We start from the raw sequence: 72,089 nt of genomic DNA, 5'->3' as shown, positions 1-72,089 counted from the left end.
CCACTACTTCATAGTGTGCCTAGCAGTGCTTGAGGTATGCCAGTCCTATGTTGTGTAGTGCCTTGTAGGTATAGATCAGGAGTTTTTATGTGTTGCACTTGTTGACTGGGAACCAGTTTAGGTGTCTGAGGTGGGAGGAGATGTGGCTGTGTCAGGAGATGTCTAGGATGAGTCTGGCTGATGCATTCTTTGTACTCTTGATTGTAGTTTCTTGGTGATGCCGGCATAGACTGTGATGCCATAGTCTAGTTTGTTAGTGACAAGGATGTGGGTGACTGTCTTACTCGTGTCGGAGGGGATTCACTTGAAAATCTTTCACAGGAGTCAGAGGGTCTGGAATCTTGATGATGAAATGGTGCTGACTTGGTGGGTCATGGATAGAGAGGAGTCCAGGATGGTGCCCAGATTGCGTGCTTGGTCCATAGGAGCAGGGGCATTTCCCAGAGCTGTGGGCCACCAGGAATCATTTCAGGTGGAAGGGGTGGAGCTGATTATGAGGATCTCTGTCTTGTCCGAGTTGAGTTTGAGGCAGCTGGCTTCCATCTAAGTGGTAACTGCTCTCATCCCATTGTGATAATTTCTCTTGGCCTTTTCAGAGTCATAGGGCAGTGAGAGGATCAGCTGGGTATTGTCAGTAGAGGGGACTATGTTTAGCCCGTGTTGTTTGATGATCTTGCCAAGCCGGGCCATGTTAATGTTGAAAAGCATCGGGCTGAGTGATGATCCTTGGGGCATTCTGCAGCATGTGTCTTTGTGTTCAGATGTGAACAGCGGTAATATGACACTCTGGTGCTCAATATGACTTTGGCAGTCTTAGCATAAGACCACTGACTATGTGTGGGCAATAAGACTGCTGTACTATGACTCACAAACTGCCCATTGGCCAAAATCAGCAAAAAATCCGACACCGTTGGCCTGACGGAGGGCGGGAGAGAGGCGATTCCACCGCCAGCACCACCACGTCGGCAAACTCCTGCGCTCCAAATTATGACCCACAAATCAGCACAGCCTCTTTGGACGGCGATAATCCATTGGTGATCCAAACCACCGTGGTCAAAAACTCCACCAGAGCACAATACCACATTGGACAGTACGAATACCCCACACCTGACACACACCACACACACCTGATCACTGCCTTACAAAACACCCACTCCAAATACCCACAACCCCTTGCATCCTGAATTTTTCACAGAGAAACTGAAGAACGCACAAAAAGACAACAATTCACCTGGATACCATAGGCACCACCACACCTAACATGCAGCACATACTACACAACTGCATGCTTGCACACAACAAACACAATGCCACTGCACACAACCACCACCTACCACAAGCACACCGAACCACACAACCCCACCTCACCCAACAGTACACCCGTAGCCCTGCACATTACACACCCCACCACCCACAACAAATCTACCATGTCACAACAGAAACACCCACTATTCACAGACAAGGAGTTGAGAGTCATGGTAGACAAAATCGTCACAGTGGGGCCACAGCTGTTTGAAGAATAGATCCAGCATACATCCAAAGTCAGGAAAACTGAGCTATGGCAGAGGATCGTCAACAGGGTGAACTCAGTGGGAAACCATCCACATACAAGGAAGGACCACAGGAAGATGTTGAATGACCTACGGGGGAAAGTCCGGTCCATGGTGGCAAGACACCAGATAACCATCAACAAGACTGGCAGTGGACCCCAACCTCCTCCCCCAGAGTTAACATTATGGGAGGAGAAGGTCTTGGCCATCCTGCACCCAGAGGGCCTGACTGGAATACAAGGAGGACTGGACTCTGGTAAGTCAACAACACTCCCCGGGCACCATGCACTCCTGCACAGCATGTACCACCCTTACGCCCCCTTACGCCCCCTTACAGCACCCTTACGTGCATGAATCCACCCTGAACCCAATACCCTCCCTTGCATACCACACCTCCCCACTACCACTAATCCCAATCAGGCGCACCAAGTGCACAGATACCTCCATCTGTAGAAAGTACTACAACTACCACAAGGCAACACTCCCTACCCTTGTATAACTGCTAATTCCACTCCACATTAGGACACCTGCAAGTATAAACGTGTCACCCCCTCCACCTACAGGATACTTGGACTGCTCACCAGTACATGGCAATGACAGCATCGATGACCACAACCTACTGTACTTCAAGCACACAACAGCACTATCCATCAGCCATTAAACATTACCAGTGGTCAAGCAGCTATTATTGCCATCAATGGAAAGCATGTCAAGGATGTGATTGCAAACAACCATGTGAACAACAAGTACATTTCAACAATGTAACACACATCCTCTCCATCCATGGGTATCCCTACTACTGCCACCCAGCAGAGGATGCCAGAGACAGACAGTCAGCCCCTGGAAGAAGGCCAAATTGAGAAGTACATCTCTGGATGCCTGGAAGGGGATGCCTCACCTGGCCCATCCAGGATGACTGGTCAGTCCACCACTAACAGCTTCACCCTGCCCACATCTGAGTCCTCTACCTCTGTGGCTACTACAGCAAAGGAAACCCCTCCTCCTCAACCTGAGTCCCAAGGACAGATCAATCTGTAGTGTGACCCAAAGTACAGGGACCTGAGTCAACCCCCCAACATCCAAGACGATGAAAGTTCTGGTGTCAGTGGGAGTGGACACTTTGCCAGGGTCGCAGGCACAGGGGGCAAGGGGCAGTGGGAGGGCAACTGTGGGTCAAGGAATGACGTACCAACGGGACACGACTGGCCAGGAGGCCACCTCCAGAGTCCTGGGAGCATACCAGAAATCCCAGGACAGTATGGGTCAAATACTAACAAACTTGCAGGAGAACAAGAGGTTGCAGAGGGAATACCACCAGGAAGCATGCAGCATTTGCAGGCACACAATGCCAATATGGCCTCTATTTGTGGGGTGCTCACTGAACTTACCAGCATCCTCTGTGTGTCCTCCACCCACCAGCAGGCCCCTACCAGTAGCCAATCAACAAATGTGCCATCTACATCTGCCACAGCTACTGCAATAGAGGCCCAGCCAGATGGTCCACAGGCTATGAGCACCCCTGCAGCTGAGGATCCCCCACGCAAACAAGGTCATCCATCCAGGCATCCTGCAGGACCTGAGGCCAAGCAGAAAGAAAGTGATCTCTCCCCTGAACATTCTCCCTTGTGTGCCACTGAGACACCTAGTTGACTGTCCACTGCCAAAGCTCCATTTCCCCTTGGCCATTGGAGACTGGACCTGTGGAATCAACAGCTGGGCCACCTACTTTAATGCTTTCAAACCCTCCTCAGCAAATGTACTTTGAATCACAATAAACACATTTTAGCACAGTCATGGTTTATGTGTCATTATTGTCACCAGTACCATTTAATGTGAATGATGTAAATTGAAATGCACACATAGGTGCTGATAAGTCTGACAGATGGTCAGATGTGGCAGGAATGTCCAGCAGGTTGATCATGACATCCTTCTTATTTTGTAATCCTATGCCAAGGGTGCCAACAGTTGTGTCAGAAAGCAGAGTGTGACAACACATCTGACCTGAAGATAGAACAAGATAGGGTAAAGCATCAATTATGTCTCCCATGTTGCCATCCAATATACATATAGGGTATAATGCAATCCACAGGAATCATGTTGCAGTGGGGAGTTCACCACATATCTGCAAGGTAGTTATGTATGTCATACACATGCAGAGTAAAAGTACCATCCCTCACAGCTAACATCACCAACAGAAAACCTATCTTGCAATGTCTAAAACAGGTAGGTACCAGACATCAGCTTTGGGAACAGTGTGGATGGGTGGCTGGACTGTGTGATATGATTAGGCCAGACCATACACACCCAGTCTTGAAACCATGCAACATGGGGAACCCTATGCTGAAGGCAAGCCACAGAAGTATATCAGTTACACCTCCCGTGGTGTAAGTCAGCATCCCATCAAAATGCTTAACACAGATGGATGGATATAGTGCATTCATACCCCCTGATGCTAAACACAAGGAGGGACAAGGTCATTAGGCACACAGGGTCAGAGGTGTTGGGTGCTTGAGGGCAGCACAGCAGCCACAAGAGGGTGAGTACAGACTGCTTAATATCAGTTGTATGGGCTTCAATTGTTTCAGCTGGGTTACGTAGGTACTAATGAGGTATGTGTACATTAGATACGACCAAAGTCTTGACTATTACTTAGACTGTTTAGAAGTGGTGTGAGTTAGATTTTAAACAACACACAAGCAGTAATATTTGGTGCTATGCCTCCTTGTCCAGTTACGTTCAGACACACTCCTATTTTGAGTGATATCCAAACCTTATTTTCCTATCACTGAGTCTGCTTTAGATAGCCAATGTCATCTAATTAGGGCTGATATTGGGTAATAAGTCCTGTGAGTAAGGAACTTCTACTGTGAAGTCATTGCATTCTAAAAGGACTTCTGTACATCGTGAGTCCCTTATCAAGATGTCCAATATTTTGTTTGCAATTACGAATCCAGGATATATGAAAAACAATGTGTCAAAAGTGTCAGATTGGTAAGTATGTGTGGGTAGTTGGTAGTTTTTTACCATTGTAGAACGACTGATGACAGACTGCACCATGTCCAAACTAGTTATTTTGTTGAAATTAAGAGGTAACATCTTGCATATTGGGTTATGTCTTCATGACTAATATTTGGCGACAATGTTTCATAGCCATTCCTTGTCACACCAGAGAAGGAGTACATTACTTGTTGGTATGTGTACTAGATGGATAGGTATTGCCCCTTCCCCCCTTTCTTTCTCTCCCACCCTCTCTCCCTGTCCTCTTCTTTCCTTGTGTGCATCAGCATCATCAGGAAAAGGAGGAGGGGCACCGGCGAGTGGGGACCCTGCAGCCCACGGGACCCAGGAGAGAGAGTCCACAGACGACGAAGGGACCAGTGGGATGGAGGGCGAGGGGAGCACCACGGGGGAGAATGGTACAGCAACATCATCTTCAGATTCCTCCTCCGATGGAAGTTTCCTGGCAGGGCGGACCCATCTGGATCCATCCCAGCACCAGCATTGTCCTCCACCCCCCTTACCAACACCACCCTCTCTGTAGCTCCCCACCCAGTTGCCTTTGCCCGCTCAGCCTGAAGCGTGGGCGTTTCCTTCGCCACAGGTACTTTTGCCCCTTCCCCCGTCAGCCCTGCTGCCCTCAATGAGGAGGCTATTGACCTCTTGAGGTCCATCTCTGCGGGGCAGTCAACCATTGTGATACCCTCCAGGGACTGGCATCCCAGATGCAACAAAGTAATGCCTACTTGAAGGCATTCACGGTGCCTTGGCTGGCCTGCAGAGATCATTTCAGGAACTAAAAGGTTGTCAGGGCACTCATGATCGTACAAATGAAGGTACGTAATTATTCAAATCTTCTGTGTGGAATAACACCATAGAGAGTTCATATGTTCTTTAATTATAGACATACAGAGTCCACCTTGATACAAGAAAATCGTCCTTAAATTTTGATAATATATACAGCAAACACAGCCAACACGTGTTTCGTCTTATGAGAATGTATTCCCACAGACTTCATCAGGGCTGGAAAAAATATATGAGAAGAAAAACCATTGTTGTAAAACATATTTAGACGTTCAGAGCAGATCTTAAACTAACTTCTCGTGATATTTGTGAGAAACAAACCATGCCATCTGTAAGTTAGAGTGCCAGATAATATAATAGAAAATGTTCTATTACTAACTCATGCCCATTGGCAAGTTATACCAAAATGTGCGATCATCGTTTGTTTTCAATAGTGAGAAAGTAGGATTTGAAACACAAAGTAAAGTTTCCATGCGTAGAAAACTATCCTAACATAAGTGTGAAATTGTCCCACATAAAAGAATAGAACAATCGACAGATAGGGAGAAATCGCCCCTAAGTCTAAGAGTCAACGACACTCACCAAAAAACAAGTACAATGTGAAAATAGGGAGATACCTCCCACTGTGCACCCCAATTAAGTGGAACAAACAGAGTACAAACAAATTATTTTTATAACAAATTTAAAACCAAAACAGCATACCTTATAATCAAGTATGTATTATGTGAAATCTACTCATTTCCAAGCATTATCTAGTAGAATCTGTAGATATAACCATAAAATATATTCAGTAGTGGTCCAGGTGTATTTGCAAAGCCAGACAATGACACTATTTTAAAACTGACTAACATAGTCACAGAGTGAATATAGCCCCCCAGGTGAGACTGACCTTCATTACGTGTATAAAGTGCTGGGGGTCGCGTAACTAGTTAGCATGGAGGAGTCTCGTTCGTTATCGGAATTAACCAGACAAATCGCTCCACCAACTAAGAACGGCCATGCACCACCACCCACAGAATCGAGAAAGAGCTATCAATCTGTCAATCCTTTCCGTGTCCGGGCCTGCGGCTTAATTTGACCCAACACGGGAAACCTCACCCGGCCCGGACACGGAAAGGATTGACAGATTGATAGCTCTTTCTCGATTCTGTGGGTGGTGGTGCATGGCCGTTCTTAGTTGGTGGAGCGATTTGTCTGGTTAATTCCGATAACGAACGAGACTCCTCCATGCTAACTAGTTACGCGACCCCCAGCACTTTATACACGTAATGAAGGTCAGTCTCACCTGGGGGGCTATATTCACTCTGTGACTATGTTAGTCAGTTTTAAAATAGTGTCATTGTCTGGCTTTGCAAATACACCTGGACCACTACTGAATATATTTTATGGTTATATCTACAGATTCTACTAGATAATGCTTGGAAATGAGTAGATTTCACATAATACATACTTGATTATAAGGTATGCTGTTTTGGTTTTAAATTTGTTATAAAAATATTTTTTTTTTACTCTGTTTGTTCCACTTAATTGGGGTGCACAGTGGGAGGTATCTCCCTATTTTCACATTGTACTTGTTTTTTGGTGAGTGTCGTTGACTCTTAGACTTAGGGGCGATTTCTCCCTATCTGTCGATTGTTCTATTCTTTTATGTGGGACAATTTCACACTTATGTTAGGATAGTTTTCTACGCATGGAAACTTTACTTTGTGTTTCAAATCCTACTTTCTCACTATTGAAAACAAACGATGATCCCACATTTTGGTATAACTTGCCAATGGGCATGAGTTAGTAATAGAACATTTTCTATTATATTATCTGGCACTCTAACTTACAGATGGCATGGTTTGTTTCTCACAAATATCACGAGAAGTTAGTTTAAGATCTGCTCTGAACGTCTAAATATGTTTTACAACAATGGTTTTTCTTCTCATATATTTTTTCCAGCCCTGATGAAGTCTGTGGGAATACATTCTCATAAGACGAAACACGTGTTGGCTGTGTTTGCTGTATATATTATCAAAATTTAAGGACGATTTTCTTGTATCAAGGTGGACTCTGTATGTCTATAATTAAAGAACATATGAACTCTCTATGGTGTTATTCCACACTGAAGATTTGAATAATTACGTACCTTCATTTGTACGATCATGAGTGCCCTGACAACCTTTTAGTTCATTGTTAGTTTCCCTTGAAACATTGGGGGATTAAGGAAGATCCTCTTGCCAGGAGCACCGTGACAGATTTGGATTGTCAATATGATTTATGGACTCACTGTGAGCGCCCATTTCCTATGACTTGCTTCCTATGTGCTATTGTCTTAAAGAGATCATTTCAGGCTTGTGTCTCCTCTTTGACAACCGCCAGTGACCCTTCATCTTCTATGCCCCCCCAGCTACCTGTGCCCAATCCAACACCCCTCTCTCCTCACCCATCCAGAGCACACATACAGACCAGCATTCACCCACTACAACAGACAAGGTGCGCAAAGAAAACAGAGCACCACAGGAAACACCACAAGCTTGCACACAGCCAACACAAACCTGCAGACACTACAACAGCCACTCCCTACACTCTTTTCCCACCACCTCCTCCATCACAGTCACATCACCACTCAACTACAATCACTGCACCAACACTTACTGATCCTACCACCAGTCCTGTCATACCAATAGACAGCACAAGACCAGAACCGCAGATATCCACCCCACACACCACATCCGTACTCACCACGACAACCATCACGACCACATGCAGCACATCTACCTTACTTGCAGCTATACCCAAACATACACTCTCACATCTTGTATAACATCTACCTGCATCTCTTCCCCCTCACAAAAAACATAAACGCCCTCACTCACCCACCCAACATACACCCACCATACACAAGCACACATTGCACACACCTACATCCACATCCAGCACACCAACACCTCCTACAACTATTCCCTCTACCTCCACTCCTAAACCTTTTACCCATGACCACCCTGTGTACCATGCCAGTCTTCACCTGTTCCCTGCTCCTGTCCCAGCCCATGATGCCCCTAAGCGCTATGTCTTCCTGCCTCAACCCAGATCTTCCACCTCCCAGTCCTCCTTAGGCCCCCCCAGTAGTGTCCATGCCCCTCCCCTGCAAAGAAACCACCCCTCCAAAGCCTCAGGTCCCTACTCCTACCCCAAAATCCAACCCCCCCACATTCAAAATCTAAGCTTAACCCCCCTCCCAAATCTAAACCTAAGGACCCCCCTACCAAGCCCAAGCCATCACCACCACTCCTCCTCTCACCCGTGAAGTGCCTGCCTGCCCATGGATGCCCCTGCCATGTGGAGGCCAATTTGCAGTCAGGACTCATGTTGGAGCATGTGACTGTGCCCAATATGCCTGGGGCACATCAGACATTTAGGGGGTCATTCTGACCCCGGCGGTCAAGGACCGCCGGGGCCAGGGTTGGCGGGAGCACCGCCAACAAGCTGGCGGTGCCCCGGAGGGCATTCTGACCGCGGCGGTTCAGCCGCGGTCAGAAAGGGAAAACCGGCGGTCTCCCGCCGGTTTTCCGCTGCCCTGTAGAATCCTCATGGGGTTGGCATGGCATGGGGATTCTGACACCCCATACCGCCATCCTGTTTCTGGCGGCTCTGCCGCCAGGAACAGGATGGCAGTATGGGGTGTCGTGGGGCCCCTGGGGGCCCCTGCAGTGCCCATGCCAATGGCATGGGCACTGCAGGGGCCCCCGTAAGAGGGCCCCACTTTGTATTTCAGTGTCTGCTTTGCAGACACTGAAATACGCGACGGGTGCCACTGCACCCGTCGCACCTTCCCACTCCGCCGGCTCAATTCTGAGCCGGCGTGCTAGTGGGAAGGCTGTTTTGCACTGGGCTGGCGGGCGGCCTTTTGGCGGTCACCCGCCAGCCCAGGGCAAAACCCAAAATACCCTCAGCGGTCCTGCGACCGCAGAGCGGTATTTTGGAGGGGGGAACTCTGGCGGGCGGCCTCCGCCGCCCACCAGGGTGAGAATCACCCCCTTAGACTGGTCAGTATGCCTCATCTGTACATAGTTTTAAATATTTATTTGATTGTTAAATACATCTGTCCACATAGCTGTAGATGTCAAGTTTGAACAATTGTACTGATTTACTTCACTATATGTATACTTTGATGTTTGTGTTGTATGTGTATGGAATGTATCTATGTTGCTGCATGTGCTGGGTTGATGACTTGTGCTATGTGTTCATTGCGATGTGTTGTTAGGTTTGTGTGTGGCATTGTTTGGTATTGGTGTGTGCATTTGTGTGTATAGTGATGCATGTGTGATGTCCTTTGTATGTTGGTTGGATGTGGCATGTCACCTGAGGCCTTTTTTGGATGTCTATGCTATTTCTCTGATTGTGTGTTGTTAATACATATTGTTTCCAGTATGTGTTGTTGGGTGGAATTGTTCGATGTGCCTTTATGACTATGTGTTTGTGTGTTTGTGATGTTGTTGTTGTTGTGTGATTGTGGGGTGTTGTGTATGAATGTGTTTGACAGCGGGGTGGTGTGTGTATGCGGTGTGCTGTGTGAATGTCACATGCATGTTGGCTGTGGTGTGTGTATTTAGCATATACATTTGTGTAGCTAGTGTATGAGTGTTTGTCCATAGATGTGTGTGTTGATACGGGCAATTGTTTGCATGTGTGTGGCCATTGCTTTCTGTGCCAGGTGTGTGTGTTGTGTATGGGTGTGTATTACTGCCCTTCCCTCCAGTGTGTCCTAGTTGGGGATACCTATAGTAGTCGTCTTTGTTGTCGTCGCTGGTCCTGGTGGTGTATAGCGAGATACAGCAGTGGGAAGACTTCCAGTTCGGGTTCCATGGCAGCCACGGACGCATCTGCGTACCTGGAGGTGAGTTTCTCCTTTTATACTGCCAGTTTCCGCCAGGCTTTTCCTGGCAGTCGCACCGCCCCGGAAATCATGGCGGTCTGCTGACTCGTAATATGGTAAGCACAGAATTTGTCGCCGCCGGCCTGGAGATGACTGCTGCCGTCGGCTGTGGACCAACCGCACTGGCAGTACTGGTGGTGTTTTGGTTGTGTTGCTAGTTGGATCACTCCTATGGTCGTAATATGGTGGTCTCCGCCGCCAGTCTGGTGGCAGTGTGACCACTACCACCAAGGTGGCAATCCGGTGACCACCAAACTTGTAAAGAGGGCCTCTGTGTTCTTCTGATGAGGAAGGACCTGATCCAATCCAGTGTTTTATTTCAGAGCTGGAATTGTGAAGTCTTTTCGCAGAGGGTGGAGTGGGAGACAATGTCAAATGCAGCAGAGAGGCTGAGGAGGATGAGTGCAGCTGTGCTTCTGTGGTCTAGTATGATGTGTATGTCATTGTTGGCTGCTAGGAGAGCTGCTAGGTGAGCTGTTACAGTGCTGCAGTTGCTTCTTAATCCGGATTGGGAAGGGTCTGGGATTTGGTGCATCTCGAGAAAATCAGTGAGTTGCTGGTTGATGGCCTTTTCAGTTTCTTTGGCTGGGAAAGGGAGCAGAGAGGTGCTTCTGTAGTTTATCAGCTCCTTTGGGTAGGCGGTACAAACATTCATTCACAGACCACTGGGTTTGCATGACCAAAATGGAGACAATGATTTAGCTTCCAATTGTGCGACATGTTGAGGGCCTCCAACAAATACTTACAAATCTCTGGGCCTCTCCATCATCCAAAGGACTAATGGCCTCTACTGGTACACTCACAGTATGTCATTGTAAGGGGTATCACACATTAGTGGTGATTTTCCTGGGGCTTGCTGATTCATTGTGTTGTGGATCTCTCCCTGATATAGTTCACATGATTTCTACAGTGTCCATTTCCATGCCACAGGTGTGGCCTATTTGAACAGAGTATTTCCATGTCACCTTCTCCAGGCTATTGTACTGTTGTCAGCAACATGGCAGAATTTTGGAGCATCATTTCTTATAGTTGGGTCATCATATGTGACAAACAGATGTGTGCATGACCTTGTGTGGGATCTATGGGAATGGACTTGGCCTACTATTATATGACAACAGGTAACTGAGGTGTGTTCCATCGGGCAAAGCATTGAGGGTGATAAAGTCTCTTACTTGTTTAATGGTTACTGCGATTACACTTCTTCAGTCATGCAATTGTAGTTGTCTAAGACCAGGATTTTCCTGTGGACACCTGTTTATAGTTCAGTTGGAATGCGTACATATGGTATGATACATATATGGGCCTCTTAAGTGGAGCTTGTTGCTGAGGCCTACTTTACATCATGGTAATGTTTGCTAATCACAGCTGTTGTTCAAGTGTGATCATGGACATGTGATAACCCTATTTCTCTTTGTATTCGCAGCATCAGCCCTGGGAAGCAAAGGAGACAGAGCACAGAAGAGTGGGGAAGCGTCTGGCCATGGGACCTCAGACAAGACACCACTGAAACAGAGGGACCTGGTGGCCTGGAGGGTGAGGGGAGTGCCATGAGGGAGACCGGATCAACATACTCTTCCTCATCAGACTCTTCCTCCCGTGGCCACTCCCTAATGGTCATGGACCCACCGGTACCATCTTAGTATGACACCCCCAGTTCTATCACCAACCTCCCTGTTGTTCCCACTCAGTTGACTCTGCCCACTCACCCAGGAGAGCGGGCATCTCCTTTGCCGCAGGCACCTCTGTCTCAGCCCCTGTTACCCTTGCCACCCTCAGTGAGGAGCCTATTGACCTCCTGAGTAGTATCTCTGTGAGTCAGACAGCCACTGTGAATGTCATCCAGGGATTGGCAAACCAAATGCAGCAGACAAATGTATTCCTAGAAGGCATTCTTGGTACAATGACTAGCCTACAGAGATCTTTTGAGGCCCTGGCCTCCACAGTGATGGCAGCCAGTCCCCCCCTCTACCTTCTGTATTTCCTCCACCTCCCTCTTTGCAATCCAAAACCCCTATTCCCCTACCTACACCAACTACACATACCAGTCCTCACACACTCACCTCATCACACAAGAGCAACACACATAGACACAAACACCACAAATCACACCGGCACACAAGCACTCAACAGACACCCATACATACAACATCAGTCACCACTTTCCCAGACACCTTCACCAATCCAACCGTACCATGCATGTCATCAAGCATACCCACAGGTACTACCACAACAGTCAGTGACACACCCACCACACCCACAGTACCCACAGACAACACCACAACAGACACATAGACATCCACCATATCCACAAATGCCCAGAGACACCACCCCAACAGACACACAGACATCCACCACATCCACCATGCTTGCAAACATGGCACCAACAGACACACAGACATCAAGATTGCCCTTTCCCCTGTTTCCTCCAACCCCTGTCCCAAATTCAAGAGGCCCAACACACCTCTCAACCCATCCCTTCCACCCCAAGTCCTTCCCTGTTACACATGCCTATCCTGCAAGCAGGGATACCCCTTCCTCCCAAGAAGAAGCCCACCCCTCATAAGAAGCAGTCCACCCCTCCCACCCCCATCCCAAATCTGACCCTCCCAAGGATGATCTATGAGGTGCTTGCATGCCCACTAGATGCCCCTTCCTGTGGAGGTTCCCTGACAGTAGAGGGGTATAGTGAGAACATAATGATGTGCCTGGAACATAATATATGGACTGACAAATGGCCTTAGACTTTTTTAATGTGTTTAAACATAAACCCAAATAGTTGCTTTGTGGGTATTAATTTGTCCTGCAAATCCTTTTCTACCTTTATGTTGTTCCTGAAAAATGTGTGTTGTCTGCCTACAGTTGTATGTGTTTAAGCCTGATTGCTGATCCTTTTGAAGATGTTTGCTGTATCTCAGGTTGTGGGCAGTGATGGTGTCCTCCAAGACAAGGTAATATGGTGACTGTATGGATAAGTGGGTGTAAATGCATTTGTGGTGTCATAGCATTGCATTCTGTTTAGTATGGTAGGCATTTCACCAATCCCACCGTACCATGCATGACATCAAGCATACCCACAGGTACCACCACAACATTCAGTGACACACCCACCACACCCACCGTACCCACAGACAGCACCACAACAGACACATAGACATCCACCACATCCACAAATACCCACAGACTCCACCCCAACAGACACACAGTCATCCACCACATCCACCATGCTTGCAAACATGGCACCAACAGACACACAGACATCCAGCACTACCAGAATACCCACAGACACCACCCCAACAGACACACACATCCACCATATCCTCCAGGAGACACAAACAACCACACTCACACAGGCAATAGACACCACCCAAACACAAGCATAGCTCACACACTCACACACCCACGACATCCATTTTGACACAGCAGACAACCAATCTCTCAACCTTTAAAATCCCTCCCTTATTGATGACTGCCTCCCTTTGATCCTAAGTCAGATTTATTTTTTAGCTTGCCCTTTCCCCTTTTTCCTCCAAACCCTGTCCCAAACCCAAGAGGCCCAACACACCTCACAACCCATCCCTTGCACCCCCAAGTCCTTCCCTGTTACACCTGCCTCCCCTGCAAGCAGGCATACCCCTTCCTCCCAAGAAGAAGCCCACTCCTCATCAGAACCAGTCCACCCCTCCCACCCTACCCAAAATCTGACCCCCCCCAAGGATGATCTATGAGGTGCTTGCATGCCCACTAGATGCCCCTTCCTGTGGAGGTTCCCTGACAGTAGAGGAGTAAAGTGAGAACAGAATGATGTGCCTGGAACATAACATATGGACTGGCAAATGGCCGTACACTTTTTAAATGTGTTTATACAGAAACCCAACTAGTTGGTTTTTGGGTATTAATTTGTCCTGCAAACTCTTTTCTACCTTTATGTTGTTCCTGAAAAATGTGTGTTGTCTGCCTACAGTTGTGTGTGTTTAAGCCTGATTGCTGATCCTTTTGAAGATGTTTGCTGTATCTCAGGTTGTGGGCAGTGATGGTGTCCTCCAAGACAAGGTAATATGGTGACTGTATGGATAAGTGGGTGTAAATGCATTTGTGGTGTCATAGCATTGCATTCTGTTTAGTATGGTAGGCATTTCACCAATCCCACCGTACCATGCATGACATCAAGCATACCCACAGGTACCACCACAACATTCAGTGACACACCCACCACACCCACCGTACCCACAGACAGCACCACAACAGACACATAGACATCCACCACATCTACAAATACCCACAGACTCCACCCCAACAGACACACAGACATCCACCACATCCACCATGCTTGCAAACATGGCACCAACAGACACACAGACATCCAGCACTACCAGAATACCCACAGACACCACCCCAACAGACACACACATCCACCATATCCTCCAGGAGACACAAACAACCACACTCACACAGGCAATAGACACCACCCAAACACAAGCATAGCTCACACACTCACACACCCACGACATCCATTTTGACACAGCAGACAACCAATCTCTCAACCTTTAAAATCCCTCCCTTATTGATGACTGCCCCCCTTTGATCCTAAGTCAGATTTATTTTTTAGCTTGCCCTTTCCCCTTTTTCCTCCAAACCCTGTCCCAAACCCAAGAGTCCCAACACACCTCACAACCCATCCCTTGCACCCCCAAGTCCTTCCCTGTTACACCTGCCTCCCCTGCAAGCAGGCATACCCCTTCCTCCCAAGAAGAAGCCCACTCCTCATCAGAACCAGTCCACCCCTCCCACCCCACCCAAAATCTGACCCCCCCCAAGGATGATCTATGAGGTGCTTGCATGCCCACTAGATGCCCCTTCCTGTGGAGGTTCCCTGACAGTAGAGGAGTAAAGTGAGAACACAATGATGTGCCTGGAACATAACATATGGACTGGCAAATGGCCTTAGACTTTTTAAATGTGTTTATACAGAAACCCAACTAGTTGGTTTTTGGGTATTAATTTGTCCTGCAAACTCTTTTCTACCTTTATGTTGTTCCTGAAAAACGTGTGTTGTCTGCCTACAGTTGTGTGTGTTTAAGCCTGATTGCTGATCCTTTTGAAGTTGTTTGCTGTATCTCAGGTTGTGGGCAGTGATGGTGTCCTCCAAGACAAGGTAATATGGTGACTGTATCGATAAGTGGGTGTAAATGCATTTGTGGTGTCATAGCATTGTGTTCTGTTTAGTATGGTAGGCATTTCACCAATCCCACCGTATCATGCATGTCATCAAGCATACCCACAGGTACTACCACAACAGTCAGTGACAGACCCACCACACCCACCGTACCCACAGACAACACCACAACAGACACATAGACATCCACCATATCCACAAATACCCACAGACACCACCCCAACAGACACACAGACAGCCACAACATCCACCATGGTTGCAAACATGGCACCAACAGACACACAGACATCCAGCACTACCAGAATACCGACAGACACCACCCCAACAGACACACACATCCACCATACCCCCCAAGAGACACAAACAACCATACTCACACAGGTGATAGACACCACCCAAACACAAGCATAGCTCACACACTCACACACCCACAACATCCATATTGACACAGCTGACAACCAATCTCTCAACCTTTAAAATCCCTCCCTTATTGATGAATGCCCCCCTTTGATCCTAAGTCAGATTTTTTGTTTGAACTTGCCCTTTCCCCTGTTTCCTCCAACCCCTGTCCCAAACCCAAGAGGGCCAACACACCTCTCAACCCATCCCTCCCTGACAGTAGAGGAGTAACGTGAAAACACAATGATGTGCCTGGAACATAACATATGGACTGGCAAATGGCCTTAGACTTTTTAAATGTGTTTAAACAGAAACCCAAATAGTTGCTTTTTGGGTATTAATTTGTCCTGCTAATCCTTTTCTACCTTTATGTTGTTCCTGAAAAACATGTGCTGTCTGCCTACAGTTGTGTGTGTTTAAGCCTGATTGCTGATCCTTTTGAAGTTGTTTGCTGTATCTCAGGTTGTGGGCAGTGAAGGTGTCCTCCAAGACAAGGTAATATGGTGACTGTATGGATAATTGGGTGTAAATGCATCTGTGGTGTCGTAGCATTGTGTTCTGTTTAGTATGGTAGGCATTTCAACTTGTGTTGTCCAATCTTGGCATGGATGGTGTTAGACCTGTCCCCTGATATGGATTATAGATGTATCAAATGTGTGTCAGCTTGAGTTTTGTTTGTGCACACATGGGGTGTGTTCAATTGTGTAACCTTTATTTGCATTTGAGTGTGCATGTGTCCGTTTAGCTGAGTGTATCTTACAGCTACTTCATTTAGATGTATGCCCCATGCAGTTAGAGTTGTATGTGCTTTGTTGACTTGCACTTCCATCTTGTGCAGATAGGGATGTCATTTGGCTCTAGTACTGTTTGTCCCTGAGATACATGTAGGGCTAGTTCCTGTACAAATGTTGTTTAAGGGACATGTGCAAAGTGTGATGTTGCCCAGTGCAGCCTCCTTGCCTGAGTGCTCCTGATGTCCCTATCCCTATTGTGCAGGTATTGTATGCATAGTAAGATTGGAATATTTGTCTCTCAGTCTATTGGGCATCCTATTGTCCTTGCATTGTATTGCAATGTGGGTGATATGTGTATGTACATTGCAGGGCTGTTTAATGAGAGTGGTGTCTGTGCTCCATGCCACACTCATACATATATGAATGTGCAGACAGCCCAAGGCATGTGTGCAATGTGAGTGTGTAAGTTTTATTTGTAAATATGATGTTGCTGTGTTGTTGGTGTTGTGTGACACAATGGTGTGTACACTTAGCTGTCGCTGTGCCTGAGATGAGTAGACGTGTGTTTTTGCGTAGTGTTGTGATGCAGTGTGAGTGACCTACCCAAAAGGGCCATTTTGTGACTGTGAATGCATCTTTCCTTGTGTATAATTCCGACCCGGGACACAATAACAAGTGTACTTGATGCCCAAAGCGTGAGCCTCATATAATATGCCTTGCCACAAGGATCTATTTTTGAGCGTAATGAGACAAGTAGATGTGTGCACTTACGGTTGGTTGCGTCCACGGCACTGTGGATTTTGTGCACCTTTGACGGTCATCAGCAGTGGCAGGACGTGTATGATGGGCTCCATGGTGGCGCTGGAAGTGTAATACTGCCTGCAGGTGAGTGTCTTCCTTTATACTCCCTGTTTCCACTTGCTGAGATGTGGTGGCTGAACCGCCATGGTCACAGTGGTGGTGTGCAATCTCATAATGTGTCCAGCGGAAACACTGGCTCCGCCACCCTGTGTGTCCAGCCTCATGACCGCAGTGGTCTGTGCTGCCTGGCAGTGCTGGCGGGACCGCAGCGCTCTTTGCTCCATAGGCGCTCATGACTTGTAATACAGCATTCTGACTGCCAACCTGATGGTAGTCAGACCACCAACTCTGCCATGGCAGTCCACGGTCCCGCCAAACTTGTAGTGAGGCCTATAGTCTTGAATGAGATTCCATCTTTTAAGGACTAAGGCCCATAATTATACTTTTTGACACAAACCTGTGCCAGCGCAGGTTTGCATCAAACAGTTTAACGCCGGTTACCGCCATTCCAACGCGCCAGTCGGGTGTCATATTTAAACTATGACGGTAGCAGGCACTGCGGCCAGGTTAGCGTCAAAATAAATTACTCTTACAGGGCAGCGGGGGTGTAGGGAAGACTGGGGGTTATGCGTCAAAGAATGGTGCAAGTCAGGTTACAGTAAAAAAAATGACCCTAACCTGACTAGCGTAATTTTTTGATGCACAACCCCCATGGAAATGACTCCTGTCTTAGCAAAGACAGGAGTCAGGCCCCCCTGCCCAATGGCCATGCCCAGGGGACTTCTGTCCCCTGGGCATGGCCATTGGGCACAGTGGCATGTAGGGGAGCCCAAGTTAGGTCCCCCTATACCACCTAAAAACAAAAAAAATTACTTACCTCTGCTTACCGTAGATGGGTACCCCCATCCATGGGGGTACCCCAGGGGTGGGGGAGGGTGGCAGATGTTGTCCCTGGGGGAGGGAAAGGCACCTGAGGACTGCTTCCATGGTCAGAGACCATGGAAATAAGCCCATAGGTCCATTAACGCCTGCCCTGACCCAGGCGTTAAAAACCAGCACAAAACCAGCTGAGCGCCATTTTTTAAGGCCCGCTTCCTCCTGTGCGTCAAAATGACATCAGAGGATAAATAAGGCGCACATGCCTTAGAGTCATTTTTTGCACGGGAACACTTACGTTGCATGTCATTAGCGTAAGGTAGGTTTTCACGTACAAAAAATGACTCAAACTCCATAACTTCGGCGCTGGACGGGTCTAGCGCCAAAGTATAAATATGGAGTTAAGTTTGCACCGAATTTGCGTCAAAATAAATTCCGCAAATCCGGTGCAAACAGAGTATAAATAAGGGCCTAAAGGTCTTGGTTAACTAGTATGTTTGCTAGAAACCAGCACCTAGAAAGCCATGTCTGCAGCACCTAATGGAAGATATAAACTTTAAATTACCAAACAATCACAAAAGCCCTGTGTGTTTTTCAGAAATGTCCTCTTGCTAATCAGGTGCAGAGATAGTTTTATTTAATTTAAAAAAATGCCACAGTTTTGACATTTTGCATTTTTTCTCTTTGTACCTTTCTCACAAGGTATATACTGCACGTGAAGCTCATTCACCAATGACTATTAATACGGTCTTGCAACTTTTAATATAGTAACAACTGTTTCATATAATTGAATGAAAAATACTCTCTTGGGAAGAAATAAACCACAAAGATAAATTCAGTACATCGACAATAGTCTTTATTCGACAAATATGTGTAACCTAATTTGCGTATTAAAAACATGATATACACTTTTGATTAACAGATATCCAAATAATTTATATATATATATATATATATATATATATATATATATATATATATATATATATATATATATATATATTCTTTGCTACACTCCCTTCAATCTAAGGATGACCAGGACACCTCTGAAGTGCAGAGTTACAATTTTAATTCAGAAATCTGAAGACTCTAACGCGTTTCAGTCGAAACCTTTGCATATTAAAAACATGATATACATTTTTAATTAACAGATATCCAAATAATTTCTATATAAATAAATCGCTAAATCTGAATTGCAACTAAGGAATATCGTGATCCTCTCTGTTTCTCCAGTTGGTTAAACATTATCCTTGTGATTTATGCTATTTTTACAGGTCTTACATTTAGTACATCTATCGAAACCTTGTTGTTTGTCCAGGAAAGTCTCCCTATTTTGCTTGCAGTAGCTGTGTACTAACATGTCCCGCAAGGAGCCACTTCTTCTGTATGTCACACTAGGCTGGGGGCTTACTAGCTGGCCAACCACCTTGTCAGCTCTGATTAGATGCCAATATTTAATCAGAATTTTTCTTACTGCAAGGGATTCTGCATTAAATGTTGTTATGAAAGGTAGAGTGCTGGTGTTGTCTCCCCTGTCTCTTGGATGTAGGAGACCATTTCACTGGGACATTGCTACTTGCTGGCATGCCTTAGATAAAACTCTTTTAGGATAGCCTGCGAACTGAATCTGTGAATCATCTTCCCTTGTTCATTCACAAAACCCTGAGCTGTACTACAATTCCTTTTAGCTCTGAGAAGTTCACCATTAGATATACTCCATTTTAAGTTTGGCGGGTGATGGCTCGTCGCACGTAAAATACTGTTACCAGCTGTGCTTTTTCTATACAAGATTGTCTGAAGAGTACCATCCTCCACCCAAACTTCTACATCAAGAAAATCAATACTTTGTTTATCTATCTTGTGTGTAAATTTCAGATTCAAATCGTTTAAGGGTAACCAATTCAGAAAATCATACAATAATGATTTGAGATCATCCCAAATTAAAAAAGTTTAGGGGAGGGGAGATTTTCATAATGACTTTGGCTGTTGACAAAGACCGCAATGGTCGAAACGCGTTGCCTGACAAGCCTTGTAGAATGACTTTGAAGATTTAAATAAATTTCATCATTATTCATCACAAAAGCCAGGCTTGACAAGCCTTGCAGAATGACTTTGAAGATTTAAATACATTTCGCCATTATTTAGCAATTGTTGGGAGTGCAGCTTTTCTACAATTTACTTTAAGATATATATATACACATATATATATCATATTTAAGAAAATAAAAAAAACAGCAAAAATTAACTCCAATTTTGATAAAAGTAGGAAAAAGTGTCACACTTAAAAGAGGTTACTTTCACTATTACCCCTTCAATGTAACAAAATCAAGGAAAGAGTTGGACTTTGGGGCAGTTAAACACTATCCCCATGCCTAACTACGTAGCAGTAGTGAAGGTTTTGGACTTTTTAAGGGTTAGATTTACTATTCCCACTCGCACATAAACAGAATTAAAGGAAGTGTTGAATTTCAGAGAGGTTACAATTCCCACTCCAACATAAACACAATTAGGGGAGGTGTTGAACGTCAGAGAGGTTAGATTTGCTATTCCCACTCTAATGTTACCAACATTAGAAAAAGTGCTGGACTTTTGAAGGGTTATACCTATTATCCCAACTGAAGTGTTAGCAACAGTAGGAAAACTAATAGACTTTAGAAGGTTACACATACCATTCAAACGCAGAATATGTTTTTGAAAAAACATTTAAATACCTAACAACATAAAATTATTGAAACATGTTTATACTAAAAATATATGTTGTATACATTTGCTAAAAGTGCATTTTAATATAAAAAAAGGAAAAGTAAATATTAAAATACATATATAAATTCACTTTCCTCCTTAAGAAACAAAAAAGCATAAACCTCAAAAATGTAAATTATAATGTAACTAAAATCAAACTAATTGCATGAAAGAAATAAAATTAAAAACAATAATAAATGCAAAATATAGGTTATAGGCAATATTAAACACACGTATCAATTCATTACTAAATATTTAATACAAAAAATAAGGTACATAATAAATGATCAACAGAAAAATACTTAGGGCCTGATTTAGATCTTTGCAGTGTTGTCGCCACACCGCCACAGTGGTGGAACTGAGAAGACCGTCAAGGCAACAGTGTTTTGCCTGCTGTATTTAGATGTATTGTGGCTCAGCCACCAGCCGCTAGACTCAATACTCACCCTAGGTGTTAGGAAGGCAGGTCCCTGCCACCAGAATTTAGATGTTACAATTCTTTAGGCATTGTACTGGTGGTGGATTGCTAACAGAGGGAGGACATCGCTGGACCCAATGGATTTCGGACTATGGCAGTGTCCATGGATTAGAGGTAAGTCACACAGACCCTGTACCTTTGCCATATATGTCCCCACACATGACACAGCATACCACATACACACAAGTAGCCATTGACATCACACCACAAGGCAAGACATACATACCACCAAACAAACATTGACATACACCCATGACATACATTATTGACACTTCACCCTTAAATAACACAACCACAACAAACAACACAACTACACATTTATCTACACAAACACACTCATACAACATCACAATTACATACATTACAATGACAACTGCTACACAACAAAACTCACCTGAATGTGGCGTGCAGAACACATCAATGCCATATGCAAGTGCACATATACTTATACATCCACCTTACCCACTACACCTCCCTCCACCCCAACCAGCCAATTGCATCACAAACATACATACTCTCACACACCATTCAAATCACAACACAACAGGAACATGTCACCTTGCAATATGCACACATGGACACAGTTAACATGTGTGACTGTACCCTCACTGTGGAGCCAGCATTCATTTGGCAATGAATACTGACACCACAATGACAGTTGCGTATGTGTGTGATATGTGTTGTGTACCAGTGTGTCCCCATCTGTGTCTGATCCAATCGTGTCTCTGACAAATGCACTTCATAGTTATTTAAACATTTTACTGTAACATGTCTATGTCTGTAGTGGTCCAGAGCTTATGTGCAGTCACCCCTTCCAATGTACACAGACAATGGGTTCCGTACCTTCGTGTCCAGTTGTGATTTTGACTTGGTCTGATGGAGGGTGTTGTCCAGTTGTGTCCAACTGGAATTGGAAGAAGAATTAGGAAAATGGTGAGTTTTCACTCCTTTTCTTCCCCAGTCCAAGCCAGAAGTGGAGGTCGGGCCATCACTTCTTGCTTGGAGGTAAGGCAGATCCAAATCTGCATGGTGGTGTGACTGTAGTCCTGCTGGCTGCCACTATTCTTAATGACACTGTGGCAGGGGATATGAATAACTTTCGGAGTCAGCGGGACACAGGTGGGCTTTATGGGACTGCCAACATCTAAATCAGCCGGGTGGACCACCAAGCCGGTGAACAGGTTTTCCATCGAAAAGGTGGAAGTAGACCCATAATAGCCAAGATCTAAAACAGGACCTTCATTATTGATTAAATATTTAAATACCTTAAAAAATAATTTACTAAAACAAGAATAATTTAAATAACTTTCCATCTTATTCGGCCAAAAATCCAACAACCCACTACTGAAAGAGAAATCACTAATTAAACAATATGAAATATTAACCAAAAATCACAGATTAAAAGTTCAATAATTAAAAAAAATAACAATTGAACAGTTTTAAAAATTACATAACTAATACCCAATTACATATTTCATTTACATTAAAAAATTAACATTAAAAACAATTCTGTATAATTTAATTAACCTCCCATCCTGTCTCTTCTCAAACCCAATAACCACTAAAAAAAACTAACTAAATAAAAAAAAGCTAAAATACACATTTAAAATGCAAATTCTGTATTAAAAAATAATAACATTTATACTAAGAATACTAACATTAGGAAGTAATAATAGATAAATATATATTTAAAAAAAAACAATATTATTACAAAAATGTTAAATTCAACTGTTAATTGCAACAATGTTCTTAATAATGATATAGTATGCAAACAATAATATTCTTACAGCTGGTATTCTTTTCCACTATATTTTACAATGATGTTATATTTTATAAATGTTTTTGACATAATATTCATGTCACATGATATTTTCAATTGATAATTTTATCATTCACCCCATTTAGCATGTGCCCATTTTGAGAATGCCCCTTTCCCAAGCTCAATCTAAAAAATAGTGTTTAGTACTTTATGCATTAAATGCCCGTTCCTGAAAGGTGTTTAACTTAGTGAAAGAATCCTGTCATTACCAGAGGTGCATTTTAAGGTTTTATTTCCCGCAAAAAAAGGTGGTGCCTGACTATAAACTTGGCTTTCTCTATTCTAGAACATAGGATTCACCAGCCCCTTTGGAGTAGCCTATTTCTACACTATACATACACCAGTGAACAACATTTGAGCTTCTCAAAAATGTTTTTTAGTATAACGTGAAAGACTCCTCTAATTAAGACAGCACATTTTGACATGTGTATTCCCATGAAACAGGCGACCATAAGCCACACCGACTTTCTCTGCTCTTATACAATGAGCATATCAGCTCAGTTTCAGATCTTAGGCCCGCATTTATACAGACGTAACGCAGTGCACGGCAGCAAATCAGATTTCCTAATAGGAACTTACCGTAGCGGCAGAGGATATCCGTTCACCATATTATGGAACACACACCAATCAGACAGAATACTGCCACAGACACAAATCCACCAGACCAAAGGTCAGTGATAAACTGGCCTTTCAAAACCCACACTGTTATGCCAACAGAACAACGCCCATCACATTATGACCCACCAATCACCACGATGGACATTCAACGGCGGTAAACCACTGACGGTACATACTGCCACGCTCAGAATGGACATCCACAGACAAAACAATAACACATTGGACAATTCAAACAACACACACCTGACACCCATACACACACCACACCTACACTCTTATAAAACACACACCCACATTACCCACAACCCCTTGCGAATACAAATCATGAGACTGACACCAAGTCCACTGTGACAAGCTAGACACACACACCACATACACCCATACATCCCTTTCGCACCCCACTTCACACACCCCAACACATTACCTAACCCACCCTCACCAACACACATCACATGACACCCATGGCACCACAAAGGCACCCCCGTTTGACTGAAGATGAGTTAAGGGTCATGGTGGAGGAAATCATCAGGGTAGAGCCACAGCTGTTTGGAGCACAGGTGCAGCAAATATAAATAGCCAGGAAGATGGAGCTATGGCGGTGAAACGTGGACTGGGTCAACGGCATGGGACAGCACCCCAGAACAAGGGACGACATCAGGAAGAGGTGGGATGACCTACAGGGAAAGGTATGTGCCATAGCAGCAAGACACCAGCTCGCTATCTAGAGTACTGGCGGTGTACCCCCACCTCCTCCCCTGCAATTCACAGCATGGGATGAGCAAGTCTTGGCAATGCTGTATCCTGAGGGCCTGGCATGCCATCACAGACCCTCACTCCCATCACTCCACTCCACTCCACTGGGCATGGACGCCTCTCATAGCCCTGCATGGACACTCATCACTAAAGCATGCACAGCATAGGGAAACTAACAATCCCACCATACACCAACATATACAAGCAAAAGCTGGCAGGGCAACACCAACCATAGAGTGGAAGCCAGGGATGTACAATATGTCATACACATGAAGCATAATACACCATTTACACCCCCATAGGTACCCCAGCCAATGTAACTGGAGAGGAGATGCCAGTACTATCCAGTCCCCCAACAGAAGAGGCCCACAGAGATTACAGTAACTCTGGTCTTCAGGATCTGGACGATCTACCTGGCCCATCAGGCACCAATGGACAGCTGGTTATCCAAGCCCAGTCACAGACTACCACAGAGCCTCCCCCATCAGGAACAACACCACAGCACCCACCCAGCGTCCCCAAACCTCCGTCCCCAGGACACATCAATCAGCAGGGTGCCAACATGTACAGGGACCCCAGGTTACACTTCGCCCCCAAGACAATCAGTGACCTGGGGTCAGTGGCAGTGGGCACACCGTTCAGGGGATAAAGGCACAGGCCAACAGGGACACTGGGAGGACTGCTGTGCACCAGGGGGAGGACAGGAGCATGGAACTGACTCTCCAGGAGGCGCTCTCTGTGATCCTGGGAGCCTATCAACATTCCCAGGACACGATGGGCCAGATCTTAAACAACATACAGGAGAATAGGCGGCTGCAGGAGGGACAGTGTCAGGAGATCAGGAGGACTTGCAGCCATCAACAACACCCTGATCTCCATAGCAGGGATGCTGGCAGACGTGGCCAACATTATGAGGGGAGGCAGTGTCACACCAGCGGGCCCCTGCCACTAGCCAGTCATCTGAACAGCCTTGCACTTCCACTGCCGCTAGTGGCCAGGATACTCTGCCAGAGGACCCATGGGCCACCAGCACCCCTCCCCCTGCAGAAGGTGAACCACCATGCAAACGTTCCCTGCGATCCAGACAGAAGCCAGAGACACTTGCCAAGACCACCGCGAGGAAATGAGACTCCCCTGATTGCCCCCCTTGTGTCCCACTCAGTCACCTTGTCCACCTTGAACTGCCATTGCTCCACTTCCTATGTCCCCTTGGACACTGCACCTGTGCAACGAACAGAGTGGAATAATACAATGGACTTTCCTCCATCATCACCCCATCCTATTGCCCTTTCTCCTCTATATATTGATAATAGTATTAGACTGAAACAGGTAAAACCATTCCAAATGAACTGAACATAGAATGAGTGTCGGATCAATGGCCTTTAGCTGGCTGTTGTGATCATACCAGGGGTATTTGTCAAATCACCAACATCTGCAAAATGAATATCCAGAGGTAACAGTAAGTGGGCATAGAAGTGGTAAATATCAGCATGCCAATGCAACACATAATACAACCAAAGTCATTAAAATGTAAAGTTGCACTGTCTCACCTGTGTGTTCTTGGAAATACTGACATATCACAGATGTTCTGTTGTCCACATCCTTATCCTCTGCCTCCTCACCCTCACTGTCCACAGGGTCCACTTCTGCCACAGGTGCATTTCCAGTCTCCTCCTCCTGCAGAAAAGGTACATGGCGTCCGAGGGCCAGGTTGTGCAAAATGCAGCATGCCACGACTATCTGGCAGACCTTCTTGGGTGAGTAGCAAAGGGATCCACCTGTCAGATGGAGGCCCTGAAACCTGGCTTTCAGGGGCCCAAATGTCCTTTCAATGATCCTTCTGGCTCACCCATGTGCCTCATTATAACGTTCTTCTGCCCTTTGCATTGACATGGGAGATGAACTGGTCCGCCAAGCACACCATCTGCACATTCATTGAGTGGAAACTCTTACGATTCCTGAACATCTGTTCATTCAGGTGGGGGGGGGGACAAATGCTATATGTGTTCCGTCAATCGCCCCAATTATATTGGGGATATGTCCCATTGCATAAAACCTGGACTTCACAGTGGCCAAATCCGCAACCTGAGGGAATGTAATGTAGCTACACATGTATTTTATCAGGGTAGACAACACTCTTGTCAGCACTATTGAGAACATTGGCTGTGACATTCCTGCTGCCAATCCCACTGTCACTTGGAAAGAACCAGTTGCCAGGAAAGCGAGAAATAATAGCACTTGCACAAGATGGGGTATCCCAGTGGGGTGACGGATAGTAGATATCAGGCCAGGCTCCAATTGGGTACACAGCTCTGTGATTGTGGCCCTGTCCAGTCTATAAGTGAGGATAATGTGTCTGCCCTCCAGTGTAGTCATCCGCAGTGGTAGGTATCTAAGGGACAAAAGAGTGAGGAGGCTGTCACAAACCGAACATTTGAGCCACAACAGTGGTCCGCAATCGGTAAACATGTTATGGGACAGTGTAATTTGTGAAGTATGTGTTTATTTATCCTGTGATGCACCATTATTCCATAGGCTTGTTCCCCCCGCTGAAATGGCGTCCGCCTGTCCTGTGTGGATGGACAGGTGGAAGTGAGGTAATGCTACTGACGTTGTGCACCATGGTGGTAGGCGGTCGGGAACTGCCATGCAAATCCTCATTGTTTAATATTGGGCCCTATGGGGTACAGTGGCCAATGGTGATCCACGCCAGCAGTGACGGTATGCACCACCACGGACGTGGCGGCCATTTTAAGTCTGATTCCTCACTTGTTTCCTGACCTTCCATAGGAGAGGACTTACACTGCATGTGCTGCTGTGACCTGTGTATGAACCTACCAGGGCCTGTGTGACCGGGGAAAGGGCCCCAGTCCTCACTACTGAGGAAATGGACGGACTGGTGGATGGGGTCCTACCCCAGTACGGACTGCTGTATGGGCCTCCAGACCAACAGGTGAGTACAATGTGGACATGATGAAAGTGGCATGAATGCATGGAGTTGTGTGTGAAGGCATTGTGTAGGGGAGGATATCCTCTTGGCGGTGTACACATTGTGTGCTGGGCTATGTGTGTGCAATGGTGATGGAAAGGGGTATGGTGGGGCATTCGTGTTACTGACTGGACTGTTTTTCTAATGGTGTTCTCCTGTCTGTATTGCCTCTGCAGGTCAGCGCCCATCAAAAGAAGGGTATATGGCATGCCATCACCAAGGAGGTGCCGACCCTGGGAGTCTATGGCAGGCGGAGAATCCACTGTCGGAAATGGTGGGAGGACCTGAGACGCTGGGCATGGAAGACCACGGAGACCCAGCTGGGGATGGCCTCCCAATGAGGAAGGGGTCCCCATTGGACCCTGACCCCTTGATGGCCCACATACTGGAAGTGGCCTATCCTGAGCTCGATGGATGCTTGAGGGCATCACAGCAGCCACAAGGGGCTAAGTACAGTGGCCATCATTGAAGCTCACAGCTGGAGGGGTGGTATCTGGGTGGTGGTTACGTGTCAGTGGGTGTCCGTAGGCCAGGCCAGACATAGCAGCTTAGGTACTCAGTTGGCTAAGGGTCTGAAGGGGAAATACTGCCTACCTAGCCTGTTAGCATCCACTACTGGTCAGGGCTGTGTGGAACCCAGGTGTGCTGCAGTTAGCGGTGTGTGCACCTCTTAATGCCTTGGTGGCTAGCAATATCACTGGTGGTGCAATGCACAGTGCGTAGGCCTGTACCCTGTGAGTGAGGGTGCTGTGTACTCCAACAGTGGTGCTGGTGCAGTCATTGACCCAGTGTATCCTTTGTCTGTCTCCCCCCTTTCTTGTTTTTTCATCCTGTCCTTATGTGCATTAGCATCATCTGGCAGAGGAGCAGAGGAGCAGTGTACCAGCGACTGAGGGAGCTGCACCCTACAGGACCCTGGAGGCAGAGTCCACTGACTCTGAGGGCACCAGTGGGACAACACAGACTCTGATACCTCCTCCGATGGGAGCTCCCTGGTGGTGGCGGACACTTCTGTGACCACTACAGGTACAGGTACAGCAGCCACCCCCTGTACCAGCACCATCCTCTCAGCAGCCCCTCAGCGAGTTGCCAGTGCCCACTCACCCAGGAGGGTGGGTATCTCCTTTGCCCCAGGCACCTCAGGCCCTGTCCCAGTCTGCCCTGCTGCCCTGAGTGAGGAGGCTATTGACCTCCTGAGATCCATCTCTGTAGGGCAGTCAACCATTGTGAATAGCATCCAGGGGCTGGCAGCCCAGATGCAGCAATCTAATGCATTCCTGGAGGGCATTCACGATGGATTGGCGGCCCAACAGAGATCTATCCAGGCTCTGGCCTCCTCTTATGGCAGCCATTGTTCCTGTTTCTACTGTCCCCATTCCAACTACCACTTCCCAGTCCCATTCTCCTCAACCCCAACCCATCCCAAGCACACACCCAAGAGTGTCACAGGCAAACACAAGCACCACACTTCATCCCACAGGCACTCACACAAACACCATGGAGTTGCAGACACACCAACATCCATTATTTCCACTGTCTCCCCCGCCTCCTCCTCCACCTCCCACCAGTTACGTCCACACTCACACCTGCATGCACTAAGAAGGGGAAAGAGCCTGCACCAGCCATTAAGAAGGGGAAGGAGCCTGCACTAGCCACCAAGAAGGGGAAGGAACCTGCACCAGCCACCAAGAAGGGGAAGGAGCCTGCACCAGCTGCCAAGAAGGGGAAGGAGCCTGCACCAGCCACCAAGAAGGGAAAAGAGCCTGCACCAGCAGCTGTCACAGAGCCCCCACTGCCAGCCGTGGTTGTTCAGCCATCAGAGAATGCTGGGGCTGAGCAGGAGCCTCCCGTAACTACCACCTCAGTGCAGCTATCGGAGGGTGCAGGTGCTGAGCAGGAGCCTCCCACAACTACCACCACAGTGCAGCTGTCACTGCTGGTGGACGCCACATAGTCCAGCCTCCATGGATTGCTGTGTGTCCTGCCCCCACCAGACCCAGTGGAGTATTCACCCACTCGAGAGACTGTGGCCTTGCATTTCCCAGGATCAATCACAGGGCATCCTGCCCCCTCCAGAACTAGTGGTCAAGACACCCACTTGAGAAACTGTGGGCTTGCACTCCCCAGGACCAAGCACAGGGCATGGTGCCCCCTCCAGAACCAGTGATCAAAACACCCACTTGAGAGACTGTGTCCTTGAACTCCCCAAGACCAAGCACAGGGCATGTTGCCCCCTCCAGAACCAGTGGTCTTGTTTCCGCATTCAGCTGAGGTGCCACCCACCCCCTCAGGTGGCTGCCTATTTGCCAACTGATGCACCTGCAGTGTTCACTCCGTAAAGTTGCAGGAATCGAGTGGAGCCTTGGACTTTGCCCTGTGGCCCCTGTAAACTATGGACTGCACAGTGTCCCTTTTTTGTACATTTGTTCATATCCGTTGCATTGCCACATCGACTTATTTTAAAGGCATAAAAGGAGACTGGGACCATTCTTACATCTTCTTAGGTTCATGGTCAGACAACCACCATCTTTTCATAATTTCACAAATCTAAATTCTGCTGCAAAATCCATGGATTACCGCAATGCCCAAACTTTTCAGTACATGTGTCACAAAAACAAATGAAACTTTCTCCATTGGGGTGTTAGTTAAATTATTTTGCTTCCTTGTGTGTAGAAGCTCTACCAGGCTGTATGAGAGCAGGAAAAGAAAACTAACACTACAGGTAGGCTCATTCTAATTGTTTCATACATGTCAACAGCCTCGATTCAGGTGGGAGATTCCTGTTTTTTCAGTCAAAGTTGGCTTTATTTTAGCAGTCTTTTGCCTAAATTGCATTTGCTTCAATGCAAGTTAATGGGAAGGAAATTAAAACTCCTGATTTTTGTTTCAAAATCTCCATCTTTCCAGTGTCAAAATGTTGGTGTGTGTTCTGTTTGTTATTTGGTAAAAGGGAGGTCATGTGGTTTAGGGTTAAAAGCTGACATTTGGAACTGGGGGACAGGTTCAAGTCCCAGTGTTGGCTCAATGTCATGTGATCTTGGGCAAATCACTTAATTTCCCTGCCCCTAAAGGAAAACAAACTAGTCTGTCCATGTGTAATTTCATCTGGTGGTCATGTAAAGTGCTGCAATGTCCAGGGTCCAGTTCACACTATCTAAAACTGCAAAAAATTATGAAAAGAAAGCATTTCTGTCAAAAGTAGGTGTGTTTGTGTGGTATTTTGTGCTATGAGGGCTTCAAAGGTATATTACTGCCAAATACTTAAACCTTCATTTAGAGTGCTTCAAACCACTACATATGTGCATTTTTTGAACTGCTGCACATTAGCATGTTGCAATAAGAGTAAATTTGCTGTTAACTACTTAGCGAAATGTGACAAAACTACACTATATTACAGGAAAAACATGGAGCTTGCCATGTGCAAACTATTCCTGTATCTACTTAGGCTCTCATTACAACCCTGGTGGTCGGTGTTAATGCAATGGTAATACTCTTAACAGGCCGGAGGTAAAAAAAAAAGGTAATCATGACCATGGCAGAAACCACCACTACAGACAGCCACTTTAACATTCCGACCGCCAAGGCAGTGGAAACACACACCGCAGCGGTAACCGCCAACAGACAAGGGGAAGACAATGTACCGGCCATTGTATTATAAGGCACCAATTTGCCACCTTTTCCGGGCAGTACCAACGCCATCAAAAGAATGGCGGAAACAGTACTTGGAACGGAAACCACTCACCTCTCGATACCCAACAAGGAACCAGGAGTCCAGGGAGCCCGAGTTACAGGTGCTATCAATGTTGGTTTACCTGCTCCTCTACCAGGAGTAGCAAAGACGGCGATGACAACCACGGTGAGTACTGGACCTAGCACACAGGGGAGGGGAGAAGAAAAAGAGAGTGACACAAACACGCAACATGCGACACCCCCACCCTCACCAAAGCCACAGTGTCTTTTGTCTCTCAAGTGGGTGGTTTGCCCACTGATTGGTCCTGGGGAGTGCAAAGCCACAGTGTCTCTAGTGGATGCTGTTCTCCACTGGTTCTGGAGGAGGCTTTGTGCCCAGAGTGCTTCATCCTGTCAAGAACTGGGGTAGTGGATGCTGTTCTCCACTGGTTCTGGAGGGGGCTTTGTGCCCAGAGTGCTTCATCCTGCCAAGGACTGGGGTATTGGATGCTGTTCTCCACTGGTTCTGGAGGGGGCTTCGTGCCCAGAGTGCTTCACATGGTGTCTGGTAGTTCCCATTCCAGCACCTGGGTGTCTGAGCCATGAGATTTCCTGGGAACAGGTAGCATGGTACTCCATGGAGGCAGAGACATACTCCACCCTGCGGCGACTCAGCCCGCCAACTGCTGGTAGTGCCAGTGCTGGTTGCGGTGCCTCATGTACGCTGTGCAGCCTCGGACGACTGCCCACTGGGGATGATGTCCATGTCAGCTGTGGTGGCACAGTCTGAGTACGTCGTGGGGGCAGGTGGTGGTGGTTGCGGCAGTGTCAGCGGTGGACATGCTGGTGGTGGTGCATGTGTCAGCACCTGTGGAGGGAGACACCAGGACGTCTCCTGCAGCCTCGGACGGTTGCCCACTCGGGATGATGCTAGGTACTGTAGTAGAGGAAGTAGACGTGCAGGTGGGTGTGCAGTTGGCGGTGCAGGTGGCAGTGCAGGTGGCAGTGGTTGCGGCAGTGTCCAACGTAGTACAGGTTGCTGTTCTGACCTGCAGAAGGGGTGTCACCAGTCCCTCACCCTGAGGCTCCGTGCCCTGAGCTGACTTCCCTTTAGCCTTGTGTCCCTTCCGCACCTTGGAAGTCGCTGCTGGGACTTTGCCACTGTACACTTTTGTCTTGGAGAAGGCCTTGCTGCTTGGTTGGTGCGGCTTGTCATTACGGCATGTTGTCCCCTTCTTCACCTTGGCAGGTGGTGGAATAGGGTGATCCTTGGCCTCATTAGGTGGCGCACTGGCAGCCCTGATGGGTGCGGCCCGCGATGTTACAGGACTTGCAGGGACCACAGTGCTGGAGGATTTTGTGGCTGAGGTGCTGGGCTGGGCTGGGATCTGGACATCTTGGCCCTAGGGGAAGGACGTGGGGGGAGGTGTAGGGAAGAGGTCAAAGTTAGCAAGGAAAAGTTTTTTAGACACACTGGGACGGGAAGATGGAGGTGGTTTGGGAGTGGAGGAAGAGGTAGTGGTTGTAGGAGGTGTACGTCTGCTGAATTTGGGTGAGGGTGCATGGGCTGTTGTGAGGTGGATGGCTGTTGAGTGGGTGTGTGCCGGCATTTGTGTAGTTTGGGAGGAGGGCTCACAGACACACTGGGAGAGGACACAGGGGACGTGTGAATGGTAGTGCGGGTGGTCACTGCACGTGAGTGGTGTGTGGTGATGGGCTTGCTGGTGATAGAAGTAGTGGCTGAGGATGTAGTGCATGCAGGTGTGAGTAGAGACGAGACTGGGAGGGAGGAGAAGGACCTGGAGGAGGGGGACACAGTGGAGGCAGTGGATGTTGATGTGTCTGCATGGGTATGGTGCTTGTGCGAGTACCTGTGGGATGTGTGGTGCTTCTGTTTGCCATGTCCACTCTTGTGTGTTGATGAGTGTGCATGCTGGTCTGTTGGTGTGCTTGGGATAGGCTGAGGTACAGGGGATTGGGTCTGGGTAGAGGAAGTTGGAGGTGGGAGGCTGAACACAGGGACAATGGCTGCCATCAGTGCTGAGGCCAGAGCCTGAAATACTCTCTGTTGAGGCTGCCACACCAGAATGAATGCCCTCCAGGTATGCATTTGTTTGCCACAAATGCCTCTTGACACCCTGGATGGCATTCAAAATGGTTGATTGCCCAACAGTGAGGGATCTCAGGAGGATAGCCTCCTCACTGAGGGCAGCAGGGCTGACTGGGTCAGGGCCTGAGGTTCCTGGGGTGAAGGAGATGCCCACCCTCCTGGGTGAGCAGGCACAGGAAACTCGATGAGGGGCTGCTGGGAGGGCAGTGCTGGTAGGGGGGTGGCAGCTTTACCTGTTGTTGCGGGAGGCACAGATGTGCCCGCCACCGCAAGGGAGCTCCCATCAGAGGAGGAGTCGCTGTCGCTCATGTCTCCTCCTGTCCCCGTCGTGGAGCTCCCCTCGCCCTCCGTCCCACTGGTGCCTTCAGACTCCATACATTCACCCTCCAGGGCCATGTGGGTTGCAGCTCCCTCCTGCTCCGGTGCCACTGCTCCTCCGCCAGATGATAATGCACACAAGGACAGGGTGACAAAACAAAAAGGCGGGGAAAGACAGAGGAGAGACATGGTCAATGCCTGCAACAACACCACCGTTGGCAGACACAACCCTCAGGGAGCAGCCCTATGCACTAGGCCATGCACTAACAGTTCAGTGGAAAATCAGATGCCCATGGTGGACTGTGCCTATACCCATTTGATGCACACCTGGAATCCACAGGAGCCTGACTAGGTGTAGAGGGCCACTACCACTTTTGGGGTTGGACTGGCACTGAGCCTGCGTAACAATGGATCTACCCTGGCATGCTTGCCCTAGGGAAACCCATAGCCCTCTTCCCACACCCAGAAACCTCATAAAACTCACAGAGTCAGCTGCATGCGACTGTACTCACCCTCTTGTGGCTGCTGTGAAGCCCTCAAGCACCCGTCCAACTCCGGATATGCCACCGCCAGGATCCGGTACATCAGGGGGGTCATGGTGCAATGGGCACCCGTTCCACATTGGGAGGCCATCCCCAGCTGGGCCTCTGCCGTCTTCTTGGTCCAACGGCGCAGGTCATCCTATCTTTTGCAGCAGTGGGTGCTCCATCTATGGTAGACCCCCAGGGTCCGCCTTTCCTTGGCGATGGCACGCCAAATACCCTTCTTCTGGTGGACGCTGACCTAGAGGAAATGTAAAGTAGGAATGGATTTTACTCCCCCGTCCGGTTATTCTTACTCATTGGCCACAACCACCCACCCTGGCCCACAAACACATACACTGACCATCTTCACATGCTGGCCTATGACCACCCCCCACCTACAAGTTCCATCAACGCTACTCCATACATCCATGTCCCATCCATCATGCTCACAGTGTACTCACCTGTTTGCCTGGTGGACCATAGAGCTGCGTGTACTGGGGGAGGACCCCATCCACCAGTATGTCCAACTCCTCCGCACTTAAGGCAGGGGCCCTTTCCCCAGACACTGTAGTCATTGTAGCTTCCAGACTCAGGTCACAGCAGCACTTGCAGTGTAGGTCCGCTCCTGTTGAAGGTCAGGTATCAAGTGAGTGAACAGATAGAAAATAGCGGTCACGTCCGCGGCGGTTCGTACAGTCACCACCAGTGTAAATTGTTATTGGCTCCTGGAACCCATAGGGCCCACTGATAACCAATGCTGAATAGCGCCGCGGTCTTCGTCCGCCTACCGCGACGGTGTACAACGCCAGCGTAGTTACCTCATTTCCCCTTGTCCCTCCTTAAAGGTGAGGCAGCCGCCATTTCAGGTGGTCACATGGCAGGGCAACCAACTGCGTCACAGCAGTTTTGTGCAGGAAAACGGACATACATCGCTAAACACAGATTACATCACATTTGTTCTAAACACCCTTGTGAAACCTATGTGGTGTAAGTCCCTCTGCTCACCCTTCTCCTCCATAGACCACGTCCGCTGGGGCAGATGATGAGATGGCGTCATCCTCCGGTATAGAGACCCCTGGTGGACCTGTCGACAATGGAAGACAGACACATCATTATCACCTACAGACTTGATCGTGCCACAATCCATGAACTGTGTGTCCAGTTGGAGCCAGACCTGATGTCAGCTATCCGCCATCCCACAGGAATCCCCCCTCTAGTGCAGGTCCTGTCAGTACTCAATTTCCTGGCCAGAGGGCCCATTCAAACAACAGTGACCATGGATTCAGGGATGTCACAGCCAATGTTCTCTAACGTGTTGTCCAGAGTGTTGTCTGCCCTGCTGAAACACATGCACAGCTACATCATATTTCCCCAGGTGGAGGATTTGCCCACAGTGAAAGGTGACTTCTATGCCCTGGGACATATCCCCAACATCATTGGTGCCATTGATGGTACACATGTGGCATTTGTCCCCCGTGCAGAAATTAACAGGTGTACAGAAACCGCAAAAGCTGCCATTCTATGAATGTGCAGATGGTGTGTTTGGCAGACTTGTACATCTCCCATGTGAATGCCAAGTATCCTGGCTCAGTGCATGACGCTTACATTTTGAGGAATAGCAGCATCCCTTATGTGATGGGGCAACTCCAGAGGCCCCTTGTGTGGCTAATAGGTGAGCCCAAGGTCCCAACACAGATTACATAGGTGTCTGGCTATGGTAGAGTCCCTAATGGTTGGTGTATGTCTCACAGTTATCCCTCGATATTTGCAGGTGACTCTGGTTACCCCAACCTGTCATGGCTACTGACCCCAGTGAGGAATCCCAGGACAAGGGCAGAGGAACGCTACAATGAGGCACATGGGTGGACTAGGAGGATAATTGAGCATACTTTCGGCCTCCTGAAGGCCAGGATCTGGTTCCTCCATCTGACAGATGGCTCCATATACTGCTCACTGAAGAAGGTATGCCAGATCATCGTAGCATGCTCTATGTTGCACAACCTGGCTTTGCGACACCAGGTGCCTTTGCTGGAGGAGGATGGGCCTGATGTTGGTCTTGTGGCAGCTGTGGAGCCTGTGGACAGATAATAGGAGTCAGAAGAAGAAGATATAGACAACCGAAACAACATCATCATGCAATACTGCCAGTGAGACACAGGTAAGAGACTGGCACTGCTCCTCTCATATCAGACTACTGTAGGACAATGCATGATTCTGCCTTTTTGCCTCTGTGTATGGACCCTGACAGTTCACTTTGGCTTTCCATTTTACAGATCTGTGTACCACTTTCTGCCTTCTGCAATGTTTACCGCTGCCCAACAACTGTCTAACAGTGGTATGTGAAAATAAACATTGACATTGCTATTTTTCTGAAAGGTTGCAATGACACATTTGTGAAAGTAAAGACTGACTCCAAATTGATTTTTGATTCAAGGGTGTTTATTGTTGTGCTAATAAGTGGAGGGATCTGTGCAATGGGCTGGGGTGATGGTGGAGGAATGTCCATGGTGGAGTCCAGTCTATTGGCATCACAGGTGCATTATCCAAGGGAGCATAGGAAGTGGAGTAATGGCAGTTGAAGGTTGACAGGGTAACAGAGTGGGACAGAAGGGTGACAATCAAGAGAGTCTTATTTCCTGGCGGGGGTCTTGGCAATGTTCTCTGTCTTGTGCCCGGATCGCAGGGACCATTTGCGGGGTGGTTCTCCTTCTAAAGGGGGTGGGATGCTGCTGGCCTGTTGGTCCTGTGACGGGACTTCCTGTCCACTAGTGCCAATGGAGGTGGAGGGCTGTTCATCGTTCAGGCTAGTGTCAGGGGCCCATTGGTGTGAGACTGTGTCCCTCTTGGTGTTGGCCATGTCTGCCAGCACCCCTGCAATGGTGACCAGGGTGTTGTTAATGGACTTTAAGTCCTTCCTGATCCCCAGGTAATGTTCCTCCTACAGCCGCTGGGTCTCCTGAAACTTGGCCAGTACCGTGCCAATGGTCTCCTGGGAATGATGGTATGCTCCAATGGTGTTTGAGAGTGCCTCGTGGAGAGTCGGTTCCCTGGGCCTGTCCTCCCCCTGTCACACAGTAGTCCTCCCAGCTTCCCTATTGTCCTGTGCCTCTGTCCCTTGAACCGTGTGCCCACTGCCACTGACCCCAGGTCCCTGTTAGTGGGTTTGCCTGGGGTCCCTGTAGTGGTGGACACACTGCTGATTGACATGTCCTTGGGACAGAGGTATGGGCCTGCTGGGTGGGTGCTGTGTTGGTGTTTCCTGAGGGAGTAGGTTCTGTGGTCATTTGTGACAGTGGCAGGGAAATCGACTGTCCCGAGGTCCCTGATGGGCCAGGCTGGTCATCTTGATCCAGGTGTGCAGAGCTACTGTCCTCACTGTGGGCCTCTTCTGTGGGGGGACTGGATATGTCTGGCACCTCCTGTCCGATGACGTTGGGTAGGGGGCCTGTTGGGGGGTAAATGCATAGTTATTGTATCTGTGTGTGCCCTCTTGTCCAATGTGTGAGTTACCCTCTACTCCTGTGGTTGGCTTATTGTCTTTGGCCTTGTGTGATTGTTAATTTTGGGGCCTGGGTGAGTATCTGTACTGGGCATGCTTGGGTAATGGATGTCCATGCATTGGTGTGACATGCAGGACTTGGGATTGGGATGCGTGGGTTGTGATAGTGGGGTAACTGTGGGGTGTTGGAGTGATGGGTGTGAGGGTAGGGGTAGGAGTTTGTGATGGCATGCAGGTAGGGCGGGGGATATAGCAGTAAAGATATGACTTACAAGAATCCAGTCCTCCTGCTACTCCTGTGAGGCCCTCAGGATGCATTATTGCCAAGACTTGCTCCTCCCATGTTGATAGTTGTGGGGGAGGAGGTGGGGGTTGTTCTATCTCTCCTGATGTCATCCTGTGTTCTTGGATGCTGTCCCACTGCGTTTACCCTGTTGACAATTCTCCGACATAGCTCCATCTTCCTTGCAATGGATGTCTCCTGTACTTGTGGTCCGAATAGCTGTGGCTCTACCCGGATGATTTCCTCCACCATGACCCTGAGCTCCTCCTCAGAAAACCTGGGGTTTCTTTGAGGTGCCATGATGTGGTGTGGGTGCTGCGTGAAGGGCTGTCTGTTGTGATGTGTGGGGTGATGTCTTGGGGTGTGTTGTTTGAGGTGCGTGGATGTTGTATGAGTGATGGTGTTGTGTGCCTGTGAATGCTGGTGTTGTGTTTGCTATTCTCTCTCTCTGGGCTTCTTTCAAACAGGTCATTGTAAGGGGTTGTGGGTAATGTGAGTGTGTGTTTTATATTGGATTGGGTGTGTGGGTGAGGTTTGTGTATGTGTGTCAGGAATATGTATTTTGAATTGTCCAACGTGGTTGTGTTTTGTAAGTGTGTTTGTATTTTGAGAGCGGCGGTGTGTACCGCCAATGGATTACCGCGGTTGAATGACCGCCACGTCAATTAATGGGTCGTGATAGTGTGGGCGTAGTTCTGTTGGAGTGACGGTGTAGGTTTTGCTATCGCCACTTTATCACTGACCTATGATGTGGCGGACTTGTGTGGGTGTCTGTATTGTGGCAGATTACGAGATGTGGGTCATAATACCTGTAGCGGATTTCCGCCGCGGCCACGGTATCTTGGCGGCAGTAAGCGGGATTTACCACCAGGGTTGTAATGAGGGCCTTAGTTCCTTAATCTGTAAAACTGTTGTCAAGTCATCCATCCTGTTCTGTTGTCCTATGCAGCCTACAATGAATAATATTTCATATTAGGAGGTGTATTATATAAATTGGGATAGATATCCCAGCTACTATAAACTATCTGCTCTCTTGTGGTACTACCCTTTATTTAGTGCTACCTCCTGATGAGGACCTTAGAGTAAACATGCCCCGGAAACAGAAACAGAATACATGTAAAACAATACACATGTCTGTGTGGCATCCTTTTATGCAACATTTCTAAGCCGTTCTTCAGCATTGACATTATTACTAAAAAGAACACTGTCAAAGGCAATAGATATGCTTTTTATGAGCTGCAATCTTTCAGGTACACCATTCTCTCATACAGACACACTACTCACCATACTCATTGTTCACACTAAAGTATCAGAGGCACACTGCTTACCCAGAACTCACAAGGGTTCACCATCCAACGGGACTGAAATACCACACAGTGAACTTTGAAGTCACAAGCGCTCCTTTCATCCTGTATTCACACAGGCTCTTCCTCACCCTGAACCCACCTCTCTACAGGCCTCACTGTACAAAGTGCACACATCTCTCCCTGCACATATTTAGGAAATGCATAAAACGCTGGTGTTTTGCTCATGATGCACTGACACAGGCATGCCCCTATCCTGCGCTCATTCAAGAACATTCCTCACTCTACACTTAAACTGACACCTTGCACTAAGGCGTATTGCTCACCCTGCACTCAGACAAGCACACCACTCATTGCATTTTCCCATGGAGCTACGCTGTCAGTGGCTTCTTGTAATCCTACCCGACAGCCTCTCTCTGGCAGCCCCAACATGTATACATGTATTTTCCATAAGTATAGGGTAGCAGCTTGGTACGGAGGGGACACAAGACATTTGACAGTCTGCTCACCCTTGTGTGTTACCAAGAGTTCCCTTCGGAACTAAGCCTGGTAAGTGGAGGGCAGCTACTCACTGGCAGATTAAAAAAAGTAGCAGCTTCAAAAAGAAGGCTCGGTGAAATAAAGTATGTGCCTAAGATCACATAATTTGATTAATCAGGAAGCCAGGTTTGTTCAACAATGTCTTTTCTTGCTGAACAATGACTAGATGGGCATCTCTGGGATCAAAGGTTCAAGCTTTGTTCTGAATTCTTGGAGGATGTGATAAGAGCTTGGGTGGCTTGCAGAATGTTCTTGTGATTAGGACATCACACACCATGGCCTTTTCCTGTTGATACCCTTTTTATTAGGACATAAATATTAATTGTCACTAAAATGAAGTGCCCCAAAAATGCAGCAAAAAATGCAATCTTTGCCACACAATGTTCATATTTGTGCCGCAAAATTTCCGAATCCTTGCTGCAATATCCTGGGGGATCTGCTTACTGCCTGTGATGGTAAATACAGGGGTATGTCAGTGTGTCTGGAACTGCCTTTGATACTGCTGGATACATAACATGAGTGAATGTATAAGTGCCTCTGTTGCTGTATTACTGGGTGAGTGAGAGGCTTATGCTTTTAAAAACATGCATGTGAGTTGATTTATCTATCATATAGTCTATATAGTAGTGCATATAGGGGCCTGCAAGTACACAAGTAACTTAGAGAAACTCAAAAGGACATCTCTTACCTTGTAAGCACAAAGCACTGTGCTTTGTGGCACATGTACAGCCTTCCTCCGAAGTGAGCTTTGTCTACTAAAAAGTGAGGTAAAGGCTCGGCAAACAGCGTTTGCATGCCAAGTTAAGCTTGCAGTACAAGTGCACAAACAGGCTGTGCAATAGTAGGCCAGACCCACATTTAAAAGATGGCTTGTCTGGATGGGTGTCTAGGTTGCATCAGTACTTGGCTATATAGCTGAGTGCTGCATACATAAATGCTGTACAGTCATTACTGAATATCTACATAGTTCTGTTTCTCTCTCACAGGCTAGCTGAATAAGAATGTTTTTCTACTTATGTATATAAATTGTAGTATAGGTGAACCACTGAATATTTAACTATGTGCACAAATATCAGAGTACAATTGCGACTAAGTGTGACTTAAAAGGTCATGTCTTAAAATCTGAGAACATTCAAGCCTGCTGTATGACATACCTACACCCTTCCTAAAAGGTATCTAGTACATAGATGGCAAGTTTCATATGGCAATGCACAATATATTGTTCTATTTTTTACTATTCTGGGACTTGTAGTGTTCTTTTATAATGGATTAAAGAAGTCTACAAGTGCCAGCATTCAAACAAAAAGGTTGGTCTGGATTAGCATATCACACGTAGACCTGTGAAAGTTTCCAGGGCTCCTAGTACATATTCAAATTGAAGTTTAAAGTTTAGGAACCCATTTTTTATAACATGTTCACAATGCAGTAAACATATATACAGGTTAAACGTCTGGAACCACACATTGTTAAGCAATTTGTTACACCTCGAGACACCTGAGGCACAGAGTCAAATACTCACACACCCAGAAAGAGAGTTACTTACTGATATACCTGTCAGCTCTTGACATGGTTTTCTCTGCCTTTTTACTTTGAGCTCCTGTTTTTGATCCTTTTTGGTGGCTTTAGAAATTTGGGCACTCTACCACTGCTGGCCAGTGCTAGCGTGCAAGTGTTCTCTTTCTAAATTGCATTGGTTTATCCATGATCAGCAGATTTGATTTACTACTAAGACCCTATTATAGTGCATCGGGTATGCCCAGGGCCTATAAATCAAATGCTACTAGTTGACCTGCAGCACTAATTGTGCCACCCATATGATTAGCCATGTATATATTTCTCAGGCCTGCCACTGCAGTGTCTGTGTGTGCAGCTTTAAAATGCCATTTCAAGGCAGGGAAGGCTTGAGCTATCTGTGCATTCTCTCTAGACAGTCACATAAAGGAAGCTGAGGTGTGACCTGCATATCCTGATGGCCCATCACTAGACTGATGGCTCTTCCTGAGCTAGAGTGATGGGAGGAGCTGACAGTTACATCTAAATAGGGCTGTAACTTTCCTCACACAAAGCAGTCTCCAACCTCCGGAGTGTGTCTGGTGCCATGGCAGGGTAAGTCAGGGTCTTGTGCACTACAAAGACTTCTTTTTTAAATTTGTCTACTTCAAAGACAGAAAGGAGTACAAGTACTGGACCTTTGTCACCACATAGTTAGAACACTTCTGGACAGAGGACATTCTACCAGGAACTAGAGCTAGATGCTGTAGGAGAAACTTCCACTGTGCCTGTTGCTCTGATGTGCTGGCATGATGCTTGCTGCTTCTGTCCTGGGAGTAAAAGGACTGGACTTGGCTTTGTACATCCTGCCTTCCAAAGTTCTTCACTGGCTTGAACAGAGCATGCCTTCTGTTAAGAAGTCTCAAGGCCATCAAAGACTTCATCTGCCAGCACCTGGGCTTTTCTGCAGAGAGTCCTGACATGCCATGTGGTGCCAAATTCAGTTACTGAGCCCTTGGAAGTGAACTCTGGTACAAACAAAAAGAAACAAAGAGAATTGAATCCAGGTAACTTGAGAACCGGCGCCACTGTCCAACTTTACGGGGCTGCATGCTCTGGAGCCGTGGTCCCCGCTGAGTGAAACAACCTTGAACTGCAACACAGGCCTGACGCCACACACCGCCTCCAAAGTCCCGCTACAGTGCGCGTCCTGAGAGCCGTGTCACCGACCTCCATGACACTCGACTCCAACTTCAACACAGCACCTGTGGCACTGTGGTGTGATTGCGACACTGCAAGGTCGATGTCTTGCATTTTGACCTGATGGATTCATTGACCCTACTTTGTTGTGAGGGAGCAATGCCTCGCACTGGATACTGCATCCTCTTCCCTGCAACTGAAAGGAACTGACATCTCACCTCCCCGACTCAGTGCAACATCTTTGTTTCCTCATTGTTTTATTCAGTGCCTCCGCTCAAAAAGATCTGCAAGGTGCTAAAATGTCCTATTAAAGGTCTCACTAGAAAGAGGAACTACAAAAGGTGTTGAGAGTCAGGTTGGCAGCAAAAGAGGCTGTAAGCACACAGAGGAGGGGAATGTTATTGTAAAGAGACAGCAGCAGAGCCTGCATGGCTATTTTGTCGATAATCGGGATCTGCATGGTAGGAAGTTATCTTTCCAAGGGCAACCAGCAGTGTTCCTCAAGAGGTCTGACCCCAGAGGAGCTGGAGGACAGGAAAGAAGCTAGGAGGCTCCGAGTGGAGCTGGAGAAGCTCAAGCTAGAGCTCCAGTTGGAACTAGCCAGGCTCAAAAAAGAGGCAGAGAAGGAGCAAATTGCCATGGAGAAGAAGAAAATGCTTTTAGATCAATAACTGAGCTTGAAGGAACTAAGGCCCACATTTTAACTTTGGCGGTAAAAACAGCCTACCGCCATTGCGAAGGTCACCAAAAGATAGACGCCGTGGCTACCAGTCGTCCGCTATAATATGATCACAGACAGATTTCCGCCACAAGAATGGTAAGGTGCCACAAGTATCGCCACACCAGTAGACCTCCGCCAGCCGTATTATGACCAATAATATGGCCTGGCGGTGTTCTGCTGATGGGCTCTGCTGGAGGTATCAGTGCCCCGTCCTGTCTCCTGCCGGAGGACCCCCCGGATCTAGGTAAGTCAGGTCTCCGACTGAGGAGGGGGGTGTTGTGTTTGGGGGGTGTGTGAATGTTTGTGCTTGGTGTGGGGGTGTGTTGCATGGTGAATGCGTGTGTGCATGTATGGAGGTGTGAACAAGTGCATGTTGTGTTATGCGAATGCATGTCTGCGTGTATGTTTGAGTGTGTGTGCGGATCTGTGTGTTAATGGATGTATGCATACGTGTAAGCATGTGGGAATGAGTGTGTGCATGCGTGTGTGAAGGGGCGTGAATGTAGAGGGGGTGGGGAGGTTTGGACAGGTAGGTGGGGGTAACTGGAGAGGAAGGGGGAGATCCCTATCAGGAAAGGAATTCCCTGTCACTGATATGGCCTACCACCATGGTATTCGTGGCGTTACGAATGCCACTGAAACCATGGTTGTAGGCGGGGTCATAATCCTGCAGGCGAAACAATGGCAGCCGCTGGGATGGAGATGGATATCTCCATCCCAGCGGCTGTTACCGCTGTGGCAGTCGAATGGAACTTTGGCGCGTTGGCACCAGCTGACCCGCGAAAGTAATAATATGGCGGTAAGTACCACCACATTAACGCCGACCGCCGAGGTCGTAATGACCCCCTAAATCAAAAAATCAGGTCCAGCGCAGATGGTGGCAGCAGTTCTATAGTGTGGTCTGAGGAAAACGTAGATATACCCAAGGATGTTGTGAAGGATTTTGTTGTGGGGGATGACATAACAGTGGTTCGGGGTATGAGGTGACATTGAGAATGAACAGGGTCCCAGAGGGAGATTGGGGGCAGGCCTGTGGAAGTATTTCTCAGTGGAGGGTAAGGACACCTTGTTGTCAATAGATCCAGAAGATCAGATCAGGTACCCCACCATGAAATAAGCCCAAACCAGGTATGGTCTCACCCCAGAAAGGTATCTGGTAATGTTTAGGGAAAGTACTAAGCTTGGTTCTTGGGTGGAGTATAAGGATTTATTTTGCAGAGCACTGGATGGTTGAGTGAAGGGCAGCAAGGTAACAGATATTCAGGGGCTGTACAATTTGATTGCACAGGAGTACTTGTCTAGCTATTGTTTTCCAGAACTGTGCCAGCACTTGATTGACAGCAATCTCACTTACCCAGTTATCTTGCCAAGGAGGCAGACCGCTGGCTCAGCACCAGAGTCCGAAGGAAACTGTATGTGGGAGACTCAGCCAAGGGTGGGCAGGGTCCCAATCAGAAAATAGAGGGACAAAGATGAAAGTAAGGAGTTCTCAAAAGGTCCCCAAACTTGGTCCAAGGGTAAAGATTCCCACTTCCTGATTGAGGAAAAGAGTTGATTCCCTTCAGGAAAGCCTGCAGGGAAGGGACCCATAAAGTGTTTCTCATTTAATTAAAAGGGCATTTCAGGGAGAATCCAAAGTGTCCCAAGTTGGCACAACCCCCAAACGGTAAGCAAGCACTGAGGGTGGCCAGTGTAGTGCTTGGGGTTTAGTTGATCCCAGTTAATGGTGGGGGGCCACCTGAGTTCATCCAAGTGTCCCTGGGTGAGGGTGAGGTGGTTCAGAGAACCCTCATACCTTACAACACTAAGAACTACAGGGAGTGGGTGAACATCAATGGGAGGTGGGTAGAGGCTCTGCGAGACACAGATGCCAGTATGACAACTGTCCCTGCCATCTGGTGTCTGAAGACCAGGTAATCCCTAATGGAGTCAACCAGGGTGCAGAAATAGACAACAGTGAGCACCAATCTGTGATATTTTAGGTTCCCTTTGACTGAGGGGGTCTCAGGTTCCTTGAGGGTAGCTGTGAGTCTGTCCATGCCTGTTGACTGTCTGCAAGGGAACAACTTGGAGCATACTGCCTGGAAGGACACATGGCTCAGGTCGCTCTTGGAAATGTTAGGATTGCCAGAGTGGGCGTGCATAGCCACTCGGTCTACAGCCACCAGAGTGCGTTGTCAGAAAAACCTGGAGTCTGAAACAGTGACCCGGTGCCTGTCAGGAGAAGTAAAGGCAAGGAGTACAGTAAACCACTGCTGCGATCCCCACGGTCTGGGAGGAAGCTGATCCTGAAGGGGATGCCCCAGAACCTACAGGGAACGAAGTGGTTGAGCTGGGGGACATACCTGAGCTGGCCACTGGCAGTGGGAAGGAGGTCCCACCAGGGAGGAGTTCTGCGCAGCACAGAAAGAGTACCTAACTCTTGAGGGTCTTTAGAAACAGGTCCAGGCAACTAGTGACAACTCTTGATCTCACCTGATTTACTGGGAGAATGTTCTCCTGTATAGTGAGCCTAAAGTTGCAGGGCCTGGGGCAGCCCATGTGCTGGTGGTACCCCAGTGTTTCAGAGTCTTCCTACTGGGTCTGGCTCATGATGTGCCAATGGCAGATCATTTGGGGCAAGACAAGAACTTTGACAGGCTTGTCACCCACTTTTATTGGATCCAGATGAGGAAGACCTCAGATGTGTTCTGCAGGACCTGTCAAACCTGCCAGGTAAGTGGCAAATCTGGAAAGCGATGCAAGGCTCCTCTTCAACAGTTGCCTGTCTTGAGCAATCCCTTTCAGTGGGTGGGCATTGACACTGTGCGGCCTCTGAATCCCAAGACAGCCATAGGCAACAGGTTTATCCTGGACTTAGTGGACCATGCCAGCCAGTAATTGGACGCTAACCCCTTAAGTACAATGACTGCTCACCGTGGCCAGGGCACTTATTGGTATCTTCACCTTATTGGGTTTCCTGAAGGAGGTGGTATCTGACTGGGGTCCCAATTTTATGTTACTGTACATGAAAGCCATGTGAAAGAAGTGTGGGGTTATCTACAAGTTCACAATGTCCTACTGCCCCCAAAGCAGTAGGTTGGTTGAAAGGTCCAACCGTACTCCAAAGGGCATGATTATGGATCTCTCAGGACCCATGAGGCATTAGTGGGACATCCTGTTACCATACCTGTTGTTTGCCTACAGGGAGGTACCACAGAAAGGGGTTGGCTTCAGCCCTTTTGAGTTTCTGCATGGGCACTGTGTGAGAGGGCCTCTCAGTTTGGTGAATAAGGTCTGGGAGCAATCTCCTAAGAAGCCACCCTAGGATTTATTCAGTTACATGTTGGACTTCAGGAACTTGACAGCCCACTTTCAAAACTCACCAGGGAGAATCTGGAAGCTTGCCAGGAGGATATGAAATTGTGGTATGACCAGAATACCACACTGATTGAGATTCAGCCTGGCCAGAAAGTGTGGGCGATGGTCCCGGTAGAGCCCTGTTCTCGTCAAGAACATTTTTATTGACACAAGTTTTTCAATATGGCACCCACTGTTACATGACGTTTTCACTCAACTTTGTTTATGTTTATGCTCTTCACTTAGTTATTGTTCTATATATGGTGTGCACGACTATTGTCTGTAAGTGATTTATATCCAGAACAAACGAAAGTCATTACTTATTACTTTTTGCTTTTACCAGTCCATCAAGTATCGAGTGGCACCAGCTCGCTGTGGAATCCCTGCAATTGTAACTAGGCAATCCCCTGATATAAATCTGGTGTATTTACTACGGAACAGCATGGAAGAATTACAGTGCCAAAAATGTGAGTGTAAGAGTGGGACCAATGACTCTACAAAGTTACAAATACTGTGTGGGCGAGATTTCAAATGTTCCAATTTAAAATATAGTCACGGTTATTGGTCAGATAAAAAATGTTTCGCTAAATTATTTTGCTTGTACCAGTACATGAGGTGTCCTGCGGCACCAGCTCACTGGGATTGCAGTAACAGTGACTAGGCATATCCCTAATAAAAGTCTGATCTAACTACTAAAGTTCTACATGAAGAAAGTGATCCACATCACAAGTGGGACCCCCATATCCACTTACTAGTAGACCTGTGTGACTAAACAGTAAACAATACTGCACAGTGGGCCCTACCCATGATCAAAATATGCTGCTGAGTGCACTCCAATTGTATCACAAGAATTGGAGAAAGCCATGGTTTTGTGAAATACTATCCTAGGTTTGTGTACCTCTATAAGTTGATCCCAAATAAAGCCCTTATGGACATATGTTAACCATTTGCCGGGGTGTAAGCCTAGTACTTTTCTTCAAGATTTAATAACATGAGGGTCTTATTACACCATCACTTGTATATCATTTTCTAGTTCAATTTCAAAGTTCATAAAGTAGAAGAAGACAGATCTCACCCTGGTGCACCAAGTGCCAGAAGAAAAGGGTAGGGTTCCCCAGCCGGGGCCACCTCTTGAACCGAGTTTCCCAGGTGAGAGTCCCTTCCTCTCCTCTGTAAAAGATAAATAGAGTTCCGGTTACACCTTGTGTCCTTGTGGGGTTTCAGGGTTCCACGTAATTTGCTATTTCACACAATTTCTTTTTTATGTATATGTCATAGTATATAATCTCAACACATCCAAAGCTCAGAGATCACAGATAGATAATTTATTTCATTGTCTGTGCTTAACCAACCTTGTACTCCAAGTGTACATATAACTCTTCATCTGAATTCAAACCATTCAAGGTTTTAGTGTTACACCTAATGCTCCATCTAGATTCAGCCCTATTTAATATACTCACCCGATCACTACCCCAGAGATCTGCGGGAACTTGATCAACCCATGTATATCTCAATAGGTTCCGATCACTAAAATGGTGTGTTTGAAAATGTCTGGCCACAGGGTTATGCTCATCGTGATTCTCAATTGCCCTGGCATGTTCAAGTAATCTCTTCCTTACCAGATGTATGGTGCTTCCTACATACCTCAAACCACAGGGGCACTCTAAAACATATACAACAAAAGGAGTGTTGCAGGTAATAAATCTAGATATGTATTTAGTTTTTGTTCTGACGGTACAATTCCCTTCCAGTTGAATGAGTGTGTGCATGCTTTACATTTCACACAAACAAAAAAGACCCTGAGATGTACTCCCCGGCATGTATATTACCTGCCCACTTACTAATGTCACTTTTTACAAGCAGGTCTCACAAGGATTTGGTCATTTGATACGTGATTCTAGAAAAATATCCTCTATTGCATTACCCAGTATCGGGTCACACCTTAGGATATCCCTGTTTTTGTTCAAAATTCCACATATATTGCCTGATCTCGCATTGTATGTGGTGATGATTCTCACTTCATTCTCTCCCATGCTCAGGTTATTGTCTCTTTTCTGTCTATTACCAAAAATAATTTCTGTTCTTATATGTGTTTCAACTTTTTAGGTAGCCTTGTCTAAGACCCACGTAGGGTAACCCCACCGCAGAAACAGGTGTATCATTACTGCTTTCTTTGTTTTAAAAAGGATGCTATCATTGCATTTTCTCTTAGCCCTGATGAGTTCTTCACATGGAATACTCCATTTGAGTTGACTCGGATGACTGCTGTGTGCATGGAGAAGGCTCTTACCAGCTGTAGATTTGCAGTGCAGCTGGGAACTTATTCTGTCTTCCACTACTCTCAGTTCCACATCTAAGAACGTTATACTGTCCTTTCTGTAGTGTGTGTTAAATTCGAGATTTAGATTATTATAACTGAGTTTTTCTACAAACTCCCTTGGCCCGATTCTTTGCCCTGCCAGATGAGGAATAGGTTGTCAATAAAGCATAACCATTAGATGACTCTATCCCTATCCTGCTTAAATTCCAGTGCTCCGTACGCCAGCTCCTCCCACCAGCCCATGAACATGTTTGCATAGCTGGGAGCAAAGCTGGTGCCCATCGCAGTCCCTTGTTCTTGTCTGTACAGGGTCTTGTCAAACATAAAAAGTGTTGGTACTGAGGCAGAATGTCATTTCTAACATCTGTGTATGTGAGTAGAGGTTCACAGGTTTTGCTCACATAAAGTATTCACAGGCCTTGATACCATCACTGTGACGTATGCTGGTATACAAAGATTTCAGTTCCAGAGTTATCAACAAAAACTCAGTATCTCAATGTGTAACTTTAATCCTTCTCAAAAAGTCCCTAGTGTCAGCAATGTAAGAGGGCAAGGCATTAACAAATGGAACCAAGAAGAAATCAATGTATCTCGAAGTGTTCTCTAAGGCTTCGAATAGAAAAGATTATAGGTCTCCTTTGGGGGGTTACTCATGGATTTACGTGCCTTGGGCAGAAGATATAATACAGGTATTGTGAGGTGAATATTTTTGAGGAATTGATATTCTTCTAACTCAATCAAACATCTGTTCTTCCATAAATTTAATTTCTTACAGAAAGTTGTTAATTGTACTTGTATATTCAGACATTGTTATGACTGTATAGCACGTTGTATCTTCCAGCTGCCTCAGTGCCTCAGAAACATACATGCCCCTTGGCATCACTACCATATAACTCCCCCCTTATCTCCTGGTCGCCAGTAGGTAGTTATAGTTAGGAATTAGATTCCATACAAAACATTTTTTATTTGCCAATAGCTTTGGTACCACATGACAAATCTTCACAAAAAGTTGAAAAGGTATGCTTTATTCAGTTCAGCTGCTGTCTTGAAAGTTTCAGAGTGATCTGTGAAGTGGGGGCTAAAAAAAGGGGGGTTCTCAAAACATGTTTCCCTTTGCATTTTCCCATAGGGATTTTGAACACGACTATAGCCCGAACTGCTGGATGGAATTACACTAAATTTGGCAGAAAGCTAGCTTGGTGCAGAAAGCAAACTTTTTGTGATTTGGTGTAAATCCATTCAGTGGTTTTAGCGATATTAAAGGGCAAAAAACAGATATCTAGGGATGCAGATCCTCTGTGGATCCAACTGTTCCCGTGCTGATATCTGATTCGCTGCCAACACTTCAACAAGGAAATGTTGGCAGCCATCTTAGGACTCGGACTCAGCTGAGTCCCAGAAAAAAAGTAAAAAATAAGAAAAGAGGCCAGAGTAGAGTCACCCTGAGCCCCTAGCCTTTTTCTAGGGGTCCATTATGCATCCCGCCAGGTCTAAAAATAATTTCTTTTTTAAATGTCAGAAAAATCCACAGATCCAGATCTGTGGATTTTCCCAACATTTAAAAAATAAAGTACAGTCTCCTGACCTTTTTTTTAATTATGCCTGGGTGGGCAAGGTCCCGGGGGCATTGGGGATTGAAAGAGGAAGGAGCCCCTGGGGCCCCTCCTAGGGCTTTTATTAGCCACGGGGACCACCACCTCTATGGGATATCATGCAGAAATGTGCAGAGGGTGATGGGGCCAGGGGACTACCACATACCCAGGGCAACATCATTATTTGAAACGGGGGTGGCCCATAAGGCCACCTGCACCCCTGGGGACTGCCACCTCCCGGGGCAATATGTTACAATTAAGAGGAGCTGACTTCCCCCACATAACCCGAGGGACTGCCACCTTCCTGGGGCAACTGTTTAAAAATAAAGGAAGGCGTGCGCCCCACCACTGCTCCGGGGACCTCCACCTCCCTGGGGTTGAATTGAAATAACGAGGAATGTCCATCACAGCTCCCTGGATTAGGGACCAACACCTCCCTGAGGCAAATTTAAATGTTGGTTGGGTGCCCCCCTTGAGGAGCTAATTATGGCCCTGGGACCTCCACCTTCCAGGGCTGGCTCCTGCTATGTCCCAGGGTGCCCACCCCCCCAGGACAGAGCTGTTTGTTGTGAGTTGGCTGAAGCTTTGGCAGCTCCCACCAAGTCACAGCAAACACTTTCATTCCAGAAAGTGAGAGCTGTCAGGCAGCTCTCACTTGCTGGGAGCAGAGGGTTTTCTCTGTCTCCCTGCCCACAGAAATGCGGGCAGGAAAACAGAGGAAACTAGTGCTCTCACAGACAGGGAGCTGCATGTTTAGCAGCTCCCTGTCTGTGACTGCAATGCCAGCTCCCGCAGGAGGCGGGGTGCTGCCTGGGACAGCTGGGACCTTCAGGATCCCCCTGTGGTCCCACTTTGTACTATATGTACTGGAGGGCACCCAGCAGAGATGTCCAGGCCCCTGGGGATGGGGTCCCCCAGGCCAAGATCAGCAAGGAGAGGGGGTCTGTGTGGTCCCTTTCCCAATTGAAGAGAGGTGGACCCCAGGTGATGAGGTCCCAGGGGCTGAAATTGGCTGTGGGAGGTGAGCCATGCAGGCCATGCATGGTGCAGGGATGGGTAGTTGTAGGGGGTTGTCCACATGGCATGGCCACGGGCCAGTCCCTGCAGCCAACCCCCACCATGCATGCCCGAAGGCCGTGCATAGCAGTGGTTGGATTAACGTATAGTGATGAAAATTCACTGAAAAAAAACAAATGTTACAGGGACTTTAGAGTTAGGTTCTGAATTTATGGCCAGCTATTTCAATGAACACGCCCACTTGGCCCACTGATGCAAGCGGCTGGGGCAGGGACCCGATTATGTGTTTGTGAAGAGTGCTTCCCTTTATGAATGTGTGCTTATGAGGGGCATATCCATCTCCTCCTTCCCCTTAGTTCATTAGGTTCCCCATACTCTCTCTGTTTATGATTAAGCTATTGCTCCAGCAGGAAGGGAGCTGAATTTCTAGCAGCTCCCTCCCTGCTGGAGCAATGCTAGGTCCTGCAGGAGCAGAGAGCTGGCTGGGACTGCGGGACCTTCAGGTTCCCCCCACAGTCCTCAACAAATATCTGTCTCTCTCTCCATAATGATATGGGAGAGAGAGAGATTTGTATTACTATGGTCTCTCCATAGAATGTCTTAAAAGCTGAATACTAGCAACATTCTCAGTTGGAAAGTTACAATTATGTTTTGATGCACAGCAGAACAGGGTCACTTGTCTTCTGTTTAAGCTCTTAGACTCTCACTCAGTAGGGTGAAGGTTCAAAACCTGGTATATCTTGGTAGTGTGTCAATATATCTACTAGTGTTTTGAATGTTAAACATTGCCCTGGGATGTAATATTACATATTTTTCTAATCAAAATCCTTGGGTTGAATGCTATATATATGCCTGGACACGACAGCGAAAAGAATCACCCATAGCAAAGTGGTTGAGAGGTGAAGGTGCTCCACACATGAAAATATGTGATCAACTTGTCAGGGTAGGGGAGTTGGTAGCAGAAAGCATAAGAGACAGAAATAACATTTCATTTCATAATTACATTTTTCTTATAACTGTAATTACTGTATCTGATGTGTAGACAGAAGCAACTAGATGTCCTAAAACCAGGATTAATAAAAAAGAGTGAAGACTTTCATAATGGCAGGAAAGAGGTCACACTCTACTGGGCGGGTAGCCCAAACCATCATTATGTATCCGGTTGGCTTGCTTAACAAGGTCTTCTTGAAATATTTCAAAGCAACAAGGGGAAGAGGGATGAAAGAAGGAATTAAAAAGTAAACAAGAAATTAGACACTAATGGCACCACACTAGAGAAAAGTGTAATTCGAAAATGTGCACCTCGGTGTAAGGAACGATCGCAAGACGTCAGAAGAAGGCAAGAAATAATCAATAAATCGTAAACCTACATGAATACGAAAATAGAGGGATAGTCAAATAAAATACAAGGAATTCAATAAAAGAATGGGTTGAGTAAAAAACCTTGGTTACCCTTACTCAGATTACATACAGAGTGGTTCAGAAGCGTGGTGTCTGAAATAAAGTAACAGACCAAATATACATTGAATTTGGATTAGAGAAATTCTTCGAATTGCTTTACGGGCTGTATCACGAGTACTGCGTGAACTCACCTAAAATCAGAACATGATATTCAAAAATTAGTCTATGTTTTTTTTCTCCATGTGTTTCTCCCTTTTCCTTGTATTTGCCTGGAAAAACCCAGGTCTGCACACAGTTAATGGTGAAACACGTGTTGGCTGATCATCTGAAATATGTGTGTGAAAGAAGATTGATGTCATATAAATATTATCCAAGAAACAAACATGAAAATGTACAATCTTTTCTTGCTTTACCTGTGATATAAATCTGCTATTTTCTATGAAAGATGCATATGATGTGTATGCATATTCCAAGTTATGAAAGTCATGAAAATAGTACCTGGCAAACCACATGAAAAGGAGCATAATATTCTTAGGTGTAACATAATTTAAGTACAATTACACATTTTATGTGGTTTAGCCTTTTCCAGTTGTTATCGCATAGGAATTTGTACTCGAGGTGCCTGAGTGCAAGAGGCATGCACAGCAAATAAACATGCTCTTTGCACAAAAACAAGCAAACTGATCCATTGTTTTCCTAGCAATGACATTGAAATCTAAATGTAGCTTTTAGAACAGCAGTAAGAGAAGACCATTTTGAGAAAACGATTGCAGCTATTTGTTTGCTTGCACAACATGCTTTATCTACAAAAATATGTCAAGCAACATATTAGAATCTATAAACCCACATAAATATACTTCTAAAGAGGAACTGCTGCACTCACAAGAATTGCGTGTTCATCTACCCATTGAAGCAATTTCAACGGTTGACATCGGGGCAATGAATGTAGAAGCAGCCCAGTAACTGAACCATTGAAATCAGATATAAAAGTGTACTGAGTATGGGGCATTAACCAGCCTGCCCTGTACGCTTTCTTCGACTGCAATTTCTGAACAAAAGATTGACTTTTGCACCAGAGTATTCATTTAAATTATATTGCCTAGCGTGCGATATTTCAACAAGTACTGTAATATATAGCTTCATAACTCGATGCATGGTAAGACAGCCATAAAATACATTTTGTATTTGCTGTTGCCAGCAAACTCCCTCTCACATTAAATATTTAACACTTTATTCTAGACTGTGCATTTGCAATTGTCAGAAATGATTTGTTTATTTCATCTTGTGTTCTGCAATATTCTTGTGATGTTTTCCTGCTCTTTTGCTCCTCGCAGTGACACAGAAATGTGTGAACATTGCTGTTGTTATTTATCAGTACATACGTTTCTATAGTAGAGTTTCAAATGTCATTGAAACCACATTCCACCACGTTAAAATCAAGTTGTCCTGTCTGTGAAAATTACTGCTTTGAAAATTTCATTGTACTGATAGATTTTGCTGACGCTGTTTTTCGCGAGAAGGAGACTGTAGACCGGACATGAAGGATTTATAAAATCAACTGTTCTTTTTTCTATGTACTTGTAGGGCTTAACACGCATCCTTCACCACCCTTCTCAAGAACTCTTTGCTTACCACTGATGCCCCCTGTACAATATGCCCTATGCTGCAAGACCGCAGCCTAAAGCAGTAACCATTCAGATCCAAACATTAATTTAATTAAATCACTTTCACAACCTTATGAAATCTGGCTTTTAATCTGGTAAATGCACTGTTGATGATCCACTACCGTTTACCTTTGTTGTGTCAGTGCCATTTCTCTGTCATTTAGATGCCATGTAGATGCACATTTTGGTACAAAGAATCACTCCATCTTTCTCAGGTGTTTGATTCACTAGATTTTCAGAGGAGGCTTTACCAATTACTGGCTGTCTTCTTTCCTTAGCAGTACAAAAGTTTGGGGCATAGTTACAAGAAAGTGACACATCAGTCCCAATGCGCCACTTTTCTTGCATCGCCCCGTCTCACCTAACAACACCATGGTTGCACCTTATTTACAATATGGCGCACCATGGCAGTCATTAGGACAATAGCGTCAACATTTTTGACTCTATTGTGGCACTTTGCTGCACTAGCGACAACAAATTTGATGCTTGTGCAGCAAAGCACAAGGAGGCCCATTGATTAAAACGGGTACATCATTTTAACGCCTACTCTGAGCAGGTGTTAGAAATGACAGAAAAAATGGTGCAGTAAAATCTTGTAAATTTCACTGCACCATTTTTTCCGGCCTCCCTGTGGAGGGCAGAGCATGGTGGTGTAAGAATGTTGTAAATATGACCCTTTGTCTCTACTAATACATGTCCATGTCCCAAACCTTCCCCTGCAATTTAAGTCTTCAACTTAAAGCATGGGTCATACTTTTTCATTTGTGATTGGATTTCTTTCCCTAATCCTTTTCAACAATTTGTATTGCATCATAAATACAATACTGGGAGTCATCTCAGTTGTGTGCCTGACTGTCTGTCACTCATGCATGGGTGAAGTCCACTGTAGCTGAGAAGAAGTAAGGCAAAGGTATTTTTCTTTGAAAGAAATGACAATCCTTGATCCTTTGAGGTATGACTAGTTATACACCACTGAGGTTACTGAAAAGCGATCTATGCCTCCTGCTGCACAGGAGCATTTTGTGGACTCCGCTGCTTCTTTGCAGTACAATGGGTCCCAGAAACCTTCACTGTGTAGCATCCTCCCAGCCAAGGAGAATGCAAATGACAATGTCTCACCCAGAACTCTGTAACATACATCTTTTTTTCCTCAGCTTACAATCACACACTGCACTCTTATTACATCATAACCATTAATAACCACACCTTGACACATCCCAGCAAGTTACATAATTACTCGGTCGCGTCCGCCTAGACCCACCAGGGTCCTAGCGCACATAGGCCCAGATTTAGGAGGGTATAGTGCCATCTAACAACACATTAGCATCATGGCCAAAAACGCCACACCAGATTTAAACATAAAAGTACTTTGTAACACCTTGTGGCACATTATGCATGTGTCAGGCAGAATGTATGCAAGGGGGCCATTCCCTCGTTAAGGGGGATGAAACAATGAGCAAATAAATCAAAGAGATTCCTTTGCATCATTTTTTCTGGCATTTTTACCACCTGCTCAGAGAAGTCGTTAAAACGGGGCACACAATTATTTACAATGCACCCCTATGTACTGTTTAGGGTTATCGTCAAAATTTTAATGCCAACCGTGAACAGTACATCATCAGAATCAAAAATGTTGAAGGTATTGGCCCCTACCCTGAGCCCTGGTGTGCCATATTTTAAATATAGTGCAACCTTTGGTGGTGGTAGGGGGGCGCTAAGGGGTGCAAGAAAAGTGGCGCTGCACTGGGTGCAGTGCCACTTTTCTTAAATATACTGCATAGTCTCATGACACTACACTCTGCACCAGCACCACCCCACAGAAGAGGAGGCGTGACACACCATTGAGGCACTAAAACATGTGCTGGGCCTCCCGCTGCGTGGAAGGGTTTGTTGGACTCAGCTGCTACTTTGGAGGAGGCTGGCCGCACAATTGAGGTGCTGAAAAGGTCACCGGGCCTCCAACTGCATGGGACTCACCCTGGCTATGCCCTGGCAAAGCCTGGGCCAAGGGTGGCCCTTCTGCAACCGTGAGACCGCAGAGGAGGCTTGGCCATCCCTCTATACTTCATTTAAAGGTATTACTTTGCTTTTGTTTGGTAATTTAATACTGTGCATTTAGAGTTTGTTTTAAATTATAATGTGTAAAAGGAAAATCACTGGTAACACCCTTGCTCCTACTTACCCCATTATAGGCACTTCCATTGATGGAATGTTGGAGAGGACCATGGGTCTATGAGTATGGAAATTCCTCTAACTGAATGGATGCTATCTCTATTAGTATTGAAATTCCTCTAACTGAATGGAGGTTCTCTCTTAACTGTGGTTCGACTTTAGCAGCAAACAATGCCCTATTTCCATCAGGTCCTATGGCACTCTTGTCCACACATCCCCCTACTGATGAAGTGTCAATTGGCAATGGCAAGCCTTGGCCGGCTCCAGTGTTAAGCGGACCAGATGGACAGCTCATAACAATCATATAGAGGCTGCCAGTCAAACATGATTTTCTGATCTTCAGGGACTGATCTTCAGGGACTGGCACATACATAGCAGCTCCAGAATGGTGGAGAATGTTATGGAGCTAAGCCCTCCTTGTGCAGTGCAGCTATTTAAGGGCTGCTTCACTAAATTCAAGGCACAGCTTGGAGCCAACATTTCTCCCCTTATCAATCATTTGAATGCAGTCGAGCACAAGCTATCTACCTTTAAGCAGCTGTTGCCCTCTCCTGCACCTGTCACTACTTTGGCACATAAGGAAACCCAGGCTATGGATTAGGGCCCAGGCAACCTTATCAGTACTACAGGTGTGAAGGTACCTCGGAGGTAGTTATGGAATGGATACTGTTATACCCCTGTTGCCCAGGCTCCTGGACCATGTCCCATTACAATGCATCCTCTGTGAAAGTATCAGGGGTAGACCTACAACTGTGAGGAACTTTCTAATAAAACTTTGGACTGGCTCACACGGAACAGGGATTTTCCACTTCCTTGTGTAAATAACATCCTATTCATGCACCGGGCTGAGTGGATTGGGCCCATGCCAAAGGACAGACAAAGAGAATGTGTTATTATAAATTTCAGGTCCCCTTATCTGGTGCAGAGCTTGCTGTTTGGGTGCATGAGTGTAGAAAAGTGGAGTATTATGTTGTGTGGGGCTTAGTCCTCACCATGTAAATCTCTCACAAAACCCCAGAGATGATTCTTGGATGTACACTAGTAAATCCAGAGCTCAGTCCAGATAGTGTGGCAAAGAGCAGTCAGGCTTTGTTTACAGGAACATGTGTTGAGCATTTTCACAGCATCATTATGGGTAGTAAGTAATTGATATGACTCAAAAGAAGACTGACACAAATTTATTAAAATTGAGCTTATTTATATCTCAATTTAGACACCAAAACAAGTTTTGAATCATGGCGTTATAGATTTTAGAAGCAATATTAAATTACAGCAGAACTGGCATTTAAACGTTGCATTGAAGTCAGTGAGAGAAATATCACTGGGTGCAAAAATGCACTTAGAAAGCAAGTTGTGTGGAAACCTTACAGGGTAAAGATTGTGCTGTTCATAGGACCAGATCCCGACAGTCAGTGTAGTTTTACCTGGCCCCTGGCATCCAGGTGCAGAGTTGTACTGGCTGTCCATGATGCTGAACGAGACTCACATTGAAGTCAATGGCAGGAAGCCACTGGTGACAAAGGGCCACTTGGAGGCCGAACTGCACGGACCCCTTGCAGGGTTAAGGTTGTGCAAGTCCTGGTACTAGGCCACACCAGTCAGTTCACTTCTACCTGGTTTTTACTGCATACATGACAGTGCTGACAAAAGGATGCAAAATCTGAGCTGGGTCTGGGTGCAGATGTCAGATGCAGGCTGCACGTGGTGCCCTACTCCTGCAGCATCGAGTGCATGGATTAGTTACCAGACTTTCAGCCAACAAGCCTTGACAGCAGTAAATGAGCAGCGATCCCTTGGGAATGTCCCAGGGTTGGACGGAGTGGTGTAGTGGCCTGAACCTTGGAGGAAGGCAAGACTACAACTCCCTGGAAGACACTGGACCACTTGGTTTTCAACTTTCGCATGGTTGGCCCGATGGCCAGTGAAACTTTATATCCTGTCAGCGTTTTTGCCTGCAGTTTGCAAGGGGCTGGTGCCACCAGTCCACGGACGTTTGAAGGTGCCTCTGGCTTCTAAAAGGGTTCCTCTGATCAGGAGTGAAGAGTTTCAGCCAAGGACTAGTGTGGATCACGCAGATCCCAGCTTGTTGCCTCAGGGACAGAGTATCCCTCTCGTGCCTTGGTGCAGTGGGTAGAGTCCAGTTGTCGGTGATGCAGAGCTTCTCCTTTTCCTTCTTCAAAGTTGCTCAGTTAGAGCTGAGGTTCTGGTGTCTGGGGCGTCTCTTAAATCCTTGATTTAGAGAAGGTAGGGCTGCTAGCTCCTCCAGCTAATCCGCCCCTGAGGTGATCATATCCTGCTGTTAGATACTCAGAACCGTCTATTCTGACACTCCTAAGATGGCAGAAATCAAAATGCAGTGTACAGATAGTGCTGCTCACCCTAGAGGTGGTTCAGTCTGCTTGGGGTGTGCACTGACCTGCACAGCTAATTTCCCGCCTGACCATGACCAAATGGGCCTGTGGGCTGGAAGAGGGCTGTTTCCTCTACTGGGGTACAGCACAGGTGGCTATCAGGGGCAATGAAGCCTTTGAAGCTCACTGCTCTGATGGCTTTATTCATTAGCCCGCCTGGGGGGCGGGAGGTTGACCTCCTTCCTGCCTCAGCCTTTGTTTCTGATTCCTGGGAGCACTGCCTGCCTGGCAGGAGGTCATAAACCTGTCTTGGCATCAGCAAATGAGAAAAGAACCTCAGACTGATCAGCCAGGGCACAAACAAGGGTGGCAAATGTGTGCAACCTCTATTGTGCCACCTGGCTGCATGCTAGGTGTCCCTTGACACAGGATTTTCATTGTAGGAGAGAAAGCAAGTTGTTTGATATTAAACTTGACATATTTCAGCAGTACCATAATGGAGTTAGCATCCCGAGTCTTCCTGGGCTTAAGGCCCATGTTATCCTATTGACCTGCCTGCACTTATAGTGTACCTTAATGGAAAAGATGCTATAGAGATATATAAGCTCATGCTTATATGCCTGCACCTTAAATATAATGTATCCTTCCTCCTCGGTTGCAGAGGCCTACCATAGGGGTGTCTGACAAATATGTAAGGTAATGCATGGGACTGTGCCACTCTTGGTGAGGGCAAAGTCGAACTCGAGCAGTTTGCACCGCTCTGGAGGTCTGCAATAGCAAGCCTGTAACAAGCAATTTGGGTAGGTTACCTAGGGTGGCATGAACTCATGTTACAGCCCTGGGGACCCCTTTCGCACCTACGCCCTGGGTGCCATTTACTAGGGGCTTATAAGGGGATAAAGGCCCAAATTTAAGAATAGTGGAGCTGCATTATATGCAGTACCACTTTTCTTGTGCCCTTTAGCTCCCCCCAATGCCACAATGGTTGTGCTGTATTAAACATACAGCGCACCATTGAAAAAGTTAGGGACAATAGCATCAACATTTTTGATGCTATTGTTGTACCTTGCAGGATTAGCACCAAAAATGTTGATGCTAATCCTGAAAAGTACATGGAGGCCCATTATTAATAATGGTGTGCCTCCTTTTAATGCCTGCTCTGTGCAGGCATTAAAAAATGCCACACAAAATGGCACATTGGAATCTCATAGATTCCGCTGCGCCATTTTTGCAGTTCCCCTAATGGGGGAACGCCCATATTGGAACTGTTAATGCGTCCTTTTATGTTAATTTATTACACATTAGGACTCGTTTTAGGCCAATGAATCTTTTGACCCAGTTGAGAGACACCGTAGGACGAGATAGCTGATCAATATGTCAATCAATATATCAATAATGTCATTAATAGTTATCACCACAATACATTTCACTTTGGTCAAAGACATTAATCAAATTGACGACGCAACCATGACCTTTCAGTCATGAATAACCACACCTGTGATAGAATCTTATGAAGTTTATTCGATATTAGTTACAATCTAAAATTAGGTGCATCAATCTTAAAGCCAAGAAACACAACAGCATAGTTACGATATGGCAACTTTGGTAAGATTTCAATAAGGCAAGAATCATAAACATCAGAATATAACACGGCGCAAATATAGATCTGAATATAGCAAAGTGTCAAATACGCGTCAGTTCAAAATAGCATAATGTCAGTCGTTTGTCTATTTGCGTCAATTTATTGATCACCTGTCCTAACCACTAACTAGCATTGGCATGTTGGGCTTCATGCAAAACAATTTAGAACACCAATTTGGAAAACATCTAGCTATGGTCCCTGTCAAAGTTAAGCAGTTGGTACCTAGAAAGGAAAATCAAACAGACAAATTACAAATTGCATTGTCATAATTACCCTCCAAAGATTAGGTCAGCGCACAGGTTCAGTGTAAGGAAATGCCTCCTTGGCATGGTTGCCCCCTGACTTTTTGCCTTTGCTGATGCTATGTTTACAATTGAAAGTGTGCTGAGGCCTGCTAACCAGGCCCCAGCACCAGTGTTCTTTCCCTAACCTGTACTTTTGTATCCACAATTGGCAGACCCTGGCATCCAGATAAGTCCCTTGTAACTGGTACTTCTAGTACCAAGGGCCCTGATGCCAAGGAAGGTCTCTAAGGGCTGCAGCATGTCTTATGCCACCCTGGAGACCTCTCACTCAGCACAGACACACTGCTTGCCAGCTTGTGTGTGCTAGTGAGAACAAAACGAGTAAGTCGACATGGCACTCCCCTCAGGGTGCCATGCCAGCCTCTCACTGCCTATGCAGTATAGGTAAGACACCCCTCTAGCAGGCCTTACAGCCCTAAGGCAGGGTGCACTATACCATGGGTGAGGGTACCAGTGCATGAGCATGGTACCCCTACAGTGTCTAAACAAAACCTTAGACATTGTAAGTGCAGGGTAGCCATAAGAGTATATGGTCTGGGAGTTTGTCAAACACGAACTCCACAGCACCATAATGGCTACACTGAAAACTGGGAAGTTTGGTATCAAACTTCTCAGCACAATAAATGCACACTGATGCCAGTGTACATTTTATTGTAAAATACACCACAGAGGGCACCTTAGAGGTGCCCCCTGAAACTTAACCGACTATCTGTGTAGGCTGACTAGTTTTAGCAGCCTGCCACAAACCGAGACATGTTGCTGGCCCCATGGGGAGAGTGCCTTTGTCACTCTGAGGCCAGTAACAAAGCCTGCACTGGGTGGAGATGCTAACACCTCCCCCAGGCAGGAATTGTCACACCTGGCGGTGAGCCTCAAAGGCTCACCTCCTTTGTGCCAACCCAGCAGGACACTCCAGCTAGTGGAGTTGCCCGCCCCCTCCGGCCAGGCCCCACTTTTGGCGGCAAGGCCGGAGAAAATAATGAGAAAAACAAGGAGGAGTCACTGGCCAGTCAGGACAGCCCCTAAGGTGTCCTGAGCTGAGGTGACTCTGACTTTTAGAAATCCTCCATCTTGCAGATGGAGGATTCCCCCAATAGGGTTAGGATTGTGACCCCCTCCCCTTGGGAGGAGGCACAAAGAGGGTGTACCCACCCTCAGGGCTAGTAGCCATTGGCTACTAACCCCCCAGACCTAAACACGCCCTTAAATTTAGTATTTAAGGGCTCCCCTGAACCCTAGAAAATTAGATTCCTGCAACTACAAGAAGAAGGACTGCCTAGCTGAAAACCCCTGCAGCGGAAGACCAGAAGACGACAACTGCCTTGGCTCCAGAAACTCACCGGCCTGTCTCCTGCCTTCCAAAGATCCTGCTCCAGCGACGCCTTCCAAAGGGACCAGCGACCTCGACATCCTCTGAGGACTGCCCCTGCTTCGAAAAGACAAGAAACTCCCGAGGACAGCGGACCTGCTCCAAGAAAAGCTGCAACTTTGTTTCCAGCAGCTTTAAAGAACCCTGCAAGCTCCCCGCAAGAAGCGTGAGACTTGCAACACTGCACCCGGCGACCCCGACTCGGCTGGTGGCGATCCAACACCTCAGGAGGGACCCCAGGACTACTCTAAGACTGTGAGTACAAAAACCTGTCCCCCCTGAGCCCCCACAGCGCCGCCTGCAGAGGGAATCCCGAGGCTTCCCCTGACCGCGACTCTTTGAATCCTAAGTCCCGACACCTGGGAGAGACCCTGCACCCGCAGCCCCCAGGACCTGAAGGACCGGACTTTCACTGGAGAAGTGACCCCCAGGAGTCCCTCTCCCTTGTCCAAGTGGAGGTTTCCCCAAGGAACCCCCCCCTTGCCTGCCTGCAGCGCTGAAGAGATCCCTAGATCTCCCATTGACTTCCATTACAAACCCGACGCTTGTTTCTACACTGCACCCGGCCGCCCCCGCGCTGCTGAGGGTGAAATTTCTGTGTGGGCTTGTGTCCCCCCCGGTGCCCTACAAAACCCCCCTGGTCTGCCCTCCGAAGACGCGGGTACTTACCTGCAAGCAGACCGGGACCGGGGCACCCCCTTCTCGCCATTCTAGCCTATGTGTTTTGGGCACCACTTTGAACTCTGCACCTGACCGGCCCTGAGCTGCTGGTGTGGTGACTTTGGGGTTGCTCTGAACCCCCAACGGTGGGCTACCTTGGACCAAGAACTAAGCCCTGTAAGTGTCTTACTTACCTGGTTAACCTAACAAATACTTACCTCCCCTAGGAACTGTGAAAATTGCACTGTGTCCACTTTTAAAACAGCTATTTGTGAATAACTTGAAAAGTATACATGCAATTTTGATGATTTGAAGTTCCTAAAGTACATACCTGCAATACCTTTCGAATGAGATATTACATGTAGAATTTGAACCTGTGGTTCTTAAAATAAACTAAGAAAAGATATTTTTCTATATAAAAACCTATTGGCTGGATTTGTCTCTGAGTGTGTGTACCTCATTTATTGTCTATGTGTATGTACAACAAATGCTTAACACTACTCCTTGGATAAGCCTACTGCTCGACCACACTACCACAAAATAGAGCATTAGTATTATCTATTTTTACCACTATTTTACCTCTAAGGGGAACCCTTGGACTCTGTGCATGCTATTCCTTACTTTGAAATAGCACATACAGAGCCAACTTCCTACATTGGTGGATCAGCGGTGGGGTACAAGACTTTGCATTTGCTGGACTACTCAGCCAATACCTGATCACACGACAAATTCCAAAATTGTCATTAGAAATTGATTTTTGCAATTTGAAAAGTTTTCTAAATTCTTAAAAGACCTGCTAGGGCCTTGTGTTAGATCCTGTTTAGCATTTCTTTTAGAGTTTAAAAGTTTGTAAAAATTTGAATTAGATTCTAGAACCAGTTGTAGATTCTTAAAAAGTATTCCAACTTTTAGAAGCAAAATGTCTAGCACAGATGTGACTGTGGTGGAACTCGACACCACACCTTACCTCCATCTTAAGATGAGGGAGCTAAGGTCACTCTGTAAAATAAAGAAAATAACAACGGGCCCCAAACCTACCAAAATACAGCTCCAGGAGCTTTTGGCAGAGTTTGAAAAGGCCAACCCCTCTGAGGGTGGCAACTCAGAGGAAGAGGATAGTGACTTGGAGGAAAATTCCCCCCTACCAGTCCTATCTAGGGAGAACAGGGTCCCTCAAACCCTGACTCCTAAAATAATAGTCAGAGATGCTGGTTCCCTCACAGGAGAGACCAACACCTCTGAAATCACTGAGGATAGCCCCAGTGAAGAGGACATCCAGTTAGCCAGGATGGCCAAAAGATTGGCTTTGGAAAGACAGATCCTAGCCATAGAGAGGGAAAGACAAGAGATGGGCCTAGGACCCATCAATGGTGGCAGCAACATAAATAGGGTCAGAGATTCTCCTGACATGTTGAAAATCCCTAAAGGGATTGTAACTAAATATGAAGATGGTGATGACATCACCAAATGGTTCACAGCTTTTGAGAGGGCTTGTGTAACCAGAAAAGTGAACAGATCTCACTGGGGTGCTCTCCTTTGGGAAATGTTCACAGGAAAGTGTAGGGATAGACTCCTCACACTCTCTGGACAAGATGCCGAATCTTATGACCTCATGAAGGGTACCCTGATTGAGGGCTTTGGATTCTCCACTGAGGAGTATAGGATTAGATTCAGGGGGGCTCAAAAATCCTCGAGCCAGACCTGGGTTGACTTTGTAGACTACTCAGTGAAAACACTAGATGGTTGGATTCAAGGCAGTGGTGTAAATAATTATGATGGGCTGTACAATTTATTTGTGAAAGAACACCTGTTAAGTAATTGTTTCAATGATAAACTGCATCAGCATCTGGTAGACCTAGGACCAATTTCTCCCCAAGAATTGGGAAAGAAGGCGGACCATTGGGTCAAGACAAGGGTGTCCAAGACTTCAACAGGGGGTGACCAAAAGAAAGGGGTCACAAAGACTCCCCAGGGGAAGGGTGATGAGACAACCAAAACTAAAAATAGTAAAGAGTCTTCTACAGGCCCCCAAAAACCTGCACAGGAGGGTGGGCCCAGAGCCTCTTCACAAAACAATGGGTACAAGGGTAAAAACTTTGATCCCAAAAAGGCCTGGTGTCATAGCTGTAAACAGCATGGACACCAAACTGGAGACAAGGCCTGTCCCAAGAAAGGTTCCACTCCAAACTCCCATCCAGGTAACACTGGTATGGCTAGTCTCCAAGTGGGATCAACAGTGTGCCCAGAGCAAATCAGGGTCCACACTGAAGCTACTCTAGTTTCTGAGGGTGGGGTGGATTTAGCCACACTAGCTGTCTGGCCGCCTAACATGCAAAAATACAGACAGCAACTCTTAATTAATGGGACTAGAATAGAGGGCCTGAGGGATACAGGTGCCAGTGTCACCATGGTGACAGAGAAACTGGTTTCCCCTGGCCAATACCTGACTGGAAAAACTTACACAGTCACCAACGCTGACAATCAGAAAAAAGTACATCCCATGGCAATGGTTACTTTAGAATGGGGAGGGGTCAATGGCCTGAAGCAGGTGGAGGTCTCCTCAAATATCCCAGTGGACTGTCTGCTTGGAAATGACCTGGAGTCCTCAGCATGGGCTGAGGTAGAACTAAAAACCCATGCAGCAATGCTGGGTATCCCTGAACTGGTGTGTGTGAAAACAAGAGCACAGTGCAAGGCACAGGGTGAACAAGTAGAGCTGGAGTCTGGAAGAATGGCCCAGCCTACCAAGAGGAAAGGAAAGTCAGTTGGGAAACCAACTGCAACACAGCAAAAGAAAGGGAACCTCTCTTCTCAGGAAGAAGTTCTGCCCTCTGAGGGAACTGAGCCTTTGGAGCTTGAACCTTATCAGGTTGAGCTCTTAGGCCCAGGGGGACCCTCAAGGGAGGAGCTGTGTAAGGGACAAGAAACCTGTCCCTCTCTTGAAGGCCTTAGGCAGCAAGCTGCTGAAGAGTCCAAAGGCAAGAAAAATGGAACGCATAGGGTCTATTGGGAAGATGGACTCCTGTACACTGAGGCCAGAGACCACAAACCTGGTGCCACTAGGAGAGTGGTAGTGCCTCAGCTGTTCAGGAAGTTCATCCTAACATTGGCCCATGACATTCCCCTTGCTGGACATTTGGGACAAACCAAGACGTGGGAGAGGTTAGTCAACCACTTCTACTGGCCCAATATGTCCAACATGGTTAAGGAGTTTTGCCTCTCCTGCCCCACCTGTCAAGCCAGTGGTAAGACAGGTGGGCATCCAAAGGCCCCCCTCATTCCACTTCCAGTGGTGGGGGTGCCCTTTGAAAGAGTGGGTGTGGACATAGTTGGTCCACTAGAACCTCCCACAGCCTCAGGAAATATGTATATCCTGGTAGTAGTGGATCATGCTACCAGGTATCCTGAAGCTATTCCCCTTAGGTCGACTACTGCCCCTGCAGTAGCCAAGGCCCTCATTGGTATCTTTACCAGAGTGGGTTTCCCTAAGGAGGTGGTGTCTGACAGAGGTACCAACTTCATGTCAGCATACCTAAAGCACATGTGGAATGAGTGTGGAGTGACTTATAAATTCACTACACCATACCATCCCCAAACTAATGGCTTGGTTGAGAGATTCAACAAGACATTAAAAGGCATGATCATGGGGCTCCCAGAAAAGCTCAAAAGGAGATGGGATGTCCTCTTGCCATGTCTGCTTTTCGCTTACAGAGAGGTGCCACAGAAGGGAGTAGGATTCTCACCCTTTGAACTTCTGTTTGGTCATCCTGTAAGGGGACCACTTGCCCTTGTTAAAGAAGGCTGGGAGAGACCTCTCCATGAGCCTAAACAGGACATAGTGGACTATGTACTTGGCCTTCGCTCTAGAATGGCAGAGTACATGGAAAAGGCAACCAAAAACCTTGAGGCCAGCCAACAGCTCCAGAAGTTTTGGTATGACCAAAAGGCTGCACTGGTTGAGTTCCAACCAGGGCAGAAAGTCTGGGTTCTGGAGCCTGTGGCTCCCAGGGCACTCCAGGACAAATGGAGTGGCCCTTACCCAGTGCTAGAGAGGAAGAGTCAGGTCACCTACCTGGTGGACCTGGGCACAAGCAGGAGCCCCAAGAGGGTGATCCATGTAAACCGCCTTAAGCTCTTCCATGACAGGGCTGATGTGAATCTGTTAATGGTAACAGATGAGGATCAGGAGGCAGAGAGTGAACCTCTCCCTGATCTTCTGTCATCAGACCCAAAAGATGGCACAGTAGATGGAGTGATCTACTCAGACACCCTCTCTGGCCAACAGCAAGCTGATTGTAGGAGAGTCCTACAACAGTTTCCTGAACTCTTCTCCTTGACCCCTGGTCAGACACACCTGTGTACCCATGATGTGGACACAGGAGACAGCATGCCTGTCAAGAACAAAATCTTTAGACAATCTGACCATGTCAAAGAAAGCATCAAGGTGGAAGTCCACAAGATGTTGGAATTGGGAGTAATTGAGCGCTCTGACAGCCCCTGGGCTAGCCCAGTGGTCTTAGTCCCCAAACCTCACACCAAAGATGGAAAGAAAGAGATGAGGTTTTGTGTGGACTACAGAGGGCTCAATTCTGTCACCAAGACAGATGCTCATCCAATTCCAAGAGCTGATGAGCTCATTGATAAATTAGGTGCTGCCAAATTCCTAAGTACCTTTGACTTGACAGCAGGGTACTGGCAAATAAAAATGGCACCTGGAGCAAAAGAAAAGACAGCATTCTCCACACCTGATGGGCATTATCAGTTTACTGTTATGCCCTTTGGTTTAAAGAATGCCCCTGCCACCTTCCAAAGGTTGGTGAATCAAGTCCTTGCTGGCTTGGAGTCCTTTAGCACAGCTTATCTTGATGATATTGCTGTCTTTAGCTCCACCTGGCAGGATCACCTGGTCCACCTGAAGAAGGTTTTGAAGGCTCTGCAATCTGCAGGCCTCTCTATCAAGGCATCCAAATGCCAGATAGGGCAGGGAACTGTGGTTTACTTGGGACACCTTGTAGGTGGAGGCCAAGTTCAGCCACTCCAACCCAAGATCCAGACTATTCTGGACTGGGTAGCTCCAAAAACCCAGACTCAAGTCAGGGCATTCCTTGGCTTGACTGGGTATTACAGGAGGTTTGTGAAGGGATATGGATCCATTGTGACAGCCCTCACTGAACTCACCTCCAAGAAAATGCCCAAGAAAGTGAACTGGACTGTGGAATGCCAACAGGCCTTTGACACCCTGAAACAAGCAATGTGCTCAGCACCAGTTCTAAAAGCTCCAGATTATTCTAAGCAGTTCATTGTGCAGACTGATGCCTCTGAACATGGGATAGGGGCAGTTTTGTCCCAAACAAATGATGATGGCCTTGACCAGCCTGTTGCTTTCATTAGCAGGAGGTTACTCCCCAGGGAGCAGCGTTGGAGTGCCATTGAGAGGGAGGCCTTTGCTGTGGTTTGGTCCCTGAAGAAGCTGAGACCATACCTCTTTGGGACTCACTTCCTAGTTCAAACTGACCACAGACCTCTCAAATGGCTGATGCAAATGAAAGGTGAAAATCCTAAACTGTTGAGGTGGTCCATCTCCCTACAGGGAATGGACTTTATAGTGGAACACAGACCTGGGACTGCCCATGCCAATGCAGATGGCCTTTCCAGGTTCTTCCACTTAGAAAATGAAGACTCTCTTGGGAAAGGTTAGTCTCATCCTCTTTCGTTTGGGGGGGGGGTTGTGTAAGGAAATGCCTCCTTGGCATGGTTGCCCCCTGACTTTTTGCCTTTGCTGATGCTATGTTTACAATTGAAAGTGTGCTGAGGCCTGCTAACCAGGCCCCAGCACCAGTGTTCTTTCCCTAACCTGTACTTTTGTATCCACAATTGGCAGACCCTGGCATCCAGATAAGTCCCTTGTAACTGGTACTTCTAGTACCAAGGGCCCTGATGCCAAGGAAGGTCTCTAAGGGCTGCAGCATGTCTTATGCCACCCTGGAGACCTCTCACTCAGCACAGACACACTGCTTGCCAGCTTGTGTGTGCTAGTGAGAACAAAACGAGTAAGTCGACATGGCACTCCCCTCAGGGTGCCATGCCAGCCTCTCACTGCCTATGCAGTATAGGTAAGACACCCCTCTAGCAGGCCTTACAGCCCTAAGGCAGGGTGCACTATACCATGGGTGAGGGTACCAGTGCATGAGCATGGTACCCCTACAGTGTCTAAACAAAACCTTAGACATTGTAAGTGCAGGGTAGCCATAAGAGTATATGGTCTGGGAGTTTGTCAAACACGAACTCCACAGCACCATAATGGCTACACTGAAAACTGGGAAGTTTGGTATCAAACTTCTCAGCACAATAAATGCACACTGATGCCAGTGTACATTTTATTGTAAAATACACCACAGAGGGCACCTTAGAGGTGCCCCCTGAAACTTAACCGACTATCTGTGTAGGCTGACTAGTTTTAGCAGCCTGCCACAAACCGAGACATGTTGCTGGCCCCATGGGGAGAGTGCCTTTGTCACTCTGAGGCCAGTAACAAAGCCTGCACTGGGTGGAGATGCTAACACCTCCCCCAGGCAGGAATTGTCACACCTGGCGGTGAGCCTCAAAGGCTCACCTCCTTTGTGCCAACCCAGCAGGACACTCCAGCTAGTGGAGTTGCCCGCCCCCTCCGGCCAGGCCCCACTTTTGGCGGCAAGGCCGGAGAAAATAATGAGAAAAACAAGGAGGAGTCACTGGCCAGTCAGGACAGCCCCTAAGGTGTCCTGAGCTGAGGTGACTCTGACTTTTAGAAATCCTCCATCTTGCAGATGGAGGATTCCCCCAATAGGGTTAGGATTGTGACCCCCTCCCCTTGGGAGGAGGCACAAAGAGGGTGTACCCACCCTCAGGGCTAGTAGCCATTGGCTACTAACCCCCCAGACCTAAACACGCCCTTAAATTTAGTATTTAAGGGCTCCCCTGAACCCTAGAAAATTAGATTCCTGCAACTACAAGAAGAAGGACTGCCTAGCTGAAAACCCCTGCAGCGGAAGACCAGAAGACGACAACTGCCTTGGCTCCAGAAACTCACCGGCCTGTCTCCTGCCTTCCAAAGATCCTGCTCCAGCGACGCCTTCCAAAGGGACCAGCGACCTCGACATCCTCTGAGGACTGCCCCTGCTTCGAAAAGACAAGAAACTCCCGAGGACAGCGGACCTGCTCCAAGAAAAGCTGCAACTTTGTTTCCAGCAGCTTTAAAGAACCCTGCAAGCTCCCCGCAAGAAGCGTGAGACTTGCAACACTGCACCCGGCGACCCCGACTCGGCTGGTGGCGATCCAACACCTCAGGAGGGACCCCAGGACTACTCTAAGACTGTGAGTACAAAAACCTGTCCCCCCTGAGCCCCCACAGCGCCGCCTGCAGAGGGAATCCCGAGGCTTCCCCTGACCGCGACTCTTTGAATCCTAAGTCCCGACACCTGGGAGAGACCCTGCACCCGCAGCCCCCAGGACCTGAAGGACCGGACTTTCACTGGAGAAGTGACCCCCAGGAGTCCCTCTCCCTTGTCCAAGTGGAGGTTTCCCCAAGGAACCCCCCCCTTGCCTGCCTGCAGCGCTGAAGAGATCCCTAGATCTCCCATTGACTTCCATTACAAACCCGACGCTTGTTTCTACACTGCACCCGGCCGCCCCGCGCTGCTGAGGGTGAAATTTCTGTGTGGGCTTGTGTCCCCCCCGGTGCCCTACAAAACCCCCCTGGTCTGCCCTCCGAAGACGCGGGTACTTACCTGCAAGCAGACCGGAACCGGGGCACCCCCTTCTCGCCATTCTAGCCTATGTGTTTTGGGCACCACTTTGAACTCTGCACCTGACCGGCCCTGAGCTGCTGGTGTGGTGACTTTGGGGTTGCTCTGAACCCCCAACGGTGGGCTACCTTGGACCAAGAACTAAGCCCTGTAAGTGTCTTACTTACCTGGTTAACCTAACAAATACTTACCTCCCCTAGGAACTGTGAAAATTGCACTGTGTCCACTTTTAAAACAGCTATTTGTGAATAACTTGAAAAGTATACATGCAATTTTGATGATTTGAAGTTCCTAAAGTACATACCTGCAATACCTTTCGAATGAGATATTACATGTAGAATTTGAACCTGTGGTTCTTAAAATAAACTAAGAAAATATATTTTTCTATATAAAAACCTATTGGCTGGATTTGTCTCTGAGTGTGTGTACCTCATTTATTGTCTATGTGTATGTACAACAAATGCTTAACACTACTCCTTGGATAAGCCTACTGCTCGACCACACTACCACAAAATAGAGCATTAGTATTATCTATTTTTACCACTATTTTACCTCTAAGGGGAACCCTTGGACTCTGTGCATGCTATTCCTTACTTTGAAATAGCACATACAGAGCCAACTTCCTACATTCAGTCTTCGTCTTCAGGACATCAGTTAAAACGCCATCAATCAAAGTTCAACTAAAGGGCATAAGGGGCACTCTCCTCTTAAGGAGGAAAAGTGTAAATGGGCCGTCTATGGGTGAGGATGGTTTTAATAAGTCTCAAAGTCACCAAACAGAGTGACAGCGTTTCGGGATAAAATCAATAGCATTCCCTACCTAATTCTAATGACCCTTCTGTGACATGGGTTTTTATCCCTTTTTCGTAGTACATTCCCCCAAAATTCTATTGGATACTTACTATACCCCACTATCTTGAACCTATCAAATTTATCATTTGGTAATCCCAATTGTCACCCCACATTCATTCATGGTTCTTTGATTGGTCTTCATAAATGATGTCTTCGGAGTTGGCACATCCGGCGTTACTTCACTCTTTGGCACGTCTTTTGGGTCAGCAGATTCATTGTCCATCGGTCTAAGTGACCTTGTACATTTCATTAATCTACATTTGTTTCAATTTGCTCCTACTTTTTATACCAAGGCACCGAATATGCGA

This window comes from Pleurodeles waltl, chromosome 4_2 (assembly GCF_031143425.1).
Source record: "Pleurodeles waltl isolate 20211129_DDA chromosome 4_2, aPleWal1.hap1.20221129, whole genome shotgun sequence".
NCBI classification, from domain to species: domain Eukaryota; kingdom Metazoa; phylum Chordata; class Amphibia; order Caudata; family Salamandridae; genus Pleurodeles; species Pleurodeles waltl.
The sequence above is the reverse complement of the archived record's forward strand: the minus strand, read 5'-3'. Positions refer to the sequence as shown.